At 33.8% G+C, this 72089-nt stretch overlaps 2 protein-coding genes, 1 long non-coding RNA gene and 1 other non-coding gene across 5 annotated transcripts; 2 read left to right on the top strand and 2 right to left on the bottom strand.

Annotated features, from left to right (window-relative positions):
* Positions 1 to 11721: 11721 nt before the first annotated feature.
* On the top strand, positions 11722 to 13534 carry LOC109179000 (UDP-glucuronate 4-epimerase 6-like). The gene has a single exon (XM_019328556.1). It carries the CDS (start codon positions 11812 to 11814, stop codon positions 13171 to 13173), a length of 1362 nt encoding a protein of 453 aa, XP_019184101.1. The 5' UTR covers positions 11722 to 11811; the 3' UTR covers positions 13174 to 13534.
* Positions 13535 to 28595: 15061 nt separating this feature from the next.
* On the top strand, positions 28596 to 52768 carry LOC109178915. Its single transcript, XR_002053790.1, has 3 exons — positions 28596 to 28673; positions 49140 to 49145; positions 52758 to 52768. It is a non-coding gene; the product is annotated as an uncharacterized LOC109178915 (long non-coding RNA).
* Positions 41137 to 41209, bottom strand: TRNAR-UCU. The gene has a single exon. It is a non-coding gene; the product is annotated as a tRNA-Arg (tRNA).
* A 403-nt stretch (positions 52769 to 53171) lies between the features above and the next one.
* LOC109178914 (glycine-rich RNA-binding protein 4, mitochondrial-like) lies at positions 53172 to 56118 on the bottom strand. Of its 2 annotated transcripts, XR_002053789.1 has the most exons (6): positions 56005 to 56118; positions 55190 to 55330; positions 55026 to 55094; positions 53665 to 53771; positions 53355 to 53524; positions 53172 to 53316 (listed from the first exon to the last, which is right to left on the bottom strand). XR_002053789.1 is itself a non-coding variant. In XM_019328466.1 (5 exons), the coding sequence occupies exons 2-5, from the start codon at positions 55320 to 55322 to the stop codon at positions 53405 to 53407; spliced, it is 429 nt and encodes a 142-aa protein (XP_019184011.1). In that variant the 5' UTR covers positions 55323 to 55330; positions 56005 to 56118; the 3' UTR covers positions 53172 to 53404. The 2 variants fall into 2 exon arrangements, 1 of the variants encoding a protein (XP_019184011.1); XM_019328466.1 differs by having other exon boundaries at positions 53172 to 53524.
* Between the last annotated feature and the right edge of the window lie 15971 nt (positions 56119 to 72089).

The raw sequence follows: 72089 nt of genomic DNA, 5'->3' as shown, positions 1-72089 counted from the left end.
AAGGAAGGGATAATTTTGACTCATCACTATCTTTTTTTCTTCCTAAAATCCCAGGAATTAAAATCCCGAGGGGACATGAGATTTTAATTCTATGAAAATGGAAGAATTGCAATTCTTTTCAATCAAACAAGAAAATTTTATGACATTTGAAATTAGGTGGAAATTAAGTGAAAAGGGGATTTAAATTTCCTTCAACCAAACGCTCTGTTACTATTCATATTGCAAAATTTGTTATTACATCTATTTTGAATGATCTTTTTTGGATCATGAATATCATTAATGTACTGTACTTTTGAATTTAAGAGGAGTAAATTGTTATCCAATATAATGTTGCCTCAACTTCTCATTTTGCAAACGTCAGCAACTAGTTGCGGCAAAGTTTAATTGGATAGATTAAGGCATTTAAGCCTAGTTAATATGATGTGATTTTGTAGTACCACTTATATGGAGTTAGCCTCATAAGTCAAAATCACTGTTTGATAGTGTTATTACAATTGATGTACATGTGTAGCTCTATCATTGATGTAGAACTTTTATATATATATATATATATATATATATATATATATATATATATCAGTGTCTTTAGCCTCTGCTATTAATTAAAAAAAATGAATGAAAAAATTTTGAGTTTATATCAAAATGTTTCGATAGTATTTAGCCGGTATAAACTTAAGGCCAGCTCCAATGGAGCGCCATTTTGGCCACCAACACCAAAATAGAGTCCAATTTGGCGCTGGATTCTCTCCAATAAAGGCGCCAAATTGGGCGCCATTTTGGCGTGAAGCTACAATGCAAAAATAGTGAGGCCATTTGCATTCCACTTTTGCCCTTGGTTTTTTTTATTAATTCCTTTTGTATCCTTATTTTGTTTTTATGGATTTACATATTTTATTAAATACATAAATATAAAATTTGAATAATTAAAAATAAATTATACCATTTGAAAGATCTCATCAAAACGATTAAAACAAGACTGATATTGAATATAATTTAATTAAAATAAAATTACATAAAACATAATTAAAGTTTAATTTATTAAATTACATTAAATTACAACTATATGTTATATTAAAATAATAAAAGTATGAATATAAACTTTTAATTTATGAGAATATAAATTATTTTAGTGTATGAATAAAATTTTGTGTAAATGGGTTGGAGATGAAAAAAAATTGGTGTAAGAATATGCTTTGAATATTCTTTTTAGTGTAAAATTTGATGTAGAATTTGGTGTTTTGGGTTGGAGATGGCCTAAGTAAAGATTTCATTTGTTCTTGTTTTGAGATGGATATCTTAGATTTATTCAAATTTCTTATAAGAAAAATATATTCTCACATGACCTCAGTGTTATACACATACACAGACATGCGCATGCACATAATACAATCAAAGTTGTGTTCCTTCTTCGTTGCTTCTTCTAGAAACGAATAAATATTCTCAGGATTTTCTTTCTCAAATCTTTCAAAAAAGGGAAGGTAAAAAACAAAATTTTTGATGAGGGAAGGAGAGACTACCGTAACTATATATGAAATTCTAGGCTTGGGGGCAATGGTGTAGGAGCCCTTAAGACGAGGAATTTTGCCTTTTTGTGAATAAGAAACTTTAACCTTGCATTTTTTTTTTTTCTATAAATACTTGACACCTACTTTGTATGCAACTACTGATGAACATGTGTGACGCTAACATGACTTTGATAGATGCGTCTGACATGCTCATTCAAAATGAAGATTGAGATTATTTTACATTTTTTTTTACATGAAATCGGCTATTCGTACATTATTTTAACCCTTATCTGTTAAAATTATTCAAAATTATAAATGATTGAGTTAAACCATTTAATTAGATGTTGCAAATGCTATATCTTATACCAAGTAGGAGAGTTAGGTGTTATAAATTGAGCATGAAACTTCTTTGATTTACAGAAATATTGATAGTTGTCGCTATTTAAAAGTGCACTATGAGTAGATCCCATCTTATAATCATACGTGGTAAAAGACTACAAGAAAGTAAATTAATCTATCTTATATCCATTAATTACTGATTTAAGCCTAAAGGCCGATAAGTTGAGTATGAAACTTCTGCTACAGGTTGGGAAATTCCTTCAAATTTTCTAATTCTATTTTTTTTCCCCACTTTTTTTCAATTCTCTCCATTTTATTCCATTCTCCAAAAGAAAGTGGTTCCCACTTGATTTTTAATATATAATTAAAAAAAAAAAAGATCACCAATTACTAAAATGGAAAGATAGACATCCCCTACTATTCATCAGCCTTGAAAACGAATTTTTCCTTTCAAAATTTTCAAATTTCTTTTTTTTTTTTCAAAAAAAAAAAAAATAGTAAAAATTTTCCATTTATATTATTTTTCCATTTCAATGCATTTTTTTTATTTTCCTATGTTTCTTCTCTATTTTCTGAAAGAATGAAAACGTTTTCTAACTTCATGAGTATGATTGTCCATCACATATCTAAGGTGAAACTTCCATAAAGTAATGAATAAACATGCACATAAATTTGGAGTTATGATATATTTTTATGAAAAAAATAGTCACATTATTTTTATGAAAAAATAGTCAAATTAGCCCTTAAACTATATTGAATAGTGCAATTAGTTTCTGAACTTCAAAAAACTACAATAAGACCCTCAAACTAACCTAAAAGAAAAATGCAATCAACACTAATTAATTAACCTATTAACTACTTCATTACTAGATTATTTTTATTTTTTACTGATTTGGCAAGTTAATATGGACTCCACGAATATTTTTAATAATAATAATAATAATAATAATTATTATTATTATTATATAGTGACATCATATTAGCATATTTTATATTTACCATCTTACATGACAGGTTAACATGATATTTACTTGCAATAATAGGTAAGAAAGATTCAACTGTGTATTCTTTTGGTGAGTTTGATGGTCGAATTGAATTTGAAGTTTAAGAGTTTTTTTTTTTTTTTTTGAAAGCTACTGGTTCTATTACATTGTAATATCTGTTCATATACTTTCTCAACCTACTGAAACACAAAGAACCAATAACGCCTCCACTGAGGCTCGAACTCATAATCTTCCAAATGGAAGTCCAACCCGGATACCATTAGACCACATAGTCCTGGTGAAGTTTAAGAGTTTAATTGCACAATAATTTGGTATAATTTGAAATCTCATTTCATCATTTCTCTTATTATTTTAACTAGTATTTTTATGTGCAATGCTCAAAAATAGATGCTCAATATTAATATTTATATTAAAATCTTATATTTATATTATTGTATAATAGTAATAGTAATAGTAATAGTAATAATAATACTAATAATAATAATAATAATAATAATAATAATAATAATAATATTAGTATTATTATTATTATTATTATTATTATTATTATTATTATTAATAATGTAAACCATTTTTATAAATTTATATTTATATTTTAGAAAATAACTTATATTGTACTCCAATATATAACGTCTATATAATATTATAGTATTATCATTGAAGAAGATAACATAATATATAGTGAATGCATATGCATGGTAACAATAGTTGAAAAAGATAAGTGGAGTTATAAAAGTATGTATATATTTTTTTTTATCAAAATATAGTATAGTACAACTCTTATAACATAATGTATAAAAAAACAGAAAAAGCGAACATAAATAAAGAATATAACCTTCATTCACACTTATTAATTTTTAGAGTTGACCAAAAATATCTGGTTTTCTTAAAAGAGTATTATTTCTTGATTCCAAAATGGCAAAATGTATTCAAGAACAATATATTGTAATATATGCTCCCACACAATACCCAACTGTAAATTGAACCACATACCTCTTGCATGATTAGTGTTGGTCCACCAGCTATGGCTATAAATAATTTACTCCCTTCACACTATGCATATATATATATATATATATATATATATAGGCCGGCATGATCCTACTACATAGAGCATTATCATTATTGTCCCTAAGATAATGAACATTCATAGATGACTCTAGAATCATGTTACTTAGCTGAGTGTAATGAGTTAATTCCTTAGGTTTCAGTCTATTTTTAGTCTATCTTTTAAAAAATATCTTCTTTTAGTTTTAGTATTATTGTCGTATGATTATTTTTGGTCATCTGTCAACAAAACTGTTTAACTGACGTTAAATACAATGACATTTTAGTCTATATATTCAGTTCTAAGTGTTAAGTCTTTTTCCTTTTTGGTCCTATATTTATATGTGGCATTTCACTTTTAGTCTTTTTTTTTTTTTCTTCAAAACATCTATGTTAGTCCTATTGTTATAGTGGCATGACTATTTTTTGTCCTCCGTGTATAAATATATGTTTAAATGACATTATTAACTACTCAAAATCCTTATTTTTTTCTTCTTGGTAATAAACTGTTATCAATACATAATAAGTCTACTGCAAAATCCAAAAAAGTACATTTGAAAAAATCACAAGTCTACTTCATAGAAAACCTTAAGTCTAGTGCATAAGCCTACTTCATAAAAATTCACAAGATTAGTAGTTATATTACCAAGAAGAAAGAAGGATTATTTTGAGTAGTTATAACATCATTTTAATGTCATCTAAACATATTTGTTAACGGATGATAAAAAATGGTCATGCCACAATAATGTTAAGACCAACATGAATGCTTTGAAAAAAAAAAGGTACTAAAAATTGAATGACACATAAATCTAGGACCAAAAAATTAAAAAGACTTAACACTTTGAACTGAATAGCAAAATGTCATTACATTTAACACAGTTTAAACAATTTTATTGACAAAGGACCAAAATGGTTATGCCACAATAATAGTAGAATCAAACACGAATATCTTGAAGAAAAAAGACTAAAAATGAATTGACATCTATAAATTTATGACGAAAAATGGAATTAATTAACTCTATTCTAATTAAAACCATAAATATTTTGATAATATTGTGACATTTTGAGATTAATTAATTAATTATTCAAAAAAGTATTTGAGAATTATACATAATTATAATGCTCCAAAATCGTTTTTATATACTTGTGGTGACAGAATTGATTCTTGATCAAAGTAATTTTGATTGTGTAACTATATATCTAGATAAAATATTATCAAATGGTTGAAATATGTTGTAATTAACAGTGCATTTAAGATATAAAAAGAGTGAACTAACTCAAGTTTATTACATTTCATAGTTATCGTTTATTATCATATATAAATGTGATCAAATGTGAACAAGGTCCTCTTGTAAAAAGTAAAGATTGATTTCAGTTGTCCACCATCTTCATCAGCTGTTGAGGGGTCTAGTAAAAAAAAAAAAAATACAGGATTAATTTTATAATTATTAAAAACTTTTAAGATCAGAGTTCATTTTATAATTATTACAAACTTGAAAGTTTAATAATGATAAGATCTTAGCATTTAATTTCTTAATATGAAAGGTATAAATACGTTCACACTATTTAGAAGATGTGTTTATATATATATATATATATATATATATATATATATATATATATATATATATATAAAGCCTCTTTCTTGCTAATTTTAACAAGGTCCAATACTAAAAATAGCATTGGAGGTGGTAAATTCTATAATTTGACAAAATTAAATTGTAAAATTACAAATATGTCACATTCTTTACTATTTTAATATCCGGCATTGTTATGAACAGCATTGATACACACACTATCTTTTAAATAATTTGATACAATAAAAAAAATCACTTTTTTTTTTAATTTCTAAAAAGGAATACTGAAATAAGATGCAAGAAATAATTTTATTTATATGTATTTATTTATGTACTAAAAAAAATGTATTTATTTATAGGTGAGCTGAAGTATGATAGAGGGAAGCTTCGAGGAAGCATGGCTCCGACATTAATTTCCCGTCAAAGGCACCGACGAAGAAGGCACTGTTTTGGTCCCACCTTAACATGCCTTCATGTGACTTTTCATATTCCAATTTAATGGATCGGAATATATTTTCCCATAAATTTAAGAAATGTAATTTCAGTTCATACGGACTCAGTTCAATGGTTCAGTAGGCAGTATTTTAGAGAAGAGACTATATGTTCAGATCTCGGCGGTGGTAGTGTGGGGGTTATGCTTAAAGTGGACAAATTTCTTGTGTGCACTGACATTTGGTCATGTCTGTTAAGTCATTGAATCACTGTGATGTATATCTTCTCAAATACTCTGTCGTGTTCTTGGGATTGGGGATTCAGCCCTAAAGTTTTGGGGAAGAAAAAATGTAATTCCATTTCCATACGTACGTACAACTCGATCGATCTGCTTCTCACCTCCAATTGTGGTTATAGTGTTGCACTCACGCTTGTTAATGCGCAAAATAATGGAATTTCCCATTCAAATAATATATAATGATAGCTTATACTAACAAACATAAAATCCAAGTATAAGATATACTAATTAACACCACTCATCATTAAGGCATGTATATACCAATGCTTCCTTTTTAACCTTTGTAACCCTTCTAACCATTAACCCTCCCCCCACCAACCCCACCTATATATCCAATGGCACACACAGTTGCCTGACAAAAAAAAATAAAAATAAAAGACCTTATAGAAAAATTAATGGTTTAAAATTTTGAGTTTTTTGTTAGATCACTTATTTAGAGGTAGAGAGAAAAAGAAAATAAATAAAAAAGAAGAAAGATTGTTGCCAGTTGGTGATCACATAACCCGGCCTCCCACGCGTTTGCTAGGCAACGTTAGTGTGCATAAAGCGGACCAACTGCATTTTTTTAAAATTATTATAAAAAATTCTGAGATAAATTAAAACTCACACGTTCAATTCCTATAACCTTGTTTTTGTCTCTCCCCTCTCCTATATTCTCTCCTCTTCACACCATGAAAACTTTGACAAAAAACTCATATTTTTAGAGCTAATAGGGATACTATCAGCTTGTTGTGGCTTTGTGGGCACTGGTGTACAATTATTTAGGCCTCTGAAGACCATATAAAGCACTTCTTGATTAATTTCAGTTGGAGGTGTGAGTCCTCGAGATTAAGGTGCAATTCTTTTTATAAGCAGAATATTTTCTCTCAAAATGATAATTATATCAACTTGATTAGTAGACCAATAAATTCACTTGATTATATAATAACATTATAAATATTTTTAATTAAAATATTAAATCATAAATCAAACTCTAATGAATAATTAAATTAATACCTATATGTAATAGTAGAGGTGGTAGAGTTGATTTCATATCAAGTTTCGATTGGACCAGGGTTGATCGACCTAGATCACTAAGTCAATATTAGTACCCAATAGTACAAACATAATGGCCACACTAAAGAATTAAAGGTTTAGGATGCAACGTACATAACTCATCACCAATTTATTCTCATCAAACCAAAGCCTTATATCATCAAACCGTCACAAACTTTACTAGCGGGCCAAATAATTAATATTGACCATGGTTGAAAAAATCGCTAGGCAATTCTCGTGCGCTCGGGGGCGTTTAGGGCGTCTAGACGGCGATTAATCGGCACCTAGGTGTTTGTGTATATTTTATTTTATTTTTTATTTTTTAAAAATTTGTTTACTTTTTTAAACTTGATAATTATAAATTATTTAATATTTTAATAGTTAATACTAAGATATTAAATATTAACCTAAAAAATATCTAGAGTTTGAACAGTTTATGATTATTTCGTTCAAAATGATGTCATTTTGAGTTAAATAATCGATTTAAAAAGGATGGAACAATAACTAATATGCCAACTGGGAGACTTAGTCGGTGCCTAGACGATCTAGTCGGCCACCTAGACGGCCAGCCGCGTAAACCACCGATTATGGTGATACGCTAGGCGGATGGCCAGCGCCTAGTCACCGATTAATCGGTGCCTAGGTGAGATTTTTGCAACTATAATATTGAAAATGAATTTTTCGGTGCCTAGGTGAGATTTTTGCAACTATAATATTGAAAAAAAATGAAAAAATTCATTATAAATATCCTATCTTTCTTACCGTTAAATTTAAAACATTATTTAAGATAAGTCAAACAACTCTGAACTCGTTTAATTAATAAAATTAAAGTAAATTAGTAGATTAATCATGCATGGTTAAGAAGCATTAAATGACAACCTTATAAATAAATAAAAAGAAAAGCTCAGTAGAATTGCCATGAAACATCGCAATTAAGAAGCATGATTCATAGTATGGCTGGCGGTTACTTTTATATTCTGCCATTAACACCGACTTCAATTCCATGGGAATATTATTATACTAAATAATTATTAAAATTATTTAATTACCAGTATGAACTCTGAACTCTGAAGTAGATCTACTCAAATTAAGAGCCCTCGGAAATAGAATATCAGAGTCAAGAGTTGTCTTTTCTGTAAAACAATATGTCGACTGTCGGTGACAAAACTGTCTCTCGCCTTAAACAAATGTTGGGAAACCATAATTGCTGTTAATGATGCACTAAGCAAAAGTAATTAGTAATCATAAAATAATAGGGGTGGGGTAAAAAGCTAAAGATAACGACACAATATATTTTTGGAATATATCTTTAAGCACCATTTTGACCTATTTTACGTACGATGTTGTTCTCTTTTTTTTTTTTTCTTTTTTTTTTTACTACTTTTAGTTTCCAATTTTTATTTGTTTCTGTTTTTAATTTTTGATTTTAAAAATGTTTTATGTTTAATTCTAAAACTCTAAAATACTTTTATTTTGAGAAAAATTCACCAATTTTCACTTGATTACTTTTAAGGGCATTTTGATAAGAGTAATACTATAAACTCTTCATGTGTTTTTTCTAAAAGCTTCCCTCTTAACGTGACATTATTTAATTGGTAGTTAAATTTATTTTTTTAATTAGTGTTGGGATAAGTCAGAGGAAATTTTAATTTTGGTCCTATGACTATAGGGGTTTTGTTAATTTCAGTCACTAACTTTTAAAAGTGTTAATTTAGTACCTTAACTATGCAATTTTTGTCAATTTTGGTCACTCCGGTCAAATTGCCGGCCAAATTTCGCTAGAAAATTTTAATTGTTAAAATAATGAGGGTATTTTGGTCATTTCACGTCTCTTTTCTTCTCCCACGGCGAGTCCATCCCTTCCTCTCCCGTTTTCGGCGAATGCAATGAACTAAGATGATGGGGAAATGAGGCTTGATATTCAAGATAGGGTTTACAACCAGTGGCTTGTGGTCCACTGGTATCGGCTTGCTCCCCTATGTGGGAGGTCTAGGTTTCAACCAAAATACCCTCATTATTTTAACTATTAAAATTTTCCAGCAAAATTTGACTGGCAATTTGGTCGGAGTGACCAAAATTGACAAAAATTGAATAGTTAAGGTACTAAATTGACATTTTTAAAAGTCAGGGACTGAAATTAACAAGACCCATATAGTCATATGACCAAAATTGAAATTTTCTCGGATAAGTCAATTCATTAGTCGATGAATGAAAGCCACCGGAGAAAATGAGGAGGAAAAAAAAAGCATTTTCCTTTTGATAATTTGAGACTAAAAAGAAACAAAATTAACTGACTAATAAAACCAAGTTAACCAGATGTCTCGAGTTTGAGTCTTAGGAATGCGACTATTTTTTTTTATGAAGACTAAATGACTGATGAGGAAAAATCTGTAATTACTATCGTAGAGTGTGCACGTGATAAATTATGTAATAAGAAATGTAGCTATTTTAAAACTTATAAGGGAGTGTTTTGCTATAAGGGAGTGTTTTATTATACCTTTTTGAAGTCTTACTGTACTTACGTGATTAGTTTCGATGTGTTCGTAATTGACTGATTGTGAAAACCTGTGATTAAATTAAACAAGAATTAAGTGATTAAATGCGAAAAAACTCTATTTTGTGTGTTGGACACTTCTAATTTAACTCATTTTGGCTAAATTCTTGCCCACAAATTTGTGTACCTTTTTAGTTAAATACAAATATCGTTCTTAGTAACCCTCCTGGATTTCCTAAGATATCGAATACCACTTGTTTCTTATACGTTATACCATTTTCAGTTAAACTCAAATTACTATTCGATCTTATCCATAACAAATTCATTATTAACGTGTAAGTTAAGGTTTATACAATTTTAATTTGGAAAGATGATATTTTTAATTCTTTTAAGTTGTTTGTCTCTTAATTATTTCCTATATACATATATACAATTTTGATCCCTAAATTCTTAACAAAGTAGTAACTTTAGTACAAAATTAATCTGACCAAATATTAAAATAGTAACATTAGTTGAGATCAATGTTGAAGGGAAAAAAAAACGCGGTAACATTTTAGTATTTTTTTTTTTTAACCTTTGAACTGCAAAAATTTGCAAAATTTTTACATTATAAGTGCACAAGTTCTCTACTAAATGTGCATAAATTTCATACTACAAGTACACAAAGTTATACTAGGAGTGCAAACAAGGACGGAGCCAGAAAAATACTTGAGCGGGGGCGAAGTTTAAATGACGGTTAGAAATATCAATTACGAAATATCTAACAGTCATAAGGTTAAAATACAAAATATATTATAATAGATTGCAATAGAATATTTTTGATAGATTAAACGATAGTTATAGTCGGAGCAAAAAATATACTTGAGTGAGGTGAAAATGTAAAAATATTTATGACAAAATATGAAACATAATCAATTCGATAAAATAATTTGAATAAAATGAAGTATAATATAAACGTGTATACTACATTACTACATTAATTAAATGATTCATAAAAATAAACTAAAAGAACATTTAATTTGTTAATTAAATGATTCATAAAAGTAAGCTAAAAAATATTTATCTTGAGAAGGAATGAGATATAAAATAAATAAGTGAAGATAAGGAAAAGTGTTTGTAATGAGATTTGAACCTATGACCATACACTTTTTTAAAAATTAAATTTAAAATTTAACCAACTAAGCTATTCTAACTATTAATACATTAAACATAAATATAAATTTTATATAACATTTAATGCTATATATGTCTATATATACATACATATATATAAAGGGGTGAGGTGGGGGGAGTGGGGGCAGCTGCCCCCACTGCCCCCATACTGCCTCCGTCTCTGAGTGCAAAGAGTAATAATTTTAAAGTGCATAATTTTGTTCTACATGATGTGCACAAATTTTGTACTACATGTGGATATGTTTTTTTTTCAATACTACAAATGCATAGAATAATATAAGTTAAAAAATATGGTGGCATTTTTATTTAAAAAAATTAACTAAGTGAACAATTTTTACAATACAAGTGGACAAATTCTCTTTTACAACTACATAAATTTCATACTACAAGTACAGAAAAATGTTCTCATTTTTTAGAGTCGTTGATTTGGTCATATCAACGGTCTCTAATGGTAAAAAACACATTCTCATTAATTTTAAGGCGACTGTATTTGCAAAACTAGAATATAAAACTTTTAATTAATTTAAAAGAGATCCAAAATTTAATACAATTAAAACAATATTTTGCATATATATACAATAAGAATTTGAATTGAAGTATACTACGTAGAACTCAATCATCTTTGATATATACAATAATATGAAGGGTGAAGTGACTTAAGTAGTTAAAATACTGCAACTTAAAGAAGAAAGTGGCCTCCAACCAATACCTCCCCAAAATTTCTTCCCCATTGGTCCACCTGGACCACCTGTTTTCCTTTTTTGCCCCCGCCCTCTATCCCTTCTCTCTGCTTTATAATCCCTTTCTTCTTCTCCCTTCTTTTTCTCAGGGGATAGCTCTACGCCGATCAGCTTTCCTCGCCTTTCTTCTCTTCTCTTAATACTTTCTTTCATCTTAAATTTCATCAATGGCGTTCCCGCCAGATACCAGTAAGAACTCGAAGCTTGAGCGGTATAATAGTTATATAAGGAGAGTGAATAGCTCGAAGCTCATTGCGGCTTCGTCGAAGTTGCTTTTTAGAGCTACTCTCATGGTGGCTTTGATTCTGATATTTTTCTTCACCATCAATTATCCGCCGCTTGCGGAGAGCTCCGGCGGGGGGCGCCGCCGTGCGCTTCATACGACGGGGCATAGTTTGCTGGCGGCGACGTTTTCCGGCGGGGCGGCGTGGGAGAAGCAGGTGCAGAGCTCCGCGACGCCGCGGCGGCAGAACGGGATGTCGGTGTTGGTGACCGGCGCGGCGGGGTTTGTTGGGTCCCATTGCTCGCTGGCGCTGAAGAAGCGCGGGGATGGGGTGTTGGGGCTGGATAATTTTAACGCGTATTATGATCCGTCGTTGAAACGCGCCCGCCAGAAGCTTCTGGAGAAGCACCAGATCTTCATCGTGGAGGGAGACCTCAACGACGCGCCGTTACTCTCCAAGCTTTTCGACATTGTCCCCTTCACGCACATCCTCCACCTCGCCGCACAAGCCGGCGTTCGTTACGCAATGCAGAATCCTCTCTCTTACGTCAGCTCCAACATCGCCGGATTCGTGAACCTTCTAGAAGTCGCCAAGAAGGCCGACCCCCAGCCCGCGATCGTCTGGGCGTCTTCGAGCTCCGTTTACGGGCTCAACACTAAAGTCCCGTTCTCGGAAAACCACCGCACCGATCAACCCGCCAGCCTCTACGCCGCCACCAAAAAAGCCGGCGAGGAAATCGCGCACACTTATAACCACATTTACGGCCTCTCCCTAACCGGGCTGAGATTCTTCACCGTCTACGGGCCCTGGGGCCGGCCCGACATGGCGTATTTCTTCTTCACCAAGGACATGCTCCAGGGGAAGCCGATCAACGTGTACGTCACGCAGGAGGACAAGGAGGTGGCGCGTGACTTCACGTACATCGACGACGTCGTGAAGGGGTGCGTGGGGGCGCTGGACACGGCGGAGAAGAGCACCGGCAGCGGCGGGAAGAAGAAAGGGCCGGCGCAGTTGAGGGTGTACAACCTGGGGAACACGTCGCCGGTGTCGGTGAGGAAGCTGGTGTCGATTCTTGAAAATCTGTTGAGCATCAAGGCTAAAAAGAACGTGGTCAAGATGCCCCGAAACGGCGACGTTCCGTTCACCCATGCTAACGTGAGCCTGGCGTACAAGGACTTCGGGTACAAACCCACCACGGATCTTTCATCCGGGTTAAGAAAATTCGTCAAGTGGTACGTTAGTTATTACGGGATACAATCAAGGGTAAAAACGGAATTACACCCTACCCATCAGTCCGATGATTAAGCTGTGGGGCCCAACAACAAGCGGTGCTGCCTTTCTGGCTTTCTTTCCTTTTTTTTTTTTATAACTTATTTTTCCCACTCAAATATAATATATTTATTTAAAATTACTGTTCATGTATTTTGAATCTTATAGGGATAGATAGAATTTTATGTACAAAAAGTAAAAAAAAAAAATGGCATATCATATAAAGTAAGAAATATGAGAAGGAAAGGGGGAGCAAGTGTAGATTTGAAAAGTGGAGTGGCAAATAATGTGAAAACACCTTAAATGCAGGGGTGTAATGGTAATTTCAATTATACATAAATTTCTCATCTAAATGTTTGTAAGTTTCCTTTTGGTACAACAATGATTCTTCTCCCAATGTATTGCTACTTCATTATTTTGAGTTGTTTAAATGGGTTTTGTTTTTTTCCCCTTATAGAATAGGTACTTTGTTATTTATTTATAAATGTTTTCTTGTGGGCAAATTTTTATATAATTTTTCCCTTTTGATTGCAACTTGCAAGTGGAGGCAATCACATCTTCACCTCACTTTTATAGATACCTTCAATGATTGAAGACAATGGTGTTCGAAATTGGTAATTTTGTCAACAAATTTGAATGGAACTTCTAACGTCTATTTACATATACCAATTTGTACACCGACAATAGCTGTAAGGGCATCCCAAGCCCTGAAATATTAGACTAATTGATTGAGGGTGATAGAGAGATAAAAAATAAACTAAGGTTATAGTAATTTTTATGGGCTCGTAGAAGAAAAAGAAGGAAAAAAAAAAAAAGAAAATGAGTTGTTGCACGTTGTGCGCACCAACAGTGCCCCAGCGCAGCGCATGCTACACGTCACAAGTTGTATGTTGAGCGTATCAAAGTGCTCGCAAACTAACGACCACTCTTATGGCACGTTTGGTTTGCAGATTGAATTTTGAGGTAATAGGAATACTATTACATAGGGAATGGAATATGTAAGGAATAGAATAGAAATTGTATTCTATTGTTTGGTTCAGTGAAGGAATAAACTGTAGGAATGTTATTCCCGTGTTTGGTTGGTTTAAGGAATAGAAATGCAATATATGTGTAAAAGACATAACTACCCTTATACAAAATAATAATAATAATAATAAGGCTGGCGATCATCTCCCTCGTCCGTCCAGAGCCTTCGTACGTTCGCCCCCAGGCCATCGCCGTTAGAATTGGAGTGATCGCACAACTCTGGAGGCCAATTGCAATTGTGTCCCAATTTCGTCAATGGAGGTCCCGGCGATCGCTCAAGCTGGCGGAGGCTCCAGTCGACCTCCTGGGATCATCGCGGAGGCCCAGCGAAGTGACCGACATGGCCGAATTGACAATCGGCCTCCGATTGCAACGTCAGGGGGTTCGAGCCTTGCATTGCCGATGGAGGCTTTGCCGGTGATGGCCAAGGGGTGACGCTATCAGGACAGGGTTGGCACAATTTGAAACCGTTTTCCAGAAGGACTCAACAAAATCAACGGTGGCCGGCGGCGGAATTCATTCTCTGACCATCGACGCAATGAATTATCTCACATCGATTGCCGATCATAACAACGTACTCTCCGAAATCCTCTCCAACACTCCTCCAGTCCCCTAACGATTGGCTACCGGAGTCATATTTCACAGTCTTCGACGCTGACGAGTCTCCAGTGCCGGCTATCTCTCTCGGTATGCCTGGCTGATCCTCCTAGTCCCCTGCAAACTCGACACCATAGCTGAGCACTACAAGGACGTCTCCATCACATATATCTTCTTAGTTGTATTGTTGGTGTATATACGTTGGTATTCTCTCTCTTTTCTCCTCTATTTAATAATGTTGCATTGGCGTTATGGAACAATGTCGCCAATCACAAGGACAACTTCCTTGGTTTGTATCCCAAAAAAGAAATTTCCATATTTTGAATCCCATGCAAAGAAGGTTCTCCGAGGAGTAAATGATTCTCGCGACGCCTTCCCAATACTCATTCTGACCGCTAATTCCGGTGGTCCAATTGGTGATCGGTCTGGGTCAGAGAACATACACGATTGGACCCAAGGTTTGGCCATGGTGGTAATAAAATATAAAATCTATTCCTGAGAACTCAGGAATAGGTTAATACCAGGGGGGCGCTAGTAATAGCTAATCCCCCTACAAGGGGAATAAGCCATTCCCAAGAACATTGTTCATGGGAATAAAAATTTGTACCAAACAAAGGAATAGACCTATTACTGGGAATGCTATGTCATTCCAGGCTTATTTTGCGAATCAAACGTGCCATTAACCTTTTTACTTTTTCTTTTCTTTTCTTTCTTTTTTCTTTTTCGGATCACCGATCACCAAAAGACGGTTTGATTGTTAGAGCATCCCTATGGTTATGGCCGGTTGAAATGCTTATGTGAAGGAGAGAGAGAGAGGAGAGATAAGGTATTGGGTTGTTGCAGGAGAACTTGGTTTTTAGAAGAAAAGTGGCCTCACTCAAAAAAAAAAAAAAAAAAACAAAAAAAAAACAAAAAAAAAAAAAAACAAAAGACTCCTCTGGTGCGCGTGAAGCACATAAGAAAGTGTCCAGTCGAGCGCTTGCACTGCACCTTCCTTCTCTTCTATTTTGCATCTTAAAATTTGTACAAAAATCAAGCTATTGAGGATGCTCTTAAGATTACTCTATTTTGACTTTCATTCATTGAATGTCTATTAATCGTACTCCTACCCCATAACTCCATAAGAATAATCTGTGATATTGCTCATCATATAATATATTATAATTAAAATTTAATATTAATGGAAAATTTGAAAATATAGAAATATTTTTTAAGTTTATAAATGGAAGAATTATTTGGAAAAGGAACTTATTATTGTCCATAACATTAAAAGACTCAAATATGTTTGAAACTAAAATTTCCTTTTCTTGAAAAAAGAATACCCCAAATGAGCATCTATTATTACAATTTTTATATATTAGTGTAGTCCTTAATCCTTATCCAAAATATGAAGTTGCTAGCAAGTATAAGTACGACGGTCTAGAACCTTTTGTGGTTGATGACACGTCTTGACATTGAGATGAAAGTGCCTTACAACTCTTTCTTAATTAATTATAATTTAATAATATATATATTTTTGAATGAATTTAATAATATATATAATTATAATATCATGAAGTGTATTCTATACTCTCGTAATCTTTTTATATGAGAATGATATTTTACTTACTCAGTCATTTCTGTTGAGACACTTGCAATATAATTTTGACAAAATATAAATTTATTTAGTTCAAAAAATTATTTTGTGCACTAATTTATTTTACCACTAATTTATGTCTATATAATAATAAAAAACCTTTAATTTATATTTTTTTAGTACTACCACAAAGAGTCAATATCGCTCTCACTAAAGCTCAAACTAATGATGAGAGAACCACTTGGTGTCATTAGACCACAAGGTAATTGGCCATTAATTTATATCTATATAACAATTAAAAATATAAAACTTAAAAACATATTTAGTCCATATATATTTTCATTTTAATAATGCCATTGTAAGTGCGCAAATTTCTTTTTGAGTTATTAGCCGAGTTCACAAGAACAACAATAGCAAAGTTAAACTATTATGAAATTTATATTTTAAATGAAGTTTGTATAAATTGATATTTTAAGTGGTTATTTGAAAATATTAATTTGAAAAGAGATCTATTTTTAATTTCAGTTCGGTCAAAGTGGATTCTAAATCTCTTAGTTATGATGATGAATTTAATATATTAGGAATAAGAGTTAAATAGGCCATCGAACTGCACATGATAATACAATTAGGTCACTGAACCCAAAAAATCAACAATTGAGTCCCTAAACTAACCAATTCCTAACAATTATTTCAATTTGAAGGTTTCCAACAGGTCGACAGGTCATCCTCCAAATTAATTATTTTTAAAAAAATAAAATTTAAAAATTAATTATTTAAATAAATAAAAAAAAAAAACAGAATCCGGCCGGAGACGAAGAAACTCTTGGTCTCCATGGCCAGAGACGAAGGCTTGAGACGAAGAAGATTCTTGGTCCTCCGGCTGGAATCTGTTTTTTTTTTTTTTTTTTTTTTTTTTTAAATTTTAATAATTAATTTTTAAATTTTATTTTTTAAAAATAATTAATTTGGGAGGATGACCTGTTAACCTGTTGGAAACCTACAAATTTGAAGAATTGTTTAAAATTGGTTAATTTAGGGACTCAATTGTTGATTTTTTAGGTTCAGTGACCTAATTACATTATTATGTGCAGTTCGATGGCTTATTTGACCCTTATTCCAATATATTATAAACACAAAATAAATAATATGTGAATGAAAAATTGATTCTCATAGTGCATTATACTGTGCGTAAAACAAGCCTTGGATTAATTTCATATTTTTGTATGCCATTTTACATGTTGCCATTTCAAATTAAATAATTAATTTACCAAACCACTTTTTATAAAAAAATAAAAATAAAAAAATTAACACTACATCCAAATCAAAATAGTTGACAGAATTTAGTATTAACTATCAACTAACATAATTCGTTATATGTTAATTGCCAAATATTTTCTATAATACTCAATAGCAATTGAACTGGCCTCTTGCATATATTAAAGAAGCTAATTAACTTTTATGCACAATAAAAAAAAATTAAAAATTTTGGATCTTCTTAGTTATAATATGCTTCAAATTCATAGCCATGTTAATTTATATTCCTATAAACATAATTGGTATTTTTTAAAATTATTCTTTAACTTTCGAATTTCTTCCTAACTAAAGTTCTCTCCGAAAAAATGACAAGATTAAAACGGTAAAACTATTTCTATTAGACCTCTACACATTTAAATCAAAATTTTTACAATTAAAGCATTACACCATACTATCATATTAATCATTCCAAGTGCAATTTATTTGAATAGTTATTTTATTTTATTATATTTTTAATAACTCAGATTTTTTTTTATTTCGTCGACTATATCATGGACTCTATATACCCACCTCCAAGTCCATGAAGAGATAAATCGAGCCAATCTAATTCCGAGGTTAAACACTAAATTGTACACTTTCTTAAACAAGGAGTCCAACCCAAACCCGAACTTCTCATCTAATATTTGTGACAATTAAGAATAGAACCTATCCGGTCGTTAAAAGCAATTTTTAAGTGAAACTTTTCATTCACAGAATCAATGTGTTAGAGGATTGAATGGTTATTTTGAAAACAACAAAAATAATGAAATGTTGTCTTAAACATCACCAAAATTCCCCATTTGCACAAACAACACAAAGTGTACACTTGAATTGAGTACTTTAGACGTACAAGTCCATTTTTACAAACACTTGATGCATGTGTCACTTTATATGTTGTCAACTATTTTTATATATATATATGTCACGGTATATGTCCCTACCACCTCACTGTAAAATAAGACAAATTTAATATTATCATGTACGCTTTTTGTAAGCAAAATCATTAACACACATAAATAAAGTAGAATGGAGCCTTAAGATTACGGCAAAGAAGACGCCACATTTTAATCTCCAAATGATGATGTTGCCTTCTTAGTTATTTTTTAGAATGGACTTTAACACGTACATGCCTTTTTTTTTTTTTTTTTTTTTTTTATGTTGTTGGAAAGAATAAAAAAATATCTTTTATGGTGAAATGATTAGATAGATTAATTTAGTTTTCTCCGTAATTTAAAAAAAAAAATTAACCAAAAGTTTAAAATTGATTAGATTTAATATATCATTATTGAAATGTGTCAAGATATTGTGATTGAAATTAACTTCTTCTTTTTTTTTTTTTTTTTTTTTTTTTTTTTTTAATTTGATTGAAATTAACGTTAATTATGTATTCTTGAAGTATGGCTCTGTTTGGCAAATTTAGCTAAAAAATTATAAGTTAGGAGCTAAAAGCTGAAAATGAGCCGAAAGCTGAAAAGCTATAAGCTAGGAGCTGAAAAACTGAAGAGTTGTTAAGCTAGCTGTTATGATTGAAAGTATTCGGTAAAATTAGCTTTTTGATAAACTGATAAATTTAAAAAGACTAAAAAGGACATCTTCAAAAAATTTAAAGTAGTTTGTTCACATATTAAAATTTAACATTTTGTCTTAAAAAAAATAACAATTTGAAATAAAACTATTAGCATAATCATGATCTAGCATTCCATAATGAAGTAGCAATATTGTTGCGAATCTCCTTCATCCCATAATAATAATAATAATAATAATAATAATAATAATAATAATAATAATAATAATTATAATAATAATAATTATTATTATTATTATTATTATTATTTTTATTATTATTATTATTATTATTATTATTATTATTATTATTATTATTATTATTATTATTATTATTATTGCGGTGAAAGTTGATAAAGGAAAAGAGAATGATTTTTATTGGGGAGGGTAAATAATGTTATTTCTTTAAAATAATAAGGATAAAGATGGAAAAAAAATTAGGAAGCTAGTTCAAAATAAGTTCTTATTTTAAGCTAGGAACTTATTATGGGAACATTACAAAACAAAGCTTATAACTTATTAATAGCTTAAAATAAACTATAAGTTCCTAAATAAGTCCTGTATGACACACTTGCTATTTTTTTAAAATTTTAATGACATTTGACTAAAGAAGAAGTGATAAAAATGCGATAACTTATGACATGTCGTTTAATTCATGTTCAACTACTAACAAATATGAAAAGGAAATGTTATTATCACAAAAAAGAAAAAACAAAAAAGAATTTCCATGTAAAAGTAGAGAAAGATCAGCTTTTCATATGATAATGCTTAATATTCATCAATAAATTAACTAACTTCACTATAATTGATAGGGATATGGAACCCTTAGGGTCCATTTTATTAAGAAAGTCTTGGTTTAATTGTCCAAGTAGGGATATCTATCTTTATCGATTTTGTGTTGGCCCAATAATAATAATAATAATGGAATTTAAGGAAAGAAGGAAGCTTGGAGCAAAATATTATTAGAATTATTACTAGGGGCTATCAAACCCACGACCTCAAGCATAATAACACAAGTCCTAAACCACCAAGCCAATCAAGATCTCGTATATTAAAGGGCAGGAAGCTCCACTTATGCATGTGAGTGTGCTAGAAGCAAGGTGGTGGGGAACACGTGTGTGGTCCAGAATGAAGGCTGCCAGATGCCGTCCATTTGTCAACCATCAGTGAATCCCTTAACAGTATAAATAGGCATTCTAACACCCCACTTTTCTAACTCTTAATTACATCTCTGAATAGACATTAACATAAACTAAGCAGCGGAAATCTAGATGATGAGTAGTGGGAGTGTCACCGCCACAACCACCACTCTTGGGTGGTCGCATAGGCAAACGGGGTAAAACTACAAATACGATTAAGTCTGGGAACTAAAAGTAATAACTGGATAAGTAAGGGGGAAATACGTCACCCCAAAACAGTCTACAATCATTCTCCAACATGAAAACATAATTCTAAATCCATAGTGTCATCATAAAAAGAAACTAGAGTTTAGACAGCTCAAACTAAGAGACTATTCTAACTCGATCTCTTCTCACTCCTGGGCCCACCTGAAAGGGGTTTTGCAAGCAACACATAGACAAACAGGAAAAACACCCGTTAGCACGAAGCTAAGTATAGCCACACTCAACCCTATAAAGCATTCTAGCATATACTTGGAAAACATTTGATATCTTTATATCAATAAGCTAATCTCAAATCATCTTTAGATTATCGTATTCTGTCTAGATGCTTGCACCCTATAATAACAGCTGGCATGCTTATATATGTATAAGACTGATCACGTAGATTCATCAACATATAGACTTCTCAAATAGCTTATCAAGCAATTCATGCTTACAGATTGAATCATGCTAAAAGACTATATAACTCAGGTGTTCACATGCTTCCACACTCTTATCACATAACTTATTAAGTAGAACTTCTACTACATCACAATAATCATGCTCAAGGGAATATCTCTAGTTAAACTTCTCAAATAATAATCTTTTACGAAGCTCTATTCGTATACAAACGTGTATAACATTACGATCATGTTTCTTATGCAATCTAGTGCAACAATATATTCATACTCGTATGCAACCTAGTGCAATAATATAATCATACTTGCAATCTAGTGCAACAACATACTCACATTCATATGCAATCTCGTGTAACAATATAATCATACTCTTGTGCAATCTAGTGCAAATATATATTCATACTCGTATGCAATCTCGTGCGACAATATAATCATATTCTTATGCAATCTAGTGCAACAATATACTCATATGCATTCTCGTGCAACAATATAATCATACTCTTATGCAATCTAGTGCAACAATATACTCATACCTATATGCAATCTCGTGCAACAATATAATCATATTCTTATGCAATCTAGTGCAACAATATACTCATACTCATATCCAATCTCATGCAACAATATAATCATGCTCTTATGTAATCTAGTGCAACAATATAATCATTCTCTTATGCAATCTAGTGCAACAATATACTCATATTCATATGCAATCTAGTGCAATAATATACTCATACACTCATATATAAAATAGAGTACTTTCTGTGGAGGTTTCTTTGTTACTTTCTCGAGTCTCTCTTGACTCTCTTTCTTTCTATCGAGTCTATATTGACTCTCATACTTGAGTCTCTGTTGACTCTCTTTCTTTCTCTTATACTCGTAGACGGCTTAGGGTTTCACAGAAGTGTGACTTATCCCATCGGGAACGGCATAATTCCGACCCAATATATCCTACCGTCTACTAAACCAATCTCGTGGTTCAAACTCTGTGGAATCAGGTATCGAACTATTAGTGTGCACACCCCCCCCCCCCCTAACCAGGATTCCAAGCCCGGCGGGAAGTTTCCAACCTCGTAACGTGGGAATACGCCGCGTTACATATACTGGGACCGCACTGTCCATAATATCTCCCGAGAGGAACATAGTCCAAACGGTATTCTCCAAAACCTCATCGATATAGATGATACATAACTATTTCTCTCATGCATCAATCTCATGCATGCAACAATTATATTACTTCTCAATGCATCAAAGAATGGTATACCACATGCTTATGGTTTTTGAAAGTATTCTTGGACTCACGTTGGCCCTTTATGCATCTTTGAAATATGATTCATGTGAAATGCCAAAATGCTCTATAACATGCTTCTAAATCATGTATACACTAACATGAAGTATTCAAGGATATATCATCATGCTCAATTTGCAAAATAGCAATTTCTATACATTTCACTCAACAAGTATGCTTCTATTCTCATTGATCAAATAATACAATTTAATCATGCTTTCATAATAAATCCTATTCTCAAAGGATCATGCTTCTTTACTCAATAAGATCATTATTTGATCACAAAATCAACAATTTCTCAAACACAGAGAGTTTAACAAAATATGCACGGTGTAACATTTCTTCACAAAATCCTTCTTAACACACTTGTTTTTAACCCAAATTCAACGAAATCAAAGCCAAAATGTGCGTCAAGACGATCCCGAAGAGCTAAGCCACAAGGGCCCGTAACACTTGGTCCAAAACGACACGTAGCTGAGCCACAAGGGCCCAGCCACTGCACAAAATCTCATCAGAATAATACTCAAGGAACACATCGTAGCTGGATAAATGTCAATGGAGATCCAATATTGATCTAAACTCATCCGTCTCCAGTCCACTGCCGTTCTGCTGGCTCACGTCGTCACTCCGGCATCACCGTTACCGGGAGTCTCGCACGTTGTCCAACGGTGAAGTTGGAGCCCATGCAACGTACAAGAGAGATGGCATTCCAAATTGATACAGAGAAATGGGATACGCAAAAAAAAACCCTCTCACTGACAAGTACCTCATAATAATGGTTTCACAAGAAGAGGCGCTATGGAGTTTCGGTACTCTGGAGTTTGCTTGGAGAGTTCTGCGTCGACTCAGTTTGGCCCTCCTTGTCGCGGAAGTCCTAGCAATAACCAACTATCTCATCTAAAATCTGAGTCGACTCTAATCTTGTATTCTGGCGACGATGCGGCGGCAGCAACGAGGTGATCGAGGGCGTAGTCGGCTGCGGCGACATCGAGCCATTTTCAATGATAATAATTATAGCCGTCGAAGCGGGTGCACTTCTCATCTGATGAAAAGATCACGAGAACGCTGTGATCTACATGGTGGCAATCTGGAAGAGGAGTTAAACGCGTGGTTTGCAGTCCGGGACCGACCGACGATAAATTGGTCTGATCTCTCTCGACCAACAATTCTCTTTTCCTCCAAGTAAAAATCTCTCAGCTGGATTTAACCGAATCTGCGAGAAATCGTCCGATCTGACGTGCGGATCAAATGTCCTGCTGGTCGTCGCCATCCTTCGCAACAGCAACAGTCCCTTGGATGTTAGAGATTCTGGATTTGAGAATAGAAAAGGTGGAAGGTAACTGAGGAGAAAACCAATTGGAGCACTGGCAAAGCATATCGCTCTTGGTAACCGTCCAAGGGACGGAAGGCGTCAACGTACGGAGTCACCACTCACCATAATCCGGTAATCGAAACTATATTTCAATGGTGATAAATTGAAATGAGGGTAGTATGAAGAACGTAATTTGTCATTATGAGATGGAGAACACACTCGAGCTTGTACAACCGCTCTCAACATTTGCACCAATGATGGAGAAAATTGACTCCGAGCTATGTAATTAATTATATGGGACAATAATCTCCATAAGAAAATATGAATGATAAAATGGTGATTGCAAGGAATTAGTAAACAAACACAAGGATTTAACGTGGAAACCAAAGCGGTGAAACCACGGGTTTATTCCTTTATTATATTTGTAGGTGTAGCACACGTACATAGGGAGGCCATGGCCATAGAATGAAGAGGTTTTATATTTAACACTGGCGTGATCCCTTTTGTCTGCAGCCCGAAATCCAAAATCCATATATATACTCTATTATAATATCTGTTCATAGCTACTTTCTCGACCTATTGAAGCATACTCTATTACAATGTAGTATCTGTTCATAGCTACTTTCTCGACCTATTGAAGCACATAGAGCCAATACTGCCTCCACTGAAGCACGAACTCACAACCTCCCAAATGGGAGTCCAACCCGGGTGCCATCTGAGCACACGGTGCTTGGCCCCGAAATCTTTATATAATGTCATTCTTGTGCAGTTTTTACTTCCTATAGTCTTCCCTATTTTCTTGCCCTGACTTCTTCTCTTTGACTAATATATTATATTATTATTATTATAAACAACAACAACAACAATAATAATAATAATAATAACAATAATAATAATAGTAATAATATGGCATGCATATTATATTATTCCATCACATGGTTATCATCAAATCCTCCTCGCCTCTTCACTCTCAGGTGTTGTTCATTTGAGGAAACTGAAGAAGCTACCAAACAAAAAATGATGATTTGTTGGGTACTAACTACTAAGAGATGGATGTTGTGTATGCCACACTAAATTCAACGGATGCTGTGTATATTAGGAAAATTTACAAATTCTAGAACTTCATCAAAAACTCAAATTTTAAACTTATAAGTTATAAAAACATACATTCTGGCAGTTTGCATTTGATTAGGTAGTTTTAATTTTTAAACTTAATAGTTGATTTGCAAAGAAAAAAAATCATTCTGCCAAGTAACGTGTGAATTTTTGTGACTTTAGCAGTTTGCATTTGATTAGTATATTTGGTATTTGATTTTTGGAGAGTTTAAATTATATTTATTAATTGTTGAATAGTTTGTGAAATTTTAGTTTTTTGGTCACCGATTGAAACCGACCAAAAACCGATAGTCGGTTATAGTATTACTTTCGGTCGGTTTCGGTCGGTTATGAAGGTCAAAAATCACAGTCGGTTTTTCAATCGGTTATGTAACCGACCGACCGTTTGCTCACCTCTAAGTGGGTCTGCTCCGTTCATGAAGTAGCCTATGGGCGCGAACCGGACTCACTCGGCAGGGTAGGCAGTTTGCAAGCATTTTGGTGGTTGGGGCATGTGGGTTAGTAGGGGGCAAACCAAATGCGCGGACTAGCAGGGCAGGGTAGGTAGTCCGCATGTATTTTTTTGGTTGGGGCATGTGGGTTAGCTTGAAAACAACCCACATGCGCGGACCCGCTGGGCAAGGTAGGCAGTCCACATGCACTTTGGTGGTTGGGGCATGTGGGTTAGCATGGAGGCAACCCACATGCGCGGACTGGCAGGGCAAGGTAGGTGGTGTGCAGACATTCTGATGGTTAGCGAAACAATGAAAAAAATGTATTCCCTAAAAAAAGAACAGAGGGCGCTTAGCCAAAGTATGAAAAAAAAAGGTATTCCCTCCAAAAAGAGCAGATGACGCTTAGCCAAACAATGAAAAAAATGTGTTCCCTCCAAAAAGAACAGAGGGAGAAATGGCTAAGCATTCTTGTCTTCCAAAAAAAAAAAAAAAAAAAAAAAAAAAAGACGAGGCGCACGCAAGTGCAGCATAGAGAAATCAACAGCGCAGAACAAAGCAGCAAGGGAGAACAATGTCAAGTAGCAAAGACATTCAGTGAATATTCAAATGAAGCCGAGTACTAAGTAGCGAGGAAGACGTCCAGTACAAGAAGCATCAAAGAAGCACGACAATAGAGGAGTCACCTTGATTTCTCGAGACTAGGTGATGAAGCAGGCCATGTGACGTGTGGTGTGCGGCAGAGGCGCGCGGTAATGGCATGGCGCGTAGCAGTGGCGAGGATGGCATGTGGTAGCAACGTACGATGGTGGGGGAACGACAAGTTTCTGGAAAATTTGGGAACTGAAATTTGAGTTTGGAAAATGGAGGAGGTGGTGGTATTGAATTATACTTCCTTCAGGCATCCAGATGCCTAAAGAAAGTGGGGGACTTGTGATGGGGATATGGGACCCTAGGGGTCCATTTTATTGGAAAAGTCTTGGCCCAACCGCTCAAGCGGGGTGTCCATCTTTATGGGTGAGGTGTTGGCCCAATAAGAATAATGGAATTTTATTGGGCTAATGAAAGAAGGAAGCTTGGAGCAACATATTATTAGAATTATTACTAGGGGGTATCAAACTCACGACCTCAAGCATAACAACACAAGTCTTAAACCACCAAGCCAATCAAGATCTTATGGATTAAAGGGCAGGAAGCTCCATTTATGCATGGGAGTGCGCTGGAAGCAAGGTAGTGGGGGAGACACGTGTGTGGTATAGAATGAATGCTGCCAGATGCCGTCCGTTTGTCGACCATCTGTGAATCACTCAACAGTATAAATAGGCACCCTTCCTTTACTTTTAAAGGCACTCCTTGGTTTACCAATCCTCTCCTTGCCTGTTGGTCTGAGTCTTCAAGCCCTTGTTAGCACACTAGGGTTTGAGCCTTATTGGTAACATATTTAGTTTTATTTCATTTATTATTTCCCTTAGCTTATTTAGTTATTATTTTGGGCCGCTATTCTGTGCCTGTACCTCGGGCTTTGTACGTACTATTTTGTTCCTAGCGCCCCGAGTAATGAAGCTATTATTTTCCTACCCCCCCCCCCCCCTGTTCTGTATCTCTATATCCGGTTTATGGTGGACCCGACCTGATAAAACCATCATTCGCGCCGTCTGTGGGGATCTCTACGATTAGCCCGTGTTTATAGTCCCTTTTTATCTGAGCAAGGTTCCGAGGTACGTCCAAATGGCTGATTCGCAGGATGAGCTACCCTACGAGGTAACACACTTAGCACATTGAGACGCTACCCTGGTTAGTGCACTTTTACACTTAGTTTAGTAAATATTATTTTTATTTTCCCAAACTATGTGCTCCTATGTGCTATGCTTGTCCTACGACCACCTCAATTATGTGTTCCTATGTGATATGCATCATTGGCCCATGGCTACCTCAACTATGTGTTCCTATGTGCTATGCATGCTGGCTTTACAGCCATTTAAGTGAGTGGTTCTGCTCCGTTCATGAAGTAGCCTATAGGCGCGAACCGGATTTGCTGGGCAGGGTAGGCAGTCCACATGCATTTTAGTGGTTGGGGCATGTGGGTTAGCATGGGGGCAACCCACATGCGCGGACTAGCAGGGCAGGGTTGGCAGTCCGCATGCATTTTGGTGGTTGAGGCATGTGGGTTAGCGTGGAGACAACCCACATGCGCGGACTCGCTGGACAGGGTAGGCGGTCCGCATGCATTTTGGTAGTTGGGGCATGTGAGTTAGTATGGAGGCAACCCATATGCGCGGATTGGCAAGGCAAGGTAGGTGGTCCGCAGGCATTCTGGCAGTTAGTCAAAAAATGAAAAAAATGTATTCCCTCCAAAGAGAACAGAGGGCGCTTAGCCAAACAACGGAAAAAATGTATTCCCCCCAAAAAGAACATAGTGAGAAAAGGCTAAGTGTTGGTTTTAGGGTTTTTGGGCCCAGGTAGGTCCAACACAACCTTAGTCGGTGGATTCACCTTTCAAAGATAAAAAGAAATGAATAACTCTGGAAAACGTGTTTCTCTATTCTTTTAGCCTGGTTTCGGTACCTTTACAACTTGTGGAGGGGCCCTTTTATAGTAGGCCCTTCTTGCATTAGTCTTTAAAATACATTTAGGGCCTTCAATGGCCGATTGATGACTAGTTACTTCTAAGGGCCGTTGGGCTACCGTTACTGGGCCTCCCAACGATTCTTTGACGGGGCTCTTACTGCTCTCTTAAATGCCTCCAATGGCTCATTGTTCGGCCGATCGAGTCTTCGTACCGACCCCGGAGTCGGGCCGACTCCACGACTCGGTCCAGATCTCTTTTGGGCCTCACTGCTTTTGGGCCTCCACTCTCTTCCTCGGGCTTCTCCTTACCACTTTCTTCTTTGGGCTTCCTCGCTCTTTCAATTATTTTGGGCCGAGGTCCACACCCCATCACTAAGCATTCTTGTCTTCCAAAAAAAAAAAAAAAAAAAGAGGCGCACGCAGTTGCAGCATGGAGAAATCAAAAGCGCATAACAAAGCAGCAAGGGAGAACAATGTGAAGCAGCAAAGACATCCAGTGAATATTCAAATGAAGCCGAGTACCAAGTAGCGAGGAAGACGTCCAGTACAAGAAATATCCAAGAAACACGACAATAGAGGAGTCACATTGACTTCTCGACACTGGGTGAAGACGCAGGCCATGCGACGTGCGGCAGAGGCGCGCGGTAATGGCATGGTGCGTAGCAATGGCGAGGATGGTGTGTGGCAGCAGCGTACGATGGTGGGGGAAACGACAAGTATCTGGAAAATTTGGGAACTGGAATTTGAGTTTGGAAAAGGGAGTAGGTGGTGGTATTGAATTATACTTCCTTCAGGCATCCAAATCCCTAAAGAAAGTAGGGGAACTTGTGATGGCGCTATGGGATCCTAGGGGTCCATTTTATTTGGAAAGTCTTGGCCCAACCGCCCGAGCGGGGTGTCCATCTTTATGGGTGAGGTGTTGGTCCAATAAGAATAATGGAATTCTATTGGGCTAAAGAAAGAAGGAAGTTTGGAGCAAAATATTATTAGAATTATTATTAGGCGGTATCAAACCTATGACCTCAAGCATAACAACACAAGTCCTAAACCACCAAACCAATCAAGATCTTGTAGACTAAAGGGTATGAAGCTCCACTTATGCATGGGAGAGCGCGGGAAGCAAGGTAGTGTGGGGACACATGTGTGGTCCAGAATGAAGGCTGCCAGATGCCGTCCATTTGTCAACCATCTGTGAATCCCTCAATAGTATAAATAGGCACCATTCCCTTCCTTTTAAAGGCACCCCTTAGTTTATCAATCCTTTCCTGGTCTGTTAGTTTGAGTCTTCAACCCCCTGTTGGCACACCAATGTTTGAGTCCTATTGGTAATATATTTAGTTTGATTCCATTTATTAGTTCCCTTAGCTTGTTTAGTTATTATTTTGGACCCTATTCCATTCCTTGGGTCGTGATCTTTGTATTTGAGCCGCCATTCTGGGCCTGTACCTCGGACTTTGTACGTACTATGTTATGCCTAGCACCCGGGTAATGAAGCTACTATTTTCCTACCCCCGTTCTGTATCTCTATATCTGGTTTATGGTGGACCCGGTCCCGATAAAAACATTAATAATAAAGTAATGAAATGTAGTCTCTGATCTCTTAGTAAGCATGTAGAAATGTGTATGTATACTTAATATTAATTAATCAAATAAAAAGTGTATTTATGGTGAAATTAATTAATTTTCTGAGAACATAAAAACTTGTAAGAGCATTCTCATTAATGATTTTTTGCTAGTTTTTGTAGTTAAAAAATTCGAAGATGGTTTTTAGCTAATGTGGAAAGTGATTTTTTCCTGCAATTTTAAGTTTTTTTTTTTTGTCTAACTGGAGAGAGAAATGGAAGAAAGATACTGCTTTGATGCGCGTTTGGCGCATATCCCGTGCCTAGCGTGGCACATGCACGCACCAGCTGGGCGCATTCATCTTTACTTTTTTTTTTTTGTTTTTTTTTGTTTTTTTTTTTTGTTTTTTTTTTGTTTTCTTTTTCTTCATTTACTCTTTCCTTGGAGGACATATAAAAACCATGAAAAAAAAACACACTATATACTCTCAAAGGAAGAGCTTTCGCAAAGCTACTCTTACAAATAATCTGACAACTAACTTTGCATTTAGTATGTACTATGTACAAAATATTCTTGATGTATGCATTTTCTTTTTTTATTTCTTTGCATTTAGAGACTCTGTCATAGTGCGAGCATTACTTTTAACTAGAACTAGGGGTGAACATTTTGGGTTTCGATTTGGTCTTTTCGGTTTCGGTTTTGGTTTTTCGATTTAAAAAAAAAATAAACCATTCGGTTTAACATTAGAGTTTGGTTCGGTTTAAGATCCTCAAATTTTAACATTTCTTAATTTTCTGAACATACTACCAAACAATACATATTCACATAATCACATAATTCATATCTAAAATCAAAACATTATATAACAAAATAGCTATTCAAAGTTCAAACATATACTAAGTACTAATTGTGAGGTGTCAAGCACCTTGTGCTCAGATGGCATGTAGTGACTTCTCCTATGTGGGAGGTCATGAGATTGAGCTTCAGTAGAGGCGTTGTTGACTCTATATGCTTCATTAGGTTGAGAAAGTATGTTTGAACAGATACTATAAAATTTTTAAGAGAGATACTAGTGAGAATAGGAATTGAATGACGGAGCAGGCATCAAGGAACTTAGATTTATTATTATTAAAGTTAAACGGTATTCGGTTCGGTTCGGAGAACAAGAATTCTGAACTGTTCGATTTTTTGATATATTACTAGTTTGGTTCGGTTTATCCGAATTGCCCACCCTAGATGGTAGTGCCTTGTGAATTCTGGGGTATTCAATATATGCTGACCTCATCACCATTACTCTATGGATGGTGCGCCTAGCTAGAATGACATATCCTTTTATTCCCAAGTGAAATTCGTTGTTGTTCTTTATCTTATAGCAAGGTAAATCATCTATGGTGCCATATCCTGTAATCACGAATGTGGATTGCTTACCAAATATCTTTCTACAACATCAAAAATTTTATAGATACATTAAGGGAAAGCATTATATTTAGTTTAATAAATAAATACATCCCTTCAAAAATAAATAAATAAATAAATACATAAACAAATAAATAAATCTTATATTAGGTAGGCTTAAGGTCCGGTAGAGGATGAGAGACATAGGTCACCACTACTATTGGGCACCTCCTCCTTATAGCAGCTAGTATTTTTTCTTCAACATTAGCTGTCTTTAATTTAGAAAATTCTTTAATCTTATGTTTTTGAAAAGGCAAAAAATTTAAAATTGAAGTGTTAGATTAAAATTAGTTAATTAATTAAATAAATTTGTACATGTTTACCCTGTCTGTGCATCCATGGCCCATCTAATTGTTAAATATGAGCTGCTGATGAGATTTTTTAGAACATGACAAATTATTGAATATTTTTTGGGTTGATAATGGAATGTTGTAAGGATATAATCACTGTTTGGAAATCCCGCTATTTCAGTCCAACATTATTCGATTTTCAGGCTCTGATACCATGTCCATGCTCTGATACCGTGCCATGTCGTATCGTTATCGTGTTGACCCGTTAACGAACCCGTATACATGAATTGCCAGGTCTATTTGCTCCAAAGAGTGGGAGTTTTACAGTTGTGGTAGTGAACACAAGTGCAAACAGAGTAATGGCTAAATCGAAAACCACACCATAAATGTTCAATGAATTTGTGGGTTAACTGACATTAGAATGTCAACAACAACACAAATTCCATTGAGCAAGCATTGACAAGCTTTTAACAGAGAGTCGTTCATGTTGGGTTGGGTTATTATGTGAGGAAGAAAGATTGGATTGGTTGTGTGATTATGTGACCTGTAATCAGGATAGAATATGGATTGCTTTCCAAATCTCTTTCTTCAACATCAGAAATAGCATAAATACATTGAGGTAAAACATTATATTTAGTTTAATAAATAAATAAATACATAAACATATAAATAAAGCATACATTATACTTAAGGTCCGTTAGAGGAGGATAGAGGTAGGTCACCCATTCTATTGGGTCCTTATAGCAACTAGTATTTTTTATTCATCCATAACTATCTTTAATTTTTAAAATTCTTTAATCCTATGTTTTTGAAACTGTAATAAATAAATAAATATATAAAATTGAAGTGTTATATTAAAATTAGTTAATTCATTATATAAATTTGTACGTGTTTACCCCGTCTGTGCATCCATGGCCCAACTAATTGTGAAATATAAGCTATTGCTGATTTAACATTTTTTACGACTTGACAAATTATTAAATATTTTTTTGGGTTGATAATTAAATTTGGTAGGGATATAATCACTACCGGAAATATCGCAATTTTCGTCCAACATTCTTCGATTTTCAAGCTCTGATACCATGTCCTCGCTCTGATACCATGTCGTGAAAGCAGAGCTAAGCTATGGAAACTCATTCATGGAAAAGAAAGAAAAAACGAAGAATGCTTTCTCCATGACTATGGATCAATACAAGTTGATTTGAAAATTACTATCTTAGGCATGACATGCCTGGCTGTCATGCTGTATCCTTGAGCTGCCCAACATATACCCCATCTGTTATTAACTTAATATCACAGAATATAAACCTAGGCAATTAATTTACATAAACTCAAATAGTTTCAGCCCAACATTTAACCAAAAGTCTAAACATTTAACCATAGCTAGAATGGCATATTAATTTATTCACTAGTCATATCTGCTGATGCTCTTTATCTCATAGCAGGGTAAAGCCATTTTTGGTGACATATAAATAAATTTTACATTAGGCTTAAGGTCTGGTAGAGAATGAAAGACATATGTCACCCCTATTATTGGACACCCCCTTATTGCAGCTAGTATTTTTTTTTCTTCAACCTTAGTTGTCTTTACTATTGGGTACTATTACCGTTGGGACCGTGTTCATCATGGATTGTGAACACGGTTCCATGGCATAATGATTGGATAAAAGGGCATATTCATTTATTCCCTAGTCAAATTACTGATGTTTTTTGTCTCATAGTAGGGTAAGTCATTTATGGTGGCATATCCTGTAATCAGGACCGAATGTGGATTGCCTACCAAATATCTTTGACATCAAAAATTTTATAAATACATTAAGAGAAAATATTATATTTACTTATTTAGTTTAATAAATAAATAAATACATCCAATAAAAAAAATACATAAACATATAAATAAATTTTACATTAGGCTTTTAAGGTCCTGTAGAAGATGAAAGACATAGGTCACCCCTACTATTGGGCATCTTCGTATAGCAGCTAGTATATTTTTCTTCAACCTTATCTGTCTTTAATTTACAAAATTCTTTAATCTTATGTTCTTGAAAAGGCAAACAATTTAAAATTAGAGTGTTAGTTTAAAATTAGTTAATTAATTAAAATTAGTTAATCAATCTTATGTTCTGGAAATCTCGCTATTTTCGTCCAACATTCTTTGTTTTCCAAGCTCTGATACCATGTCCATGCTCTGATACCGTGTCATAAAGTAGAGTTAAGCTATGGGTAGTTATTGATGGCAAAGGAATAAATAAAGAACAATGATTTACTCATAGCTATGGGTTCAATATATGTCGATTTGAAAACTACTAACTTCATAATTTCATAACAGAAAATTCATAATCTCATAAAAGAATATTCATTATTTCATAACTGCACATTCATAAATCTATGCCTGCACATTCATAATTTATGAGTGTTGAAGAAGCTTGCGGGAAGAGGAAGTGAAACTGCGAAATGTGAAAATGAATAAGAAAAGTCGCGCTGATAATTTAGAGAAAGAACCAAAAAAAAAAAAAAAAAGATAACGGTACTATTATCGTTGGGTCCGTGTTCATCATGGATGGTGAACACGGTTCCATGGCATAACGATTGGCTAAAAGGGCATATTCATTTATTCCCCAGTCAAATTCACTGATGTTCTTTATCTCGTAGCAGGGTAAGCCATTTATGGTGACATATCCTGTAATCAAGACCGAATGTGGATTGCTTACCAAATCTCTTTCTTCAGCAAAACTAGCCCAAAAATTCTATTGTGAATGCTCTAACCTACGCTACTGTACATATATATCAATTAGAGGGTGTTGTACTTGACCCTCCAAACTATATATATATATATATATATATATATATATATATATATATATATATATATATATATATATATATATATATATATGGAAGGGTTCAGGTGTGGGTATAGCTTCCCGTGCGGTTGTGCGGTTAGATCTGAACCGTTGATCAAATTTAGATCAACGGCTCAAATCAATGAAAATTAAAAAAAAAAAAAAACGCTTATCTGGAAAAAAGAAGCATAAGCTAAAAATGGCGCACCTTAAGTGATAGAAACATGCACCTTAAGTGTTAGATCTTAAGCACAAACTCATGCACATTAAGTACAAAACCCACACACATTAAGCACAACCTCACGCACATTAAGCACAAAACACACGCACTTTAAATATTAACTCACAGACTTTAAGTTTCAACAACTATTGACATTAAGCACAAACTCACGCACACTAAGTACAAAACCCACGCACATTAAACACAACCTCACGCACATTAAGCAAAAAACTAATGAACTTTAATTATTAACTCAGAGACTTTAAGTTTTAACTACTCACATTAAGCACAACCCCACGTACATTAAGCACAAACCTCACGCACCTTACGCACAAACCTCATGCATCTTATATACAAAACTCACGCATATTAATCACAGATCCGTTCACCTTAATTTTGACCTAGATGCAAAAATTACAAAATTGCCACCGCATTTTTTTTTTAATTTTAGTAATCCTGGACGTTGATTTAAGCGAGATGAATGGTCCAGATTAATCCGCACAACCGCACCTGGGCACCTTAACCGCACCATAACCTAATTCTCTCTCTCTCTCTCTCTCTCTCTCTCTCTCTCTCTCTCTATATATATATATATATATATATATATATATATATATATATATATATATATATATATATATATATATATATATATATATATATATATATATATATATATATATATATATATATATATATATATATAGGGAAGGGATCATGTGCATTTGTTGCTTCTCGTGCGGATGTGCGGTGGATTAATGTGCGTGAGGTTTATACTTAATGTGCGTGAAATTTGTACTCAATGTGCCTGAGATTTGTACTTAATGTGCGTCATGTTAATATGCGTGAGTTTTGTACTTAATGTGCCTGAGTATTGTGTTTAATGTGCGTGAGATTTGTGCTTAATGTGCGTGCGTATTTCAGAATTACGAGCTCAGAAGGAAGCAGAACAGAAACTCACGCAAATTAACGCCCAAGCTTCTTGTTACTTCTTCCTTCAATTTGGCCATGGATTCTGGATTATCAGCTACCTTCAGTGCAGTTGAATGTTTATATAAATGACGCACGCACGGTAAAATTTGCACAGCAGCTAAGTGTGGATTTCTGTTGTATTATTCCCATAATTTTTAACCACCATAGCTCGCCTCCGCATCATCAGCATCAGGGAGGGGACAAATGGCTACTGGGGATGTGGGAGAAGCTGATATCAATATTTTCTACTGCATTTTACACATTCACGCACATTAAGTACAAATCTCTGACACATTAAGCACAACACTCACGCACATTGAGCACAAATCTCACGCATATTAATCCACCGCACATCCGCACGGGAAGCATTCACCGCACGGGAACCTTTCACTATATATATATATATATATATATATATATATATATATATATATATATATATATATATATATATATATATTGTTAAATAATTAAGTTGGGAAGTCATCTCTTAAACCCACAGTCACATTAATTATTGCCAGTTGATGTGAACAATATAATGTCTCGCGTGCATCAAATCAAATGCTTATTTTGCATGTATATATACAATTAGGCAATACTAAATGTAAACAAAGTTTTGAAAATCATTTATACCTGATGATCCCAATTTATTATTTCACGAGTAACTAATAAATATAATTCATAGGTACAAAATCACATCAAGATGCATAAATTTGTATATATAATTTTGTGTGTAACTAATATTTTTTCTGTGATATAATCTAAAGTTCTAACCATAATATTTCGACCATGAGTGTGTGGAGTATAATTTTTGTACCTAAAGGTCATGAATTCGATTTTTGTCCAACATCATATCCTCTTTGATTTGTCGAGCTAATTATATATAATGTCTTTCTAGTGTATTTTATTTCTTTAGTATAATATAATTTGTGAGTTATTAATTTATTATGCACAACGAGGTTTATACAAGAGGCAACAACAAGAACAAATGTGAGAGTAATCAATGGTTCATAATTCTGTATGAACTACGCAACGTTCACATTGGGATGTAAATCTTGACGTTGACTTTCTAAAATGTAATTATATTATATAGAGTTAAGGGAAAATGGCACTTTTTCCCCCTATGTTATATACTTATAGCACTTTTTTTCCCTCAATTATTTATGTAAGCACATTAGCCCCCTCAATTATTTTAAAAGTGGTGGTTTTTCCCCCTAATATATTAAATTGACATTTCTACCCTTAAAGTAAACATTTTATTTATTTTACTTCTCCAACAAATTATTGCGTATATGTAGCGATTACCACGGTTCGGTTCGAACTGAACCAGACACTATAGCAATCGAATTAAAAGTTTTTAGTTATGATTCAGATCCAGAACCCAATATTTGGATTTCAATTAATTAAATTTAAGAATAAAAAAAAAAAAAAACTGGATCATGAACCGGCGGTTCCGGATCCCGTTCGCGATTTTGAACCGTCTTTATTTTAAAATTTTATTTTTTATTTTAAAAATAGTTTAAATTCAACAATAAATGTATTTTATTTTTTTAGTTCGGAACATGAACCGGCCATTCCAGTTCGCGATTTTAATAAACTCTAAATATCGCGTTTTGATTATAAATTGTAATTGGAATATTTTGGTTTGGTTACTATAGTATCTGGTTTGAACCAAATTATAGAAATAATTTATTGGAGAATAAAAATAAATGAAATATTTATTTTAAGGGTAAATATGTCCATTTAACATTTCAGGGGGAAAAAAAGCCACTTAAATAATTGAGGGGGAAAAAGTGCTATAAGTATATAACATAGGGGGGAAAAGTGCCATTTTCCCTAGAGTTAATTACCGAAATGAACTTTTGACTATAGCAAAATTATCAATTTGGCCCTTGACTATTTTTTTTAACCAATTAAGTCCCTCAACTTTAAAAATCTTAATCAATTTGGTCCTCCGTTTGTTTGACCATTAGTCAACCGTTAACTTGGGACCAAATTGATAATTTCGCTATAGTCAAGGGATCATTTTGGTAAGAGAAAATTTCAATTTTGGTCACACGACTATAGTGGCCTTGTTAATTTCAGCACCTAACTTTCAAAAGTATCAATTTAGTACCTTGAGTATGTAATTTTTCTCAATTTTGGTCACTCCGGCCAATTTACCGGTCAAATTTGACCGGAAAAATTAAATCCAACTTTTAGGCACAAATATGAGGGGCAAAATAGTCTTTTCCTGATCTGCTCCTAATTGACTGGACCAAGAACGAGTCGTTCTCCTCGGCGACGACCCGGTCGAAAGACGGCGACTTTGATCGGAAAATGAGCAAAATATCCGACTTGGAGGAGAGCCCGGAGGTGAAGAAGATGGGTAAAAAGAGCTTAAGCTTGAGCGGAGTGAGATTCTCGACGGCGTGAGCGACAATGAGGTCGTTCATGGCTCTGGTGCCTCTGCTGTAAAGCGAGCCCATTCCTTGCAATGCATGGGGGAATGATAGGTTAACGACATTGTGGGAGGAGGGCGGAGAGGGAGGAGAAGAGAGATGTCTTCTGGGAGGGAGGTGGGGGCAGTTGACAACGGCGGGGTCGAAGTAGAGAGTGAAGAGGAGGAGAGGGCAGATCAGGAAAAGACTATTTTGCCCTTCAGATTTGTGCCTAAAAGTTGGATTTAATTTTTCCGGTCAAATTTGATCGGTAAATTGGCCGGAGTGACCAAAATTGAAAAAAATTACATACTCAAGGTACTAAATTGATACTTTTAAAAGTTAGGTGCTGAAATTAACAAGGCCCCTATAATCGTGTGACCAAAATTGAAATTTTCTCATTTTGGTAATTAACTTTTGGGGTGGGCAATTCGGTTTAGTTTTCTCGAACCGAACCGTACCAAATCGAACTGAACTAGTTTGGTTCGGTAATATACCGAATAACCGAACGGTGTTGGATTCTTGTATACCGAACGGTTTGATAAAAAACCGATCCGAATTATTCCGTAAAAAATTGAACTGAACTGAACTGAATACCGTATGATTTTTTTTTTTTAAATATAATAGTAATAATAATAAAAAATAAATAAATAAATAAATAAAAAGTAAATCCAAGTTCCTTGCTGCTTGCTTTGTCGTTAAGCTCATATTCTCACGGGTAGCTCTCGTAAATGTTTTATTTGATTTCTTTATGTTTTGTTATCAAAAGTTCTATATTATGTGTTATGGTGTTTACATAATCCATATACAAAGTCTAATATATAACAAAATAGCAATCCAAAGTTCAAACGGTATTAGGTTCGGTTCGATTTTTACCGAACAACTCAGTTCGGTTCGAGTTTTTACTGAACCGTTCAGTATACAAGAATTTATTACCGTTCGGTTGTTCGGTATATTACCGAATCTAACTAGTTTGGTACGGTTCGGTTCGAGAAAACTGAACCTAATTGCCCACCTTTAAAGTTAATTAGCAAAATGATCTCTTGATTATAGCGAATTACCAATTTGGTCCCAAGTTAACGGTTGACTAACGGTCAAACAAACTGAGGACTAAATTGGTTAAGATTTTTAAAATTGAGGGACTTAATTGGTCCAAAAAAAATAGTCAATGACCAAATTGGTAATTTCGCTATAGTCAAGGGACCATTTTGGTAATTAACTCTATTATATATGTAAGTATTTTCCAAAGTTTGCATGCTTCTCCCAAAAGGTTGAATCCCAAGGGATCCCACACCCTGACCCGACACCCGACATAGCATTTAGAAGGATGTAAATCACGGCAACTCAATGACTCAGCAGACATGGTCAAATATCGGTGCGCACAAGGGATCTGTCCACTTTAGGCATAATTTCTACACTGCACTGTTGTTGCTATATTCGAACCTTAGTCTCTTCTCTTAAACACGGCCTATTAAACCAGTGACTTAAGCGAACGCGGGCCAAAAGTTTGCATGGTGTTGTGTTTCTTCATTGTCGGGAAATTAGAAGTAACCAACGACCCCGAAGAATGATTATCCGAGATTAGCGTCGTAGGTTGCCGTACCAGTAATCTTAGATGTAGATAGGGTTAATGAGAAACCACCGCTTTATTTAGCTTGTACATCAAAACTTAATTTACTTTACATATCTTACACGTGATACTATTAGATTTCGATAATGTTGTACATAAATTTGTACACATCAAACTTTTGTACACATCCTGTTGTAAATTGCCTTAAAATGTGTGGGCTCTATTTGTACGTATATTTGGTGTATAGTAATTTATTAAATTGGTACGTTCTATTTCTTTTAATATCATAAATTTGAATTCGAATAATCTCGTCATCCTTAGTATTTACTGTATTAATTAGATGTACGTAAAAATAAGTGACTCAATTTTATTCATTCATATTGTACTACTATAGACGATCATTTATAATGACCAAATAAAAATGCTACGAAGCTATTTAAACATGCGCAAAAATTGTGAGCATGCAATTAGGTAGCATAGAAATGGGGATATGAGATACAAGAGAATGTATGATATAAAATATGGAGAAATTAGATTCAACTCAAGCCAAAGTTACAAGTTTGATTCTCCACTTTTATGGTTCAAGTCGTTCAGCGATGGTTTGAAGCACAAAAAATACTATTTTTTTAGAGTTAACTCGTGTAAATATGTTTCACTAATTATATTACTAACAACACAAAGATCCATATTTAACAATAAAATATATATAATTAAAACAAAACAAAACCAAAAAAAAAAAAAAAAAAAAAAAAAAAAACATTAAGGTTTAAGAATACTTTAAACGTGTCCGCACGGGCTTAACTCAATTGTTCCTTAGGCAGTATTTAAGATAAGAGACTCAGATTTGAACTTTGACTGCAGCATTATGAGGATTATGTTCAAAGTGGGCAGATTCTTTGTGCACACCAACATCTGTCTGTTAAGCCATTGAATCGTCGTTATTTACAGGTTCTTGGGGTTGGGAATTCGATCAACATTTTAGGAGAAGAAGAATACTTTAAAGGACGTACAATTGCTGAAATATAATATTATGGCATTATTATTTATGGTACCGGCGAACAAGCAACCCTACATCTGATCTTCTTCTTCAAAGATATTAACAAGACGTACGAATGAATTTATATGGCCATATATTTTGGACCAAAAAACAAAAGACATGTGGACAATATTTGAATGATAGATAGAGGCAATATAAATCATTAAAGCAATGTTAGACATTATTGAATCAGTTTTTTTTTTTTAAATAATATTAAAACAACAAAGGTAATTAGTGTTGCAGATGCTGCCTTCTATGTTCCATTATCCTTATTTTTTACAGAAAAAAATTGTGAAATTGCCGCGTAATCAATTATTGTGCCGACAACAATATCAACGTTTGATTTCTAGCTTAGCAGTTCTTCAATAATTCGATCCCAAGAGGAATATTTGTTTTGAATATAGTACAAGTAGGATAGGCCATAGTGTCACATAAAATATTGAGTTATTTTAATTTATTTTACACAATTTTTATTAGAAAAACTGAGCTTAAAACATTTGTGGACGCAACGAAGTGTCAAGATTACGTACTAACTACCATATATTGAATGGTGTAATTTAAGTGGTCTACAGATCTTAAACCATTGACACATTGGATTCATTCATGTGTCTGTGTCGTATTAGTGCATGTGTATATCTATTATTTGCTTTTTAATTATTTTCCAAGCAAATAACTCTCTTTATCTTTATTCATAAATGAGTATATTTGTTGCCCCAAAAAATTGAATTCTTAATCTCAACTTGACAAAGTATTTGAGAGGATATATTTGAATACTGCTTACTAAGCCAGAGATTGGGACATGCCTGTGTTTAGGTTTGTTTCAATTTAGATTATCGACTATTGGTATACTCAGGAGTTGGCACGTCTTTTGCGTGGGACAGCTAGCCTGGAAATTTAAGGCTACTTCATATCCAAAGTCAATGATCAAATCCTTAACTTTTGGCTAAAAAAGGAGATTAGTCCCTTCCACTAAGTACTCAACCACACCCCCACCACCCCATTTGGTTAAGGATGAATGAGTCTCTTTCACTCAATCACACCCCTAAGTTAAAAGTCATATTACACACCCAATGGGACTTGAACCCACAATCGCTTGATTAGAAGTCAAACGCCTTATCCATTAGGCCATAGGCGCTTGTTATAATGAATTATTAAGTTTAAAATTGATCAAATTTAACCCTAAAATTATTAAAACTTTAAAAGTGCCACTTTATACTATCAAATAAGCTTTGTAAAATGAAGTCGTCGTCGTCACACTCGTTCCTTTGAACCAAACAAAAGCGTGCGTATAATATTTTAAAAATAATATATAACCCGTACGAAGAGTTTAATTGGTTAAGGAGTGATAGAGTGTGGGCAATGGGAAAAATTATATATATAATATAATTGATTCAATAAATTCCCATAGAGTTCAATTAATTAACTCCATTAATTAAAAACAATTTTGTATAAAATATTTAAATATCTTAGTATAGATTATAGAAGCTAGGGCCGGAGTGTGAGTTATATCTCTGCAAACCGTATGAAATATTGGGTTCAATTTTAAAAGGATTCATTATTTATTTATTAATTAATGCGTATCTTTTCATGGATACAAATGTACGTAGCTCACATAATGGATTTTAAAGATTTTATATGATCTAATAATTAAAGGTTCGAAGCACGACCTTGTCGAGTCTGACTGGGTTGACCTTATTTATTTATTTATTAAAATTATATTAAAAAAAAAAAGATATTTTCCCACTTGCAGTATATATTGAAATGTGGTTTTATTTAAGCCGACCATATTTTCTTATATTTTAATAATTTCAGTCACTATTATTATTGTTATTGTTATTGTTATTGTTATTGTTATTGTTATTGTTATTATTATTATTATTATTATTATTATTATTATTATTATTATTATTATTATTATTATTATTATTATTATTATTATTATTATTATTCGTTTTTGGTTTGATGTAAAGAAAAACAAATTGGAGCAATATAATAGCTTTAATTGACGAACAATATCAAAGCTCTAGTTTTGGTTCTTGTGACCATTGCATGTGGTTTTTAAAGAAATGATTAACCACCGGAACTAAATTCAACAAGCAATATATGCATTTGACCATGATGGATGGTGCAAATTAAATTGACTCACTCATCAACTAAAGCTAGGTAAACGCTTCCGTAGATTAGAGTTTTGAATACTGTACTCGTGCGGGCTTAACTCAATGGTTCAGTAGGCAATATTTGAGAGAAGAGACCAATGTACGAACCTCCAACGGTGACAGTGTGAGAATTATACTCAAACTGGGCAAATCCCTTGTGCGTTCCGGTATGCATTTAACCATGTCTTCTGAACCATTGAGTCAATTTGATTTACATCTTCCCAAATGCTCTATAGGACCGGGTGTGGGGCACCCAGCAAGTTATAGGTAAACTGATGTGGCATTTCTTAATTGGCCATGGCAAACAGTGCAACAAGTGACATAGCTAGCAATGTAATAGCGTGGTAGCAGGCCGGTTGTGTGTTAGGGCATCCTCAATAGTGAGGATTTTGGTGTAGTTTTTGAAGAGTTTTTGGAGGTGTGATTAGGAAAGAGAAATGAGTGAAAACAAAAATCGACAAAATCCCTGCAAAACCCCCCAAAATCCCTTCTCCTCTCTTCTTCACATGCCCATTTTTTTCTTAATTCTTGTGCAAAATCTCCTTATTGGGGATGCTCTTAGAGGGTAATTGGTGTCTCATAATGGCATACACTTTGTAAGTTTACAAACTATGTTGTCTTCTCGAGTCTGACTTACTAAGTTAAAGAGATTGTTAGCATTGAATTTGGCTGAATGGAGAGTTGATGGCGTTGAAATGGAGTTCACCATATCGGCATTATACCCAACCTAGTTGCCCTTGGTCGCTGGGTCATGCAAAATCTTGGACCTTCTAAGTTAATTGGTTATTTGGTTTGATGAGCATACCAATAACCCTATGGGGGTGTTTGGTAAATAGCTGTTACTTGATTGTGTTAGCGGATTTGACTAGTTTATAGTATTAGCTGATTATAGAAAGATGTTTGGTAAATTAGTTGTTAGTTGATAGCTGATTAAATACAAAATGACTTTCTCATAAAGCTGCTTTGAGTATCTTTTTGAATTTTAGCTTTTTGGTGCAATAAATTGTTACGAAAAGCTAATTAATTGAACATAAATATGGAATGTTTAATAAAGTCAAACAGTTAATAGTGGTCAAACAATCTAAAATTGACTGATAAGCTAACTATATTATCAAACAGAGCCTATAATATTTGACTTATTATGACACCCTAAACAAACCTCACATCAACTTTAATAATGCTTTTTATATGTGTGAGCTACTCTTTTCTCTAGTGAGAGTTAAACCATGATGAGATAAACTTTGTTATTATAAATTAGTTGGAAATCAAATTAACTAACAAACACGCACCGGGATTTACTAAACAATGTAATAAATAAAAGTAATTTGTTGTAATTTCATGTGGAATAATACACATATATGGATATAATGTGTGGTGACTAATAAAGCATATATATATGGCATATATTACTTAACCCAGTGGCAATGGGAATGAGAGATTGTGTAGTATGAATAGTTTTCAATTCCAGCTGTGAATGAATTGAAGGAGATTCATCCAACCACGCCAACACATTATTCTTCTCTTTTATCCAACAAGAATATATTCTCTCTCCCTCTCTTTCTCTCTTAGATTAGTCCCTTAATTTGACTTAATAGCATAATGTTAAGGTAGATTGATTTCATATTCATTAGAAACTTAATTGGAAGTCAAAGAATCCAGAAGATATTGGAAGAATTTTGGAGGGATTAAGATTATTCAACTCTACTCCAGCTAATTAAACAAGTTAATTAACTTACTATCACGCGTATGTACGTACGATGTAACCATTTGGATCCTTGGTATAGTATCGAAGGTTTGACCTTAACGTCCAACACGCCAAGTAGATTAGAATCCATGGCGGATATATTGCTTTTTTCTCAAAGATGTCCATTTGTGGAACTATGAGTTGTCATGAGCTATACCTTTATTTATTCATCTTCGTGACTCAAATTTTCATGCGCATTATACCTAATATACGGATTAAGGGGTTGGGTAAATAGCTGTTAGCTAATTGGGTTAGTGAATTTGACTAGTTGATAACATTAGCTGATTGTAAAAAAAAAAGTTTTTGGTAAACTAGTTGTTAATTAGTTGATAGCGGATTACATGCATGCGGAATGACTTTTTCAAAAATCTGATCGAAAAAAGCTACTTTGAACAGCTTTTTGAATTTTTGTATTTTGAGGCAATAAGTTGTTACAAAAAGCTAATTAATCAAACATTCATATTGATTATTTAATCAAGTCAAACAGCTAATAGTGATCAAATAAGCCAAAATTTACTGATAAGCTCACTATGTTTACCAAACAGGGCTTAAATGTTAAGTAAAATTAAATTACACACATTTTCCTTTTATTTTCTTTTTTAAGAGAAAATTATAGTTTTAATCTCGAGTTTTAAGACGGGTGTAATTTTTGTCTCTAATTAATATATGAAGTTGTAATAGTATCCCTAATTAGTCACTAAGGTGGCGTATTTAGTTATTGATATGATGGATGGATTATTTTGGATAAAGACCGACCTAAACAACACTAATATAGAAGTGGTAAAATAATATATTTATTGTATGATTTTCTTGGACTAAAACCTAAAAAAGAGTTAATACCCAAAATCGTCCTCGACTATAGTGGTTTTTCTCAATTTCGTCCTAAACGACTTTGGTTACCTAATATCGTCCCAGACTTTTGTGTTTCGCTCAATTTAGTCCCAGACTTTTGTGTTTTTGCTCAATTTAGTCCCTCATTTGTTATTTTGTCCATTTGGTGTTAAATAAATACACAATTCAGTAATTTTAATATTGGCATCTCTTTACTCATAGACATGTGAACTGCGAAATCCTGTTTTTTTTTTTTACGAATTACTCCCAGAATTACTCCTAAAACTGCGAATATAAAATTTGATTTGCAGGTCCGGGAGTAATTCTGGGTGTAATTCGTACAAGAAAGAGGAATTTCGCACTTCACAAGTTGAAAGTAAAGAGAGATCAATATTGACATTATTGAATTGTCCCTTTATTTAACACTAATTTGACGAAATAACAAATGGAGGACTAAATTGAGCGAAACACAAAAGTCTGGGACGATATTATGTCACCAAAGTCGTTTAGGACGAAATTGAGAAAAATCACTATAATCGAGGACGATTTTGGGTATTAACTCACCTAAAAAACACCCAACAAACTTCTACTATGTATTAGAGATGATATTGTAAATATATGATTATTCTTGCGATTTTCGATGGAGAAGAGAACATTCATTGGGGTTTAGAGTATTTATAAATTATAATGTAAGAGTTAGAATCATTAATAGGTGAAAGTAATACTTGTGATATTCATCTATTCCTTTAATTACAATATATAATCTCATATATAACCTTCAAAAATCCCCTTTTCTTCTTCTCTATGTATAGTTTTAGAATCTAATAATTAAAAATAATCATTAAAGTGAACCAGAATAATATATATTGTATAGTGTGAAGTTAGAGTATGTTAATTAAACTTTTTTGCACTTTAATTATATGAGGAAACATGACAGTCTCTCTCTGCCAGCTGCTGTCACTCTCTTTATAACACAATTTGCAACCTTTACAAATCAAATCAATTAAGTTGAATTGAATTGTTGGCTGGAAAGGGAAGTGGGATATTATATTGCCTTCAAGCTGGACTCATAATAATAATCTCTTCACATTAGCTGGAGAATACAGTTTCTTGTCCTTAATTCACTGCAAATTACAAGAATAAATAATTCTCTTTAAAGCCAGTTTAAAGGGAATGGGATGAGGATTCAACCTAATCGAGTCCTCTATAACTGTATTTTGGTAATTTCTCTTCTATTAATATCCAATTTAGTATTCGACTATAGTGATTTTGTCCATATTAGTCTTTGACTATAGTAGATAATACTCAATTAAGTCATTGGTTATAGCAGTTTTTATCGATTTAGTCTTTGATTCTAACAATTGATGACTAAATTAGGTAAAATCAACAAAGTCAATCACCTAATTAAACACAAAAATACGTTTAAGACTAATTCGAGAAAAATAACTATAATTAATGATTAAATTGGGTACGAAGTCGTATAAATGAATACATAATAAAATGAAAAGAGGGCACACGATTTTTACTTGGAAGTATTATTGGGAAAATACCAGTGACTAGAGGGCTGATGTTTTTTTAATAGTAGGGCGAAAACGAGGAGTAATTAACTTTCTTGATACATTTGTTTTTTTTTTTTTCAATATTTATATTTTTATTTTTAATATCAAGTTACAGGGCATTTGGTTGGAGGGATTTTAAATTCCCTTCCCACTTAATTCCCACCTAATTCCAAAGACCATTAAATTCCGTAGTTTGGTTGGAGGGAATTGCAATTCCATGGAATTGCAATTCCCCCATTTTCAGGGAATTAAAATCCCATGTCCCCCTGGTATTTTAATTCTTGGGAAAAAAGATAGTGATGAGTCAAAATTACCCCTTCATTTTTTAACCTAAAATTAATGTCTAACAACAATAATGGACATTTTTTATTTTATACTACTTATTCCCTTTCAATTCTCATGTATACCAAACATTTGAATTGAAATTCCCAGTAATTTTATTCCTGTCAACCAAACACTGAATTTAAATTCCCACTTTATTCCCAGTAATTCAACTCCCATGGAATTACAATTCCTTTCCCACATAATTTCCTCCCTCCAACCAAACGCCCTGTTAATGTCGGATCACATTTAGATATAATTTTGTGTCTACATCCTAAGTTTGTGGTGAGTTGCTAACATGGCTTGTAAGCCCATACGCCCAAAGTCCAATGGCACACAGTTGTGTGGATCATGGTCCAAAAGCGATATTGTTTTGTGTAAAAGAAAATTTTACGCGACCAACTGCAACATATATTTTTATAATTTAAAATGTACATTATTCTAAAGCATAATGTACATTATTTTAAAACATTATGTACATTATATTACACCAAAAGTTTAATTATTCTAATACGTAACGTACATTATTTTAACATGTAATGTGCATTAATCTAACACATAATGTACATTATTCTAACACATAATATACACTATTCTAACACATAATATTCAACAATTTCGTTTTCGACCGTGGTCCGCACCCAAAGTAGCCTTCCACCGTTGATCCCAACAACAAATCAATTGTTATGTGGAGGACCATGGTCTTAAAACGGTGCCATTTCATTAAGTAAGAAAAAACATAGTGGTCGTTTCTTTCGTCCAATGACGTGCCCGCGACGTGTATCTTTTTTTTTTAAAAAAAAATATAAAAGTGAAAAGCACAATTTTGGCCCCTTTACCCATCCAGAGCACCATTTTTAACTATCTACGAGCTTAATTCACCGCCAGCAACAATCTTCTCATTCCAACACCATTGTAGCCAGCCAAAAGTTTCATCAAAGGTGATAACATTGTTGTATAGCCTGCAACATTGCATTCACACGTGAAAATGTATTGTATAGTTTCTATATATTATGCTTAAGCTTGAATACATCTTAGGTTTTACAACCATTCGAAAATAAATGCAGTAATGATTTCAAACAAAAAAAAAAAAAAAATGCAGTGAGAAACCATTCCGACACATATAAGATGATTGTAATACCTTAACAAACATCATATTATATAATTTCCTTTCAAAAAAAAAATCATATTATATAATTTCAAATAAAATTGTGGTGTAGTTAAAATGATACTATAGTCTTTGTCTAATAAAATTGCGGGCTGTATAGAATGAAACTGAGCATGTGGTGTCACATGTTGTTGGGTATAATGTCAAATGAAACTGTAGCGTAGTTAAAATGATATTGTAGTGTCTTGTCAAATGAAACTGCAAGAGTTAACGACAGCGGTTGTTTTTCTCCTGAAATTGCTTCAAACCACTCCATATAGATCCTTGGTCCATAGTGCTACGTGGACCACGGTCCACAATAAAATTTGCGGCAACAAATCTAGTTATAGAACATAGATATTATTTCATAACATCCAAGAAAATACGACAACTTATCTAACTTCATAGCAAAAGTGATAGGGTGGCATACCTCAAACCATTATGATATCTTCATTGTAGGGTGTCTCAAAAACTACAAGGAGTTAAACATACTTATCTACCACTTATTCTCATGTGCAACTAGATGGTGTAGTATGAATTATAACAAGAGCAATGGGAGGACTATGCTTAAAGAGCCTATGTGCATGCTATCATTCTAGGCTATTGTAATGAAAATCGTACGTTATTTGAGTTACAAACTTAATGTTATCACTTAATAGCCACAATAACTTGAACCACAATTATATGCATGCATGTGTTAATGAAAAAATGTCACAGAGTGTGCATCCGTTGTTATATGAATGAGCACTCTGTAGTGTTGCAAAATACAGTTTAAAATTCTTGCGAAAAGTACACTCTGTAGTGCTGGTAAGTGCATGTTTAAAGTTCATGTGATATCACATTTAACAACACTACATAGTGCATTTAATTTGCAAAGTGTACTTTGTAGGGTTGTGTAATGAACTTTAAGTTAAAGAAAATTATCAAAATACTACCACTTTTTTTCTCATTACTTTATATCCGCTCCGTTAGATTTGGCATAAACGGCTAGGGTTGATTCATAGTGTTCTCTTGAGAATATTAAGTTTGCAAGTGTGCAACTATATACGGAGAGAGTACATTTTCCTTGCACTAGACACTAGTTCTCCCACCTAATGAACCGGTAAGTTATCGTGATTTATACATCCACTATCTTGTTAGATTGGGGTATTGGGGCTAGAGGGGCGAGAAAATTTTATTTTTAGTGCCGCTAGACTGCATTCTTTTATTTCTATTTATTTATTTTTGGGTCAAGAAGTTAAGCAGATAAACATGAAGAGAACTATATAGTTGGATTTTTTTGTTAACACCCAAGTGGAATGAATTAGCAAACTGTATTACCTTTAATTTAAGGATATCATTTTATTTTATTGTAAAATAATGCAGAGTTTGTTCCGGAATCATCGGTGAGGATAACTAAGAAAACAAAAATTGAACATCAAGAAAAGAAAAAAGATTCCTTGTACGAAATGCATCTTTGTTCTTTTCCTTCATATAATTTTGAATCTACATCGTCCAATATAATTATCCAATCCGAGTGAAGTTACAAGTCTTTGGTAGCTATAGGCAATAGTTTTATATGCGCTAATTTTTCTAGGTCAAGCACAAGATGATCAGATCAGATTCCAACCCAATTTATGGATGACTAATTTTATTTGTCTTGGGCTTTAGCAATTTCAATTTTGATATTTTTTTTTTGAATGCAATTTCAATTTTGATATGTTTGATGAGTTTATGAAACGTGCAACATCTATAATCAGTACTCAAAAAAAGTGTTTAGGCTTGGTTATTTTAGTATTTAGTATTAATAATAATTGACACTAGATACTTTTATGATGGTTTGAAAAATTCTTCCTACGCAGATTAGAGAAAATAAACTAGTGTTACTTTTTTAAAATTGTCAAAATAATTGATGCTAGATACCAACGAATATCTAGTGTTGGCTATAACCGATACTAAGTACAGAGTAATTTACATTGTAATTGTTATAGAAGTTTTCATTATCGCCAGCTATAGCTAACATTACATTGAAGTTGAAAATTGATTGGTCATATCTAGTGTCAGTTACAATCAACGCTAAAATATCTTCTCTTTTTTTTTTCATGAAAAAATAAAAATAAAATCAAAATATGTGTTGGCAAGTGCACCAGTCGTACAAGTTGTATAGTGTGGGAGTAACCTCTTAAAATGAGTGGGGGTTCCTTGTGCGCAGTGAGCACAAGTTAGCCTCTGTTGGTCAGTTGAGTCGTCATGATTTATCATTCCACAAACTGTCGGGCAGGAGTGCGAGATCGCTTAAGGTGGGCGATTTCACTTTTTGTCACAAGTATAGAAGTTGAGTCCAAGCACTACCCCACGAGGAATGATTAATAAAATAATGAAATTTAAATTTTAGAGGCATAGAAAGTAAAAATATACAGATTAAATTACTACTATCACGTGCATGGAGCAAAGAACTTTTTTTAACATCAAAGTAATGTCGTTTTGAACCGTGGTCCACACAATAATTTATCCAATCTTTAGTGTTTGGGCTTGTTTAATTTGGATAGATGTGTCAACAATCGTTATATCCTACACCACGGCGCACATAGCACTGTGCGCCGCGCGCCTCCCAAAACGACGTCGTTTTGGGGTAGTGTTGGGAGGCGCGGCAGGAAGTTGCTGAGATTATGTGTATTTGTTCACAACGTAATGTGTATTTGTTCACAACGTTATGTGTATTGGTTCATACAGTTATGTATATTTTTTATACAATTATGTACATTCTTTTTATACAATTATGTACATTCGAATCAGAAAATTCGTGTGTATTATGTTAAGAGTTGATGTGTATTATGTTAAAAGTTTACGTTTATTATGTATTATGTTAGATTATGTGTATTATCTTTTAAAAAGAGTATGTATATTTTGTTATATAATTATGTACATTCATGTATAACATTATGTGTATTCTAGTATAACATTATGTACATTCTTGAACAGCGGATTTTTTTTTTAAGAAAAAACTACTGCCATTCACTGGGGCGGGAAATTTCAAAAAAAAAAATAATTAAAACGACGTCGTTTTGCATCTGGGCGCATAGTGCAACGCGCGCCGTGGTGTAGGATATAAATTGCCATGTGTCAAGACCTTGGGGTCTAATGACACCAAGGTTGGATTCCTATATGAGAGATTGTGAGTTCGAGCCTCAGTGGAGACAGTATTGACTCTTTATGTTTCAATAGATTGAGAAAATAGTTATGAACAGATACTACATTGTAATAGGGTAAGTAGGATTCAAAAAATTTGGATAGATGTATTTATATTTATGAATGAATAACGAAAAGCAATAAGACGAATCGTGAACTAATGAAAAGTAAGACAAGTAATAGTCCAACATATGTGGTATTTAATGTTGATTGTTGAAGTTCCCTCGTTATTTGCAACGAGTCCACCTATATATATATATATATATATATATATATATATATATATATATATATATATATATATATATATATATATATTGATTGATTGGAAATATTTTGATGTTTGGTCATTGTCTTTCTAGTCTTTTCCTGATTTTTAGGCAGACACATCAAATGCTTCTCAAAGTTGTTACCCAATAGCAAGGAAAGACAGGCTATCAAATTAATATCTTTTTTTGGCACATGGATTTTACTTAGTGGGATAGATAGATAAAGATGTCCCAACTAACTTACCAAAAACATGCATTATAAAGTCCATATTTCTACATAAAAAAGTTTATGACCATATCTAGTATTATATTATATTATTAGGAGTAAAAATGTAAATTTTTAGTGGAGAAATGTTGTTTGACAATAACATTATATTATTATATTTACTTATGAAAAGTGTTGCAATTCTTGATATTCATTAGTTGTTAGTGTATTGTATAATTTTGCCACAAATTAATCATATGACATACGAAATTCAAAATTCAGGGTATGATTCAAACAGTAGTGAGTGTATTTAATTTGCTTATTATTTGTGCATATTTAGTTGTATTGGTGTAATTAGTTGTGCTCTGCTGTAGTTGATATAGAACTATTGTAATTGAATTGTTATATTCTTTTTCTTTTTGAATGACAAGCCAAGGAAAAATTACTACTAATATTAATTGAACATTAAGCTATTATAATATTCACAATCGGGTTACAACAAAAATAAATAATATGAGTAAGGCCCAATAGGGACCAAGCCCAAGAATAAGTCAACTTGACAACAGGTCAAGGCCAAAAGAATAATCTTTGTATGAAGGCCCATTTGTAAAGAGACCAGACCACTACTGACTTCTGTTTCAGAACATCAATTTTGGTTGATTGTCGAGATGAAGTTAGTTTCTTTAGTACCAATCGTTATTCTATGGACCCGTGTCCAGCAACGGTGCCGTTAGTGGCACCATTCTCTTCCACTTTTTTAAAAAAAAAAAAAAAAAAAAAAAGAATTTCAGACCACTTTGTTATATGAGTATATGTTCATAATTTTATCACTATATGTTTATAATTGTAAGTTCATAATATCAGAGCTCTGTGTTCATAATTGAATAACTGTACATTCATAATTGCATAACTGTACATTCTTAATTTCGTAACTGTACATTCATAATTCAATAACTGTAAATTCATAATTTTCGAAACTCTATGTTCACAATTTTAGAGTTCTATGTTCATAATTTTATCACTATATGTTCATAATTATAAGTTCATAATGTCAGAGCTCTGTGTTCATAATTCCATAACTTACCTTCATAATTACATAACTGTACATTCATAATGCCACAAACGAATAACGCCGTCACGAGACAAAATCAATTTTTTTTTTAACTAAAAGGCCGCTTTTTTTTTTAAAACTAAAAGGCCGCGTTTTTCCTTAAAACGACGTCATGCATTGTGGACACAAGTCCACAGCATAATTTGCACTTTAGTACTATGGTTTAATGAAGATAATTTCTTTCAAATAATTGTATGGGTATTTATTGCACCTATTAAATTTAAATGGTATAATAAAAGGGTATTTAGCAAATAACCATAAACTGATAGCTGTTAACTGATTAAATTAGTGAATTTTACTAATTGACATCATTAGCTTATATTAAAAAAATATTTTGTAAATTAACTGATAACTTATTACATGCAAATTAATTTTCTTAAAAAGCTAATCGAAAAAAACTACTTTGAACAACTTTTTGAATTTTAACATTTTGAAACAATAAGTTGTTACAAAAAGTTAATTAATCAAACACTCGAACTGATTGTTTAACCAAGTCAAACAGCTAATAGTGATCAAATAATCCAAAATTGGTTGATAAGCTAACTATGTTAACAACCAGGTCCTAAATATAGAAGGCAAGGCAATCTGAACAATACAATACAAAAATTAAAATATTTAATAAATTCTAATAAATATCCTGAAGCTCTATAGAAACAAGCTTCATATTTGATGCAGTTTAAAAATGACAAGATAACTGTTTAGGAGAACAATAAGAACATCAACCATTCTATCTTAAGATTACCCCAACCACAAGCCAAGTTTCCACAAACTTAAAATGCCATATGCCCATATAGACAATTGACCAATCTAAACATAGACTTAGTATCCTCCAGACCCGCGCCCATACCTTTCACCGCCCCCAAAACCCCTATCACGAGGAGGACCTGAACTGGACCTCTCTTGGGCATAAGACACACGAATGTTTCTTCCGTGCAGTTGCTGCAACCAAGAGTCGAAGATCAAAGGCCAATTAAAACAACAAACATAAAGCATGAACAAAAAATTTTAACTCGTTAGCACCTCCAGTCAAGTCACTGGGTTTAACAATGTTGCATTTGGTGTTTCTATTAGGTTTTTACCTGTCCATCCATAGCCGAGAGAGCTTCGTTTGCCGATTCAGCCTCTGTGAAATTCACAAACCCAAATCCTCTTGATCTCCCGGAATCTCTGTCAGTAATCACTCTTGCTGTAGCACAAAACAATACAAGTATATTAAAACAAGCACAGGCCAATGACCTTGTGGTAGTGGCACAAAGTGGCTCTCCAATATGAGAGGTCATAGATTCAAGCCTCACTGGGGCAGTATTAACTCTTTGTGCTTCAGTAAGTTGAGAAAGTAGTTATAGTTATGAACAGATACTGCATTGTAACAGAGCCAGTAGTACTCAAAAAAAAAAGCACAAGTATACAACTAGGCAACAAAACCATGTAAAACCAGATTGAAAGGAACAGTACTACCCAACATTATCATCCGGATAGATTACGAGAACTCAAACTATCAATAATGCAATTTTCAACACTACAAACACATGAAAGAGGACCGGTTAATTTGAATTACCCGAGTCCATTAACTACTTAGTCAACCATGCAGAGTTCTCTAAAAGCAATTTTGCCATACAATGAACCCATTTACTCACTCCTTTTCTCCTTAGTAAAGAAGTTTCATAGAGGGAAAACATATGTACATTAAGCTTCCATACCATTGCACAAAATGGATTAAGTATAATTAGTTATTATGAAGATAAAAACCCTCAAAGTCTACGCAGAAGAACAAGACCATATACATAGAGTTTTGTTATAAGTAAATATCCTCAGCCCCCCATTTCAATTAGAGAGTGAGAAGTTGGGAGTTCGAACCCCCTCTCGTATGGAAAAACCAATCTGGCCAGCACTTTGTCCCTTAATTGGACCCGCCCAGTGCAAACAGGGATTAGTACGAGTATGGTACGGGCTTAAAAGTACCTCCTACAGTTAAGACCTGCTCAAGACACCTCGTGGTCACAATTAGAGAGGGGGGAACGAGTAAAGATAATTTACCACAAAGACACATGCAACAGCATACAAATAGGAGGCAAAACCCATTATTAAAATGCAATTATATTCAAGGTAACTAAAATTGCAAGAATAACATAAATACAAGTTGTCAGACACAATCAAAAGGAACCAAACAACTATAACTCCAGCAAGGTAGTAATGGTTAAGAACATGATCAGAAAATATGTTATCTGACATTCAAAGATACGCTTAAATCATTTAAATACAATGCATATAGGTGTATGAACACGGATAAACAAATAGTGTTGGTATACAACTCACTAATTAGCACAATACAAAACACAGCTATGGAACATATAACATCATATACCCCTTAACTGGCAATTACAAGAATTAAAATCAAAAGAATATATACTATTAAAACAAATATATAAAAACAGCTCACCTTCCACAATCTCACCAAAGCTGGAGAATGCTTCCTTCAGGTTACTGTCATCCGTACTATATGAAAGGCCTGTCAGATCATAGATAAACACATATATTATTCAACTTCTCACAAAAATGATATAAATCCCCAAAAATAAAAACATCGAGTTAAGCATTGCCTACCACCAATGAAAAGCTTTGTGGACATGCAGCGTAAAGCATTAAACATGGAGGCCATTGGAGCTTGAGCAGTTGATGCATTGTTAGTCAAAACACTTCGCCTAACCAGACTCCCAAGTTTATTGCAGAAAGCCATTACTACAGCTAAACACAAAATATTCACATGCACAAATGTCAATAACAATCAATAGATTTAAAACCATCAGCAAATTATCTTAAACATATCAAAATTTACAGAGGAAAATACATTTATTAAAGGCATCAAAACAGAATTCAATAGACAAATCACTAAGAACTCAAAGGACATATGAAAGAATAATTCATAAATTGCCAATCAAGAAATACAGAGTTAGAGCCTAATACAAGTAACAATTAGTCCATAAAATATTTTAAGTTTCAGTGTTGAATGCTTCAAACAATTTAGTACAACATCCTACAGAATATCTGTTTCTGTCTATCTAGTTTCATCCCAGTGTACAACCAAAATCAACATCATTGAAATTTCTGATATTCAGTGAAGACATTTAAAAAAGCTAACTTCATACAACAGACTTTCAAAACTTTTAAGTTCTGAAACGAAACACACATCTGATTAGAACCCAGAAATCTACTAAAAGATGCAGAGGGCAATATTAATCCGCAAAGACGCAAAACCGTTGCAGAAAACAAATTGAAAACCCAGAAAATAAACTAATGAAAATCTTTCAATATCGTTAAGCATCTAAACTACATGAATAGCTTTTAAAAATCCAAGAATATGATTCAAACCCGTCGAGTGACAGAGACCCAATATAGTGAAAAGAGACGAAAACGCATACCTGTGATAAAGAAGAGGTTTTGGGTTTAAGGAAGAAGCTGAAGGCAAGAGAGCGGCTAGGGTTTAACAGCCTCTACGGGATATATAGGAGGAAAGCGGTGGCCTGGCTGACTGAGAGAGAAAATATCTACGAGCCTTAAGCCTTTTTAGTTTTTACGGTCATTTGGTTGAAATCGGATTAGAAAAAAAAAAAAAAAAAATACTCCGGTACTATTTATGAGAGAGAAATAGAAGAAAAATAAAGTAAAAATAATATATAGATAAAAATATATGTAAAATTAGGAACATTTGAATATGGTGTACAAAAATATGAAACTTTTAAAGTTGGACAAAAATGAAAACCATAAGAAAAATACATTTGCTAAATGTGATTTACATGTTGACCAAATCAAAAATGTATTTGCCAAATACTTTTCATGTTTTATTTTTTAAGCTAGAAAAAGTTAGGGTGTTGCTATTTGTACCACCTTTTGATTAAAATGGGGTATAAAGTAGAAAATGTAAAAAGGTGATAATTTATAATAAATACATAGATGGTGCAAATAGCTTAATGGGTGGTCAAAATACTATTTGCACCATCTTAGTAAAGGTGTTGTTATTTGCACCCTCCTTTGACCAAAATGGGGTAAAAAGTACATTGAAAATATAAAAAGTTAAAAACTTGTAATAAATACATAGGTGGTGCAAATAGCCTAATGAGTGGTCAAAATGCTATTTGCACCACCTTAGTAAATGTTTTTTTTTTTTTTTTTTTTTAATTTAAGAAAAAGTGAAAAACAAATAATAAACTTTGACTATATTTAATGCTGGTGGTGTAAATAGCAAATTTGCATTTATACCACCTATAAAGTTATTTGACCTACTAAATAGGTGGTGCAAATAGCAAAATAGGTGGTGTAAATAGAACTACCTATTAGATTTAAGTAATAATTAATTAATTCAAAATTTAATTCATTAAAACTAAAAAAAATAAAAATAAAAAAAATCATAGCCTTCTCCGGTGAGAAGATCATGAACATGCCTTCTCACCGGAGAAGGCAATTGGGTAGCCTTCTCCGGTGAGAAGGCAGAAGGCAATTGGGTAGCCTTCTCCGGTGAGAAGGCAGCCAACCCATCTGGGTTGCCTTTTCCGGTGAGAAGGCAGTCTCTCGCCTTTTCACCGGGGAAGGCCAGGCGTTTAACTTCTTTTTTTTTTTTTTAAATTAATAATTTGATTGTAAAAAATATATATATAATAAATATCTTTGACCACATTAAATGATGGTGGTGCAAATAGCACTTTTTAATTAACACCACCTATAAAGTGGTTTGACATATTCAATAGGTGGTGCAAATAGTAAAATAGGTGGTGTGTAGAATTTTCCAAAAGTTATCAAATGCATATGACATAGGCGTTTGATGTATTTTATGTTGCTAACGCTAGGCGATAATATTGGATTAGACAAAATGAAACTATACATTTACTTTTTTGACAAATTATGATGTGGAATCGTGCCTACCTTGCAATGTGGGTACGGTTCCACAACATAACGATTATACTTTTTTGTGGCCTATACTATTATAGGCTAATCTTATCTCTAAAATTTCTCTTACTTTTTAAAATGAGTCCTGCTTTCATATCATCAATTTTACATATAATAAAATAATATTAAAAAATATTTATTTAAGTACCTTCAAAATTCATATAAACTGATCATTGAATGCTTTCTCATTTTAAAAACAGATGAAAAAGATAATTATTACAACAACAATGGTTCTAGTATGGCAATGGATTTAGATCATGTAACATGTTCACAACCAATGTTCATTCTGAGGAATTTGTCTCAAGATTTCGAATACGTCTCTCAGCCACAACAAATGGAAGAGAATTGTATTCTTGGTCAGCCTCAATCATTTTATTTGTGGATAGTCTATAGACACATTTACTGTAAGATAATTTATTGTGAACTGATTTTCCTACATCGTATTCTTTGGTTTGTAGTTGAATATGCAGATTTAGGTGATCCAGATTACAAGTGTGATATCAGGATTATATGGTCTAATAGTACCTGAGTTGGACTTCTATTTGGAAGATTATGAGTTCAAGCCTTAGTGGAGGCATTATTGTTTTTTTTGTGTTTCAGTAGGAGGCATTATTGTTTTTTTGTGTTTCAGTAGGTTGGGAAAGTATATGAACAGATACTATAATGTAATAGAGCCAGTAGCTTTCAAAAAAAAGATTACAAGTGTGATCATTGCAATGCCAGAAAATTTGTTAGCAAATCACCCAAATATTCACTATGTTGTGGTCATGGCAAGATAAAGTTACCGACAATGACATTATCGCCAAAAAAATTGCATGAACTTTTTTTTTTTTTCTTTTGGGTGAAAAAAGGACAAGTTTTTTGGAAAACATTAGTACAGATAATAGTATGTTTTGTTTTACTTCAATGGGCGGTAAAGTTGATAAGTCTATCAACCGTGGAAGTGCCCCACCAATTTTCAGGATAAATGGCCAAAATTTCCATCTTATTGGAAGCTTATTACCCGCAGATGGTAATGAACCAAAATTTACCCAGCTTTACATACACGATACTCAACAATCGTATCAACAAATTCAGGTGTTGTTTCAGATATAATGTACAAGCAATTATTAAACATATGTGAAAATTGTCTAAAAAATTTAATATGAGAAAACATGTTTAAACGATTTTGTAGGAATGATGATGGGAGATACAAAATTCATGAAGGAGTTGTTACAGACATAAAAGAAGTATTAGATGAGCATAATGTGTTATTTAAATCATTTTGTATGGATAAGGGTGAGATTGAGATTACATCAAAAGTCATACTTTCCTTTTCAATAACTTTTCCAGTCTTCTCTCTTATTAGCAAATTCTCTCTCCTATTTCTAATTTAGCAAATTCTCTCTCCTATTTTTAATTTAGCAAAAAAAAATTTTAAAAATGTATTCTCTCTCTTCCATGTCACTTAGAAAGGGCTAAAATTTCTGGGATGGGGTTAGCCTAATGATTTGTTCTCATGGCCAGGATTTATTTCTAAATTTATAGACTTGATCATTTGTCTATTTGTTGTTTATATTCTCTCATTCCTACTTTAAATAGGAATTATATGGGTAGTTCCAAATCATCCAAAAACAAGAAAGAAATTGTCCTTCTCCTCCTTTCATTAATTTTTTATATCTAAGCAGTATTTATGCATTCCAACTGTAATTAACGAGTGCACATTACTATAGAATAGTTGTGTAACATTAAGGAACAACGTTGTTCTTTATACCTTGCACTTAGGTACCAGCGAAATTACTCTAAAAGGTAGTGAACCTCTTTTTCAAGCCACATCTTTAAATCCCTGTTGCAACATCATTTTTCCAACAATTTTTAAAACAATTTTTTTTGTAGCTTATAATTAATTTCAGAGTGGGAGACGACTTGTAGAGATTTTAAATGGCGAATCTTTGCTACTTGATGAGCAAATGCAGGAGAAATAGTGTCTCCTAGACAGCATGAGCTTGGGGAATGGACATACACAATTTTGCATAATGTTCATTGTACTTGTATGGTATGAAGCATTATCATTTTCTTGTTTCGCGAAACTCAATAGTAAACCTATCATACTGCTAAGATGAGTATTTCATTTATTTGGGAGAAGATGAGTATTTCATTTATTTGGGAGAAGATGAGTATTTCATTTATTTGTTTAAATAATAATTATTTTATGTGAATCATATAAGCCTTAAACTCTTTTGAGTTAAAAATGTAGAGATATAGAGAGCTTTATTCGTTCTAGTTTATAAAGTCAATTCTTTCTTCATTGCTTACTTTCTTTAATAATTTTTAAATTTGATTTTTTTTTTTATGTTTAATAGTACTTTTAATGTAGTTTCTAAATATTTAAATTATATATATATATATATATATATATATATATATATATATATATATATATATTATTTGAATGCTAAACTTAATACTATGAAAAATTGAATTAAAAATAAATTCTGTCAAGCATTGTTAACTGAATCAGACGAACAAAATGGGACGGAGGGAGTATATATATGGCCTAGTTCTGGTGCGGAAGGCTTCCAAAGTGAGAACTACGAACAAATCTAGTTCATCCATCTAGGGAGATTAAAGATTGGAAATCAATAAAATGGGAAAAGAATAGGCGTGCAGGAGAGAATTAGGAATCAATTAGAGCCGTTTTGAAAAGATTCAATTGATTTAAAGTAGTGAGAGATGGAAAAATGTAGTGACATTTTCGTAAATAACTTGAGCTAAGTACAAGTAATAAAACTACGGAGTGCACTTAACAATATCATAGAGTGCAAGATATAAAGTACAACCGAGCAACAATAATAACTTGAACTTTAAGTGCAAGTAATAACACTATGGAGTGCACTTAACAACATCATAGAGGACAAGTTGACAACATTAAAAAATAAAAGGTACACCTAAGTAACATCATAGAGGACATCATTAATTGCATCGAATGTTAAAGTTAATTACTTTCATATGTTACTTGCACACTTGCGCATTGTTACTTTGACTTTAAAGTTCAAGTTATTTAGAAAAATACCACCATATTTTTTAAAATTGATCATCATTCATTAGATCTTCTTAAGAATTGAATAGTTGAGAACTTGATTACTAAAACTGATAATCGAGAACTAAGTTGTGAATTATGTCATGCATAGTCGATGGATGATTTTGGTTATTAACTCTAACCTTAATCATAAAATGGTATTCTATAGTTTTGCACTTAAAAAAATTTATTATCACTAAAAAGTTCTTTACACCGTACACAATACACTCCTTTAGCATGTTTTGATACTTTTGTACCTGTTTCCTTGGTATTGTAGTATGAATATACATACCACGAAAAAAATTAGTTAATCATGATATATGAAATAGAAGTCATTAAAACAATTATATTTATATTAAAGTAAGTAACTAAAATGGTCTCTCAACTATAGCTAAATTTACAAATTGATCTTCGATTTTTAATTTTAACCAATTAAGTCTTTAATTTTGTAATTTTAACACGATTTGGTCCTTCGAACACTTCTGCATTAACGCCGGCGCCCGCGCCGTCATCGACGATCTCCAGAAGAACCTGCAGCTCTTACCGGAGCACATGGAGGCCTCCAGGATGACGCTGCACCGATTCGGAAACACGTTGTCTTCTTCACTCTGGTACGAACTCAACTACATTGAATCCAAAGGGAGGATGAAGAAAGGCGACAGGATTTGACAGATTGCTTTCGGTGGTGGATTCAAATGTAAAAGTGCAGTCTGAAAATGCAATCGGAACCTTAAAAAATCGATGATGGACCATGAAATTACATATATATCCTCAAAAATCACAGCCAACAAACGGTCAAATAGACGGAGGACCAAATCGTGTTAAAATTGCAAAATTAAGGACTTAATTGGTTAAAATTAAAAGTCAAAGACCGATTTGTGAATTTAGATATAGTCGATGGACTATTTTAGATATTTACTCTTTATATTATTATACCTCTTGCATGCTCATAAAAACAAATTCTTTGATTTTGCTAACCGCATCACCCCTATATTTGGCTACTTCATATCTACTTTCTACTATGGCTCTGTTTGGCAACGCTAAGTTAGGAGCTTATAGCTTATTTTAAGCTACTAATAAGTTATAAGCTCTGTTTGGTAATGTTCCCAAAATAAACTCCTAGCTTAAAATAAGAGCTTATTTTGAAACGCTACTTTAGGTAGCGTCTCAAAATAAGCTACTAGCTTCCTAACTTTTTTTTCATCTTTACCCTTATTATTTTAAAGTAATGACATATTTTAACCTTATGAATTAAAACCCTTTCTCTTCCCCTATCTCAACTTTCACGTCAATTCCTTCCTTAGTCTTGTTTCCTGCTAAACAATTATGTTGAAACTTTATTATTATTATTATTATTATTATTATTATTATTATTATTATTAATGTTATTTTAAAATTAGCAATATGGCTTCAATCTCAAATTGAACAAGAGCCGCCAACTAATGCTCAAGAAGCATTCAATCGTGCACATTCTTTTCTTCGAAGTTGTATTGAGAGGTCATTTGGAGTATTGAATAAGATATGGAAGATATTTGCTAAAATGCCGCAGTTTAGTGAGGAGATCCAAATTGATGTTATTATGGCCACATTTGCACTACATAATTATATTCGGAAGAATTCACAAGATGACATGATGTTTAATGTGCTTGAGCAGCATCCAGATTACATACCGCCCGATAAACTTCAAGATTCAAGTAGTAATATCTCCATCAACAAAATTTAAGTCACACCTCTATGGAGATGAAGGAGATTCGCAACAATATTGCTACTTCATTATGGGATGGTAGATCATGATCATCCTATAATAGTTTTATTTTTAAAAGTGTTTACTTTTTTTGGAAGACGAAATGTTAAATTTTAATATGTAAATAAACTAATTTAAATTTTATGAAGATGTCCTTTTTAGTCTTTTTACATTTATCAGCTTATCAAAAAACTAATTTTACCAAACACTTTCAATCATAACAGCTAGCTTAACAGCTCTTCAATTTTCAACTCCGAGCTTATAGCTTTTCAGCTTTCAGCTATCAGCTCCTTTTCAGCTATCAGCTCCTAACTTATAGCTTTTCAGCTAGGTTTGCCAAACAGAGCCTATATCTACTATACTAATAAGAGCCCAAGAGAGTTAGGCCTATAATGGGTAAAAAAAATGGCGGTCAAATTTTTTAATCAAATGAATGGCTCAAATTGATCAGATTTTAATTTTTCCTTAAGATTTTCTAATTTATCCTTAATGAATATGATTATCCGTTAACTTCTGTTAGTTCACCGTTCACTTACTCATTGATTTCAATAAGAAAGGTCTTAGGTTCGAACCTCATCCCAATCAAAGTAGGCATAATTAGTACTCTATTTTACTCTTATTAAATTAAAAATAATAATTTAGTAGCTACAAAAAATATAATACATATGCATTTCTTTAATTTAGAATTATGTGTCTACAATGTCTTTATTAAAAAAAAATATTCATTATCAACAAATTAAATAAGAGAAATAATTGCATTAGTTATATTGTCTTTATTTTTCTCAAATATCAATATTCTTTACATTCAAATTCATCAATTGATTATATTCGCTACATTGTCCCTACAATGTCTTTATTAAAAAAAAATATTCATTATCAATAAATTAATTAAGAGAAATAATTTTATTAGTTATATTGTCTTTATATTTTTCCAATGTAAAAATTATTTACATTCAAATTCATCAATTGATTATATTCACTATATTGTCTATTATCTTTTTTGTGCACTATTTTTTAATTAAATATCAAAGTTAAAATACAAAATAATGCTATATATTTATTACCAAGTATTTTATTAATACCATGAAAAAATTAAAAAATTATAATTAATAAAGCCAATCATATTAACTACTTGAGGGATTTGTTGACAAAGAGAGTATTCAAATCACACAACAAATTGAAGTGAGAATTACCTCGCAATGTCCTTGCTTGACAATCAGCAATTAGCGGTTAGCGTTAGCGGATAATGGCCTTGTTTGGCAATTAGTGGTTAGCGGTTAGCGTTTGCGGATTGTATTAGCGGTTAGCAAATAGCGAATTACATTAGCGGGTTTGACCAGCAGATTGTATCAGCGGTTTGTAAAAAGATGTTAGGTAAAATTAGCTGTTTAGATTAGCGGTTAACATGTAAAATGACCAAAAGAGTATAATAATAATAATAATAATAATAATAATTTTTGAAATAATAATAATAATAATAATAATAATATAATAATAATAATAATAATAATAATAATAATAATAATAATAATAAGAAAAAAACAAAAATGATGTGGGATAAAAATCCAACATCGAAAATTTTAGAAAATAAATGGTGTTGAGCTCCCTTATAAAAGGGAGCTCAACGCCAATTAGTTTCTCTTGCCCATCCCACATCGGATGGGCAAGAGAAGAGAAGCCTGAGGCTTCTTTATTTAAAGAAGTCTCAGGCTTCTTACGGATTAGTGTAATTTTTTTTTATAAAATAAAAATGGAGGGTGTTTTGGGGAAGAATTTTCCTTCTCCAAAACTCCAACCCCAAACGCTGCTCCTAGCAGCGTTTGGGATTTCAACGGTTTGGAGCAAACCGCTGCTCCAAACCGTTGAGTAATCAAACATGATTTTTGGCGTTTTGACGGAAGTTAAAACGTCAAAATGGTGGATCCGCTATTAACCAAATAAGGCCTATATTAGCGGATTTGACTAGCGAATTATATCAACGGTTGATAAAAAGATATTTGAAAAAATTAACTGTTTAGATTAATATGTAAAATAACCAAGGGTATACATATATTTAATAATAATAATTGTTTTTAAAAATAAAAAAATATAATTAAGCCAATCATATTAACTACTTGGGCGATTTATTGACAAAAAGAGTATTCAAATTACACAACAAATTGAAGTGTCTTTGTGACAATCAGCAGTTAGCTCTTCAATATTAGTATATATTTAATATTTTATACCCTAATTTTTATTTGCTCTCTCTTATGTCCCGTATTTGATTTCAACCATACCTATACAATTATTTTATTGACAATTATAATCAATATTGACTATATTATCTTGCATTTGTAATCTTAGAATTGCCTATTTAAATACACAAATTTAACATTCAATTATCTATGCATGAACAATTTCAATATAATCTTGTCTTGATATACCTTAAAATACTTATTTAAAAAAAAAAAAAAACATTGAGCATTATCTCAATCGCACAATGCGCGTAAAAAACTAGTATTCTCACAAGTCTCAACTTTATTGTCTTCTTTGAACTAAGAGGTCTGATCTACTGGTCAAAATGAACATTCCATCAATTTTTTTATATTGTTTAGAGATATTATTTTATGGACAGATAATTGTGATTGTTGTAATGTTGAGTTTCACCTCAAAACATGGACTATTTATATGTTGTGTCCCACCATTAAATCAGATTAAAAAATGTGTAATCATTATTGGTAAATATAATGGTGTTAATTAATTGCCTTTCATTCAAGGTATACAAAATAAATCAAGCTTTTTTAAAATTTGATTTGCGTTCCTTATGCGTGAGGGGAAGCCTCTAAACTCTACAATTCAAATTCATTTAAAACGAAAATTATATATATATATATATATATATATATATATATATATATATATATATATATATTAGTGCAACATATCTTTCATTTTCCAATGTGGGGCAAAGGTTCTGATGTTGCCATGAGACACTATGGCCCATTTTATTGGATAAGTCTTAGCCCAATGGGGTGAAGAAGGAAGCTTGGAGCAAAATATTATAAGAATTGTTACTAGGGGGTATCAAACCTACAACCTCAAGCATAACGATACAAGTTCCAGACCACCAAGCCACTCGAGGGCAGGAAGCTTCCAGACCACAAGTGCCACTTGATCCTCACCTGAAATGAGCTTGACTTTCACATGATGTTAAAGGGCAGGAAGCTCCACTTATGCATGGGAGTGCGCTGGAAGCAAAGTAGTGGGGGGGGACACGTGTGTGGCCAAGAATGAAGGTTGCCTGATGTCGTCCATTTGTCAACCATCCATGAGTCCTTCAACAATATAAATAGGCACCATTCCCTCCCTTTAAAAGGCATCACTTGGCTCACCAAACCCCTTTTGGTCTATTGGTCTGAGCCTCATCTCTCCTGCCGGCACGCTAGGGTTCGATTCTTAGCGGTAACAGTTATTTATGCATTCTTTGGGCCGTCTTGGGTTTTGTATGCACTCTTTTGGGCCTAGCGCCCCGGGTAATAAAGCTATTATTTTCCTACCTTCATTCTGTACCTATATACTCGGTTTATGGTGGACCCGGTTCTAATAAACCATCATTGGCGCCGTCTGTGGGAAATGATACGAAAAGTATGCGTTCCCAGTTTCTACCCGTTGTTAGTAGCATGGAAGAGTCATCATTCTTGAATACTTTGGCTAGGAAGATGGTTTTTAAGTAAACCTCGGTTTCACCGTTCGACTTGGGAGTGTTTTAAGAAGTAGGGTGTTGATCATGCAGGCTAGTTGAAGTGTCACTTGATCCTCACCTGAAATGAGTTTGACTTTCACATAATGTTAAAAATCACGCGTTCCTAATTTTTACCCGTTCTACCATTTACCTTTACGCAATCAAACCCGAGATACGCTGAAATGGCCGAATCACAAAACAAGCATTCCTGGAACCTACAAGAATGCCTTAGCAAGCAAGGCGAAGGCCGCCGGCTCAGCACTCCACGAGTTGGAATAAGGGCACCACCAAAGAGGGGGTCTAGTGCAAGAGGCCCGAGGCCGTAACCAGGGCCGAAATGAGGGACACGTCATAGAGGGAGCTCAAACACGTTCACGACGAGGCCATCGATGAGAATATTGATCATACCCCAACCATTAAGGGCCCGCACGTCAAGTAGCAGCCCTGGACCAAATAGTAGTACCTTAGTGGGCTTGCAAGCAGCTCGGGGAGGTAAGAAAAAATATTTCTACATTGAAAAAAATATTAACGTATATTTTTTGTTGCGCTTGCAAGCTACCAAAAATTACAAATGGATGCGGTAGTGTACCCGCAAACAGGATAAGCGGTCCCAACACGAGTTGGAAGCTCCGCAGTCTAGACAAGACACGCTAAAGTAAACAACAACGCCTAAATGGCTCACAGGCTAGGTAAGCAATTTGAGGAGGTAAGAAAAAAACATGTATACGTCTTCTGGGCCCGCAAGTAGGGAGGCGGCCCAGCGAGGCCTCGCACCTCCAAAAAAAATATATCTTTCCTTTTTGTATAGGGAATGTGCAATAGCTAAATCTTCTTGACGAATCGCATGTAGAGGAGGTGGCAGGGTCCAAGCACCAAGCTATATGAAGGGATATGAACGTTTCAAACCTTGAGTTGAGAGGGTCAAGACGTGTAGGCCGGAAGTGTCTATACTTTCTTTGCCCGTCAAAGACAACCAAAGAAAATAGTGGACTTATGATGGGGTTTTATTGGATAAGTCTTGGCCCAATGGGGTGAAGAAGGAAGCTTGGAGCAAAATTGTAACACATCACTTTTCTTAAACCTTAAATACAAGACTTAACTAAAAAGGGAAACTAAATAGTATTAAGATAGCATTAAAAGCTTAACAGTCAAACTACAAGAGGTGTCACCGCCACAATCACCACATACGGTGATTGCACAAGCAAGGAAAAGATCTAATCAAAGTCAAGCTTAAACAACTTTAAACAAATTTGGGGAATAAAACCCCGGTGTCCAACACCATAAAAAACAGCTAACAAAATAACTTCCAAAGTCTTAACAAACAACTGATAAAAAGTGTAGACTACAACTCGCTCTCTAAGCTAAGCTAGTCTAACTCGATCGCGCTCAAGAACTGAGCCCACCTGAAAGGGTTAACAAACAAACAAGTAAAAAAACAACCCGTTAACACGAAGCTAAGTATAACGTCACTCAACCCTGTAAAGTACTATAGCATATACTTTTGGAAAAACATTTGCCTCGTACACTTAGATCAAGTAATCTTAATCACTTTAAACAAAACTTCAAAACATACTCAACAATAAGTTCTAGATGTTTGCAACCTAATCATTAAATAGACATGCTTTCTCATACATTTAATTCATCAACAATCTCATGCTTTCATAGATATAACTTATCATGGCGAAATACATTACTCATGCTCAAACTGATGGATAAAGATATACTTAACTTTAACAAACAATCTCATGTTATCAAGATAATCAATAAATGACAATATAAAGTCATGTTTCTTCTCTTACTTTCATGCAACGCGTACAAATCATATAATCATGCAATAAGATGAACATGATGCTTTAGTATAAGTATAGATAGATATACATATACACTCTTTCTTTTGTAACAAGGAACACTTGTACTGTGGAGGTTTCTTAGAGTCACAATGACTCGCTTTTCTCTTCTTTCACTTGAGTCACACAAACTCGCTTTTCTCTTCTTTCTCTTGAGTCATATATCGCTTTCTTTCTTTCTTACTTTTACTCGTGGGCGAGGTAGGAGCTTCACCACAATGTGAATGGACCTATCTGGGCTCGGCATCAAGTCGGCCTAATACTCATCTCACCCACCGAACCACTCTCTTGATTCTTTTCTCAAACTCTGTGAAATCAGGTATCGTACTTTGTCAGTGTGCACACCCCCTGACCGGGATTTCAAGCCCGGCGAGTAGTATCCAACCTAGTAACTCGGGAATATCGACCTCGTTACTTCACATCGGATCGCAATGTCCGTTTCTTTTTTAACTTTCTTTCTCTTTTCTTCCGAAAGGACATAGTCCTAATGGGCCTCCAAACCTCGGATTACTCACACTAGATACATATAGATATAACTCATGCACTTCTTTCTTATGCAACAAATCTATTTATGCAATCTCATGTACATAGTTTCTCAATAATTCTCTTTTCTCACAAATTGGAAATCAAATATCATGCAACTAGATAATGATTTTCCAAAATAGATATAGATTTTTGAAATGGATCTTAGTCTTACTTAAAGCCAATAATGCACTTTAGTTCATGATATGTTAAACATGTTCTTTACTGTAAAGAATGCTTTAACTTCGTTTTCACTATTTAAGCCAACCAAGTGCTAATTCATGCTTATCACTTAATACTTAGCAAAACTTATTAGCAAATACTTAACAAGTATTGATCATGCTCTTTAAACTCAAGAAATAGCTTCATGCTCTAATATTTCACTTCACTGTAAACAAATATGTTCATGTACTGTACAAACCAAATATCTCATATTCTTGACAAAATTCTCAATATCTCACAATGGATATTTAGGCATGCTATTCAAGCAAAACTTAACAGATAATGATCATGCTTTTCATTCAAATAGCTAAGCTCAAACTCTTCAACTTTTCTTCATTGTAAACAAATACACAATGCATTTCAATATCAATTCTCAACACAAATTCTACTATAATTTAAGTACTTCAACTCCAAATTCGACGAAATCAACTTCTACTAGCGCGTCGTAACGAACCCGAGTGTCCGAGCCTCAAGGGCCCACGAGTCCAGGTCTGAACAACACGTAGCTAAGCCACAGAGGGCCCGACCACTACACAGATTTGGCCTGGCGGAGCTTGTGGCGGGGCTTGAGGAGCCCCGCCACTTAGCTCCGCCAAGCAGCGGCCTTGGGCAACGGTTCTAGCTGAGAACCGTGCCCAAGGGCCGGCTCCCCACGGGACTAGCCAGCGGTCCTTGCCTAGGACCGTTGGCTAGTTCCGTGAACCAATCTGGTGCGCACTGTTTATGCACCAGTGGTTTCCTTGGTGATTGGTGGAGGGCAAAATGATAGTTTGGTTGATTCTCAAAAAGCATGGGATGGAGTCTTGTGGTTCACCAAGCAACATGGACTAAAGTCTAGAAAGATAGTTTTTAAATAGTTTGGGGGTCAAAATACATTTTTTTCAAAAATACTTTCTAGATAACCACTTGGTTTAGTTTCTCATATTTCTCCCGGTTTCACTCAGATTGACTTTTGGGTCAAAAATTTGGTATGCAATGTACCCGAGAATTTAGAATTTTAGAAATAGAATAAGTCCCGGTGTTGAATTTATTTAAAATTGTAAGTGTACAAAATAGTACACATTAGATTGGCTAATTTATTAGTTTATTTTATTAATATGTAGTGTTAATTAGCATGAATTGTAATTAGTATTTTGGACCAAGCTAAAATGTGTGGTGGAGTTTTATTTATAATGAGTTGGACAAAGAAGCAAGTCTGAAGATCTCAAATTAAAGAATGAGTGGTTGAGAAGAATTCAAGCCACATATGAAGCTACAATCAAGGCTTGGTGGAATGGAATTCACGTACAGTATATAAGGAAGGGAAAATGAAAGAGGAAGTTGCCAATTCTGAAATTCTGATCTCACTTGCAAGCTTCCTACATTAATGCTTTAATATTGATTATATTAATTGTGATTTAAACCTGTACTACAAATCAGTACCTATGACAGCTGAAGTGCTACACCAAAGATGGTTATGGCATGCACGGTTCAGTCCTGAGTATGTATTTTAGAAGAGTTGTAGTGGTAAAGGCTATGAGCCGTGTAGTTACCTCTTGTAATACTCTATGGTGAACATCTAGTGGATTGGGCAGACGTGGGTTGCCCCGCAGACGTAGGAGAAGGAGCTCCGAACTGCGTAACAATTATACTGTGTCTTTACTTTATTTACGCTTTCAATTTTGTTATTTATACGTTGATTAAATTGGTTTAATTAAACAGCGAAATTGTCTCGTAACATAAAATCAAGTAGAATCCTTAGTGTTAAATTGATTTCAAGATACACGGGCTTTTTCAATTGGTATCAGAGCCTCCAGACTTAAGTTATTAGTCTGACGATCTGGCTACTCCGTGCCCCTTGATCTCAATCCTTCAGCGGTTAGTATTATTATTTCTTATTTTGTTAAATTGTTCGATCTCACGGGTTATTGAGTGTTACAGAATGGAGCACACTAAAGCTCTTCCCCAACTAGTCGGTGACAACTATGCATATTGGAAGGTGCGCACACGCACTCATCTCAAAGCACAAGGTGAAGCAGTATGGTGTATAATTGTAACAGGCTGGGAACATCCAACCAAAGCCAGTAGCAGTGAGGATGAAACTCGAGTGACGAAACCTGAAAATGAATGGGCCCAAGCTGAGAAAACGAGTGCTGGACACAACGATAAGGCACTAGATATTATTTATGGGCTAATTCATGAAAGTCAATTTCCTATTGTTGCAGGCCATGATTCAGCTAAAGGTGCATGGGAAGCACTAGAGGCTACCTATAAAGGCACATCGTCGGTAAAACAATCGAAACTGCAACTGGTATAGTCAGACTTCGAGGAGCTCCGGATGAACGAAGATGAAACCATCGTGACCTTCCACACTCGTGTGCAAGAGCTAGCAAATCGAGCTATGGTCCTCGGAGAACCGTTCACTCAAGAAAAGTTGGTGAAAAAAATTCTACGATCACTGCCACCTCGGTTCCGGATGAAAGTTACAGCAATCCAGGAACATGACAACTGGGAGAAAAAGACTGTAACACAACTAATGGGGAATCTAAGAACTTATGAGATGGAAATCTTAACAGATCACACAAAAAAACAAAAAACAGTAGCATTTACCGCTGAAGAAAATAATTGTGCACCTGACTTAGATGAAATAGGTGATGATCCAGTTGTATTTCTTACTAAAAAATTTTCTAAACTCTTGAAACAGGTGTCAAAAGGTTCAAGAAACAAGAATATGCAAAAGGGGGCGTCATCATCTAAAACGAGTTCTAAATCCGGTTCATCAACCTTCAAGTCTTCTGGTTCACGTCCAGGGCAGTTCAAAGAGAAATCCACCAGTAAAGGGATCAGATGCTATGAATGTGAGGGCTTCGGACATGTACAAGCAGAGTGTCCCACCTATCTTCGACGCAAGAAATCAATGTCAGCAGTTACTTGGAGTGATGATGACTCGGATGGTGAAACAAGAGGATCTGATTCAGACGAAATTTCTGGTAATTTTGTTGCCTTTACTGCACATATGGCTGCTGGACCATGTCATGAAGATGTTGCTGACTCAGAAGGAGGCGAGTATAATTCTGCAGAAGATTTAGAGTCAAGTGAATCATCTTTTGAAATTGAGTTTAATAAATTGTATCCCAAATGGGCAGCACTAAGGAAAGAAAATCGTAGATTAACTAGTGAAATAGGGATTGTAACAAATGCAAAGAAAGTGTATCAAACTCAAATAGCTGACAGGGATCTACTTCTCAAAGAGGCATTGGCCCGAGAAGAAAGACTGAAACAAGAGGTACAGACTCTGAAGCAGGAGCTGAACACCTACAAACGCCAAATCCAAATGATGGATACCACGTCTACTCTTGACGAGATCCTTGAGTCTGGAAGAAAGACATCTTCAAAATTTGGTCTAGGATTCACAGGAAACGGCTCAAAGGATAAAACAGTGTTTGTCAAAGCGTCAGGTTCTGGCCGAG

This window comes from Ipomoea nil, unplaced genomic scaffold (genome assembly GCF_001879475.1).
Source record: "Ipomoea nil cultivar Tokyo-kokei standard unplaced genomic scaffold, Asagao_1.1 scaffold0875, whole genome shotgun sequence".
Taxonomy (NCBI): Eukaryota; Viridiplantae; Streptophyta; class Magnoliopsida; order Solanales; family Convolvulaceae; genus Ipomoea; species Ipomoea nil.
This window is presented reverse-complemented; position numbering and strand designations above follow the sequence as displayed.

Excerpts from the sequence above, each read along its gene's own strand:
- LOC109179000 (XM_019328556.1), top strand. The coding sequence starts at position 11,812 with ATGGCGTTCCCGCCAGATACCAGTAAGAACTCGAAGCTTGAGCGGTAT.
- LOC109178914 (XM_019328466.1), bottom strand. The coding sequence starts at position 55,322 with ATGGCTTTCTGCAATAAACTTGGGAGTCTGGTTAGGCGAAGTGTTTTG. Across the intron at positions 55,095-55,189 it reads CACAAAGCTTTTCATTGGTG|GCCTTTCATATAGTACGGAT; the intron begins GTAGGCAATGCT and ends ATGATCTGACAG. Across the intron at positions 53,772-55,025 it reads CTTTGGTGAGATTGTGGAAG|CAAGAGTGATTACTGACAGA; the intron begins GTGAGCTGTTTT and ends TTTGTGCTACAG.